The sequence below is a fragment of the Rosa chinensis genome, chromosome 6, assembly GCF_002994745.2.
Source record: "Rosa chinensis cultivar Old Blush chromosome 6, RchiOBHm-V2, whole genome shotgun sequence".
Lineage (NCBI taxonomy): Eukaryota > Viridiplantae > Streptophyta > Magnoliopsida > Rosales > Rosaceae > Rosa > Rosa chinensis.
Genome location: NC_037093.1, coordinates 3,490,840 through 3,562,928, shown reverse-complemented (window position 1 = coordinate 3,562,928; position 72,089 = coordinate 3,490,840). Strand labels below are relative to the sequence as shown.

Here is a 72,089-nt window from a genome sequence, read left to right as displayed (position 1 = left end):
CGCTAGCAAATTTCTGGGGTATATTGTCAGTGAGCGGGGCATCGAGGCCAACCCTGACAAGGTGCAAGCCATCCTCAACTTGAAGGACCCGGAATGGAAGGTGCACGTCCAATGCCTCCAGGGCAAGCTAACTGTCTTATCTCGATTCATCTCCAGACTGACCGACAGGTGCGCCCCATTTTTCAAAGTCCTTAAAACAAGCCAAAAGAAGGTCATCGATTGGTACCTAGAATGCCGAGCGGCGTTCCAAGGCCTGAAGGAATACTTGGCGGCAGTTTCACTCCTCTCCATTCCTGTCCAAGGAGAAACATTGTACATTTATCTAGCGGTGTCTCAGTCAGCGGTGAGTTGCGCTATCGTCCGGCGGGAGGGCCAGGACGAGCTCCCAGTTTTCTATGCCGGTAGGGGCATGAACGGAGCAGAAACAAGGTATCCTCAGTTGGAACAGCTTGCTCTCGCACTCATCGTTGCCGCCAGATGCCTCCGCCAGTACTTCCAAGCCCATACAATCCATGTGTTAACCAATCAACCACTGAGACAAGTAATGCAGAACCCTGAACATTCGAGGCGCCTCAGCAAGTGGGCCATTGAACTTAGCGAGTTTGACATAGATTACAAACCACGAACCGCCATGAAAGGCCAGGCGGTTGCAGACTTCATCGCTGAGCTCACTGAGCGTCAGCCTGAAGCCAAGATCGATGTACCGCCCGGAACGGAAATAGTTACAGCTGAGGAGCAGGCTCCCCAAAAATCAGACTGGAACCTACACGTAGACGGTTCAGCTTGCTCCAAGGCCAGCGGCGCTGGAATCATCTTAACAGGACCAGGGGGGCTTAGCGTCGAATATGCGTTGAAATTCAACTTCAAAGCTTCGAACAACATGGCGGAATATGAGGCACTCATTGCCGGCCTACTCCTCGCCATTGATTCAAGGGCCGACAGTGTCAACATCTTCAGCGACTCTCAGCTGGTCCTCAACCAGGTCAACGACAGCTTTCAGGCCAAGGATCAGCAGTTAGCGGCATAGTTTGGGTGAGCCAAGACGCTGCTCAAGAAATTCAAGTTCCACACCATCACACAAATCCCTAGGGAAAAGAACGCCAGGGCTGATTCATTGGCAAGGTTGGCAACCGCCCAGCCACACCAGAGTCCAGCGGACACAAGGGTAGAGACTCTGGACAGGCCAAGCATCACAAAAACCCTGGCGGAGATCTTTAACATCGAGGGCAACCCTAGTTGGATGGACGAGATTATCCAGTACAAGCGCAACGGGACATTGCCAGAGGACAAGATCAAGGCGCGACAGCTCCAGCGGAGAGCAACTCGTTACAACATGCAGAGCGGCAAACTTTACCGCCAAGGATTCACTCACCCCAACCTCCGCTGCCTAACCCCAGAGGAGGGAAAGGTCGTGCTGGCAACAATACATGGTGGGGAATGCGGAAATCATTCAGGTGCCAGATCCTTGGCTAATCGCACAATGCGACAAGGCTACTTTTGGCCTACGCTTGGTGATGACGCCCGGCGGATATCAAGATCTTGTCACAAATGCCAACAATATGCTGATCTTCCACATGCCTCGGCGGAACCTCTGTCGGTTATCATCAGTCCCTGGATTCACTCAACGTGGGGCTTGGACTTGATGGGAAAATTCCAAACCGCCAAAGGTTAGTTCAAATACATCATTGTCACCATCGACTACAATAACAAATGGATAGAGGCGGAGCCTTTGACGGCAAAAACTACAGCCAAAGTAATTTACTTCCTCTAGAAGAACATCTACTGCCGATACGGTGTCCCGCATGCAATCATCACAGTCAACGGCACACAGTTCAACAATAAGGAACTCATCTCTTTCACCGCCAACTTGGGCACCAAGATGCGTTTTGCATCTGTCGCCCACCCCCAAACCAATGGCCAGGTCGAAGCGGCAAACAAGATAATCAAGAAACTATTACAGAAGAAGCTCGCTGAGGCCAAGGGTTTATGGGCGGAGAAGCTCCCGGAGGTCTTATGGGCCATCAGGACAACCCCAACTTCCGCCACCGGTGAAACCCCCTTTTTTATGATGTTCGGAACTGAAGCTGTCCTGCCTATCGAGGTAACCCAACCAACCGCTAGGGTCGAAGGCTACTGCCCCGAGACCAACTGCGACGGCGTTAACCTCGACAGGGATCTCCTAGAGGAAAAGCGAGACGCAGCCCATTTGCGCAATCTCCAGAACAAGCAACGGGTATCGCGTTTCTACAATGCCAGGGTCAAAGCCTGTAACCTCCAACTGGGGGACTGGGTAATGAAGGAAGTCATACCACCGCCAACAAAACTCCGCCCAACTTGGAAAGGTCCATACAAAATTGTAGAGGTCGTTGGCCCAGGCACCTTCTACTTAATGAACAAGGATGGCGTCACAACGACCCACCCTTGGAATACCGAACACCTTCGGTATTACTACAAATAGTCATACCGCTACCCAAGAGCATCTTGACTTAGCTAAATTTTTGTTCAATATTTAGCTAAGGGAAGCTACCCTACGGGTACGACCCCGCTTTTGTAAACGCTGTTCAGACAGCTATCAATGAAACGAGGAATTATTCAAACCATTGTTACCAAGTCTAGCACTGAGGGCAACTGGCAACGGCAGTCAGCGGACTACTACATTGTGCACTTGGACCAATTTTAATTCCTTTAGTGTTTCATTCACGACCAAAAGCAAGTGTCAAGACCTCTAGCGGCACACATTATCACAAAAAAAAAAAAAAAAGAGTATACAGGGTATAGGAGCTTAGGTTCCAAAATTTCATTCATATTCCAAAGAGAATTACATAATATTTATGCCTCAGCGGCTACAAAAATTTTACTATTCTACTTTCCAGGGTTGGCGGGGTTGGCAACATCGGCTCCGCTACCTTCAGCATCTCTACTAGCGACCTGCGGTGGATGTAAGCAGCTCGTCTGGTCAGACCCTCGGGCTGTGGGACTGGGAGTCTCTAAGGTGCCATCCGCTCGGGTGTGGGCCGCCAAGAACCCAGTGCGAGACATCTCAGACTGTGTAGGAGTGCGCTGGGAGTCGCCCTCTGGGAATCCTCCACTCTCCCCGCTACCCGAGCGGGCTCTTTCAACTTGACCAGGGGAGGCAGTGGGGGCAGCAGAGGGAGCGGTACTGGTTGTCGGCGGAGCTTCCTTAGATGGCTGCACGACCGGCATCGAAGCTTTCGCCCAATCGATGGCGCCCTTTTGCTGCAGCATCTCCACATTGGCTAAGGCACCGGCCTTCGCTGCTTCGTTCAGCGCCTTCTTGTACTCTGCCGACTGCTTGTATGATTCAACAGCGGTAGCCGCAGCACGGCTCCCCTCAGCCTCTAAGCGAGCGACTTCACCCTCTAGCCGCTTGATCTCCGCTTGTTTGGCGACAGACTCCTGCTGAAGGATCTCAACTTTCTTCTCCTTCGCGGTCACCCGGTCCCCCAGCAGGGACATGTCCTGCTCCAGCTTGGCAAACCGCTCATTCTGCTCCAGGTGCCGCTCAATGGCAACGTTCAGCTTGCCCCTAGCATCTGCCGCATCGCAGTCGGCCTTTGTCAAACGTCGCTCGACGTCAGCCAGCTTTTCCTGGGCCTTCCCCAAGTCCCTCTGGAGGCCCGCCACTTCCTCCCTCAGCTCCCGCTCAACCAAGGGCTGCTTGGACGCCGCCTGGAACATCTCATGGAGCCCAACGGTGATGTGCCTAAAGGCTGTGCCGAACAATCCCTTCCAAGCCGCCGAACCCCAGCCACTCGCAAAGGTGATACAGGAACTCCTGTTCACCGTCGTTGAGGAACTCGGCGTAAGCGGCAAAAGAATCCAAGCCGCTCGTACCCGCCGCTGTAGCCACGTCAGTAAGAGCCTCGGGCGGAGCCTGCCTTGACTTCTTCTTCTGCTCGCGGGCCCCGGTGACCCCCACCTCTTCCTCTTCCCCGCCGGAGTCGGGTTGACGGCGTTTTCGCTGAAGGGTCCGCATTCCTCCAGCAGCGACAGCCCTCGCACCCCCCCTCGACGGTTCCAACCCCGCTATGGTTACTCCCCTCGTTGGGCGCACCGTTTTCTTTGGCACCCCGCGCGGTATCGCCGGCGCTCTTTCCTTCCGCGGCGCTGCCTCGCTCACCGCGCCGGTCCCCGCCTGAACAGCGGGCAGCCCGCCACCACCAAGATGAGAGTGGTGCGGCATTGCCAGCACCACCGGAACCTCTGATGGGCTCAGCGCTAGCGTATCGGGGTCCACCGCTGTTTTCTGCGCTACCAGCCCGGAAGCATACATGGCCTCCAGGAAGTTGTCTATTTCAGCGCGGTCCATCGCTTTCTTGAAGGCGTCACGGCTGGCCTTGTTTCCCGGAGGAGTCTCTACAAAAGTACACAATGGCAAGCCGGTCAATATGAGGCAAAGTCACAAAACATGCAGTTCAGTGGAGAGTACTTACCAACAGCACGCGTCAGTTGTTGCGCTACCAGCAGCTCCCACCCGGTGAGGAGACGGAAGTCCAGTAAGTTGCGATTCCGCCAACAACCCTTGATGCGTGCTACGCAGCACTCTTCCTCACGAGTCAGGTTGTACGTCAACCGCGCTGCACAAAAAAGGTCATTATCAGTAGAGTAAAAAAAAAAAAACCAGAAACCCCGCCAGTCGTGTTCAGTGGAAACGACAAACAACCTCGGATGGGCTGAAACTCTGACTTAATTCTAAACGACGGCTCCCCTCGTTAGACCCCTCTTGGTAGTCCCACCCCGCTGTGGCAATGCAAAACGAACCCCGCCAGTACGACATTGAGTCCCGCAGGTTCTCGATTAGCTTGGACGCTCCTTGGCGACGACTGAGGTTTACCTGCCCTCTACAACCCTGGCGCTTCACGTACACCAGTTCGTAGAAGTGTAATACCTCCGCCCCGGTCGGTCCTTCGCAACCAGATAACCTCCACAGCGAGTTCAACGCCAGAAACAACCTCCACATGTTAGGGCACACTTGCCCAAAGGCGATGCCGAACTCACACACCAGGATCTGTAGGTTGGGCACCAGTGGCAGGGTTACTCCCTCGCAGAATATAGCCTCGTACACCGCGGCGTGGCCCACTGGCAGAATCGAAGCCTTCTCCTCTACCGTCGGTGGACGCAGCTTCACCATGCCGGGCAACCGGAACACCCGCTTCAGTCGGTTAACGGCAACCGCTGTCATCCTACCTCCCGCCTCGTCAACAGGGGTGCCGTCCTCGAACACCCACGCCGACTCAGTATCCTTTCCCGCTACACCTCCTCTGCCAGCGGAACCGCTGGCGGCACTATTACTTTCTAGCCGCTCTTCAGGCAGAGTGTGAGCAGCGGTAGCCTCCCCCGCCCTAGAACTCTCCGGACGCGATGAACGATTCATATCTACGTCCCACGGAATGGTCTGTAGCGGCTCGACCTCTAGCGGTTCTGGCAGTGACGTTCCTGCACGGGCAGACAGACGCAACGAGTCAATAAAATTTCTATCCGCCGCGCTGAACGACACTTCAGATCCGGAATCCTCACTGCTCGAAATCTCTATGACGTCGGCCATCCCAAAACCCTAAAACCCAAATCAGTTAGCTCACACAAAGATCTAACCTACCCCTATATCAGTCAGTGCCCAAGAACATTAAGAACACTCAAACCCAGAAAATGCCAAAATAGGAACAAACGCACTCAAACCCAGATTCAACCATCTAGAAAAGCCCTAACAACCCCAATTCTGTCAATCACAACCACCTTTCCCCAAACACACCCTCACAGTAGTCGACAAATAACATATCACAGAAACACCCAAAACCCAGAAATTCACCGACGCAGACACCCAATGAAACAGGGAAATAGGCCAAAATACCAACCTTAACAGTGGAGCCTCTGACAGCAGTGTGTGCATTAGTCTTCGAAGCCTGAGATCGTCGGTTCTTCCACGCACGAAAACTCGCCAATATCGCCTCACCTTTCTTCTCCGATCTCAGACACAGAACACTTGAAGACGACGAAGGCACAGTTCAAAGTTTAGAGCAGTGCTAAATATGCTACCTTCCCCCCCTTTTATTTCAACGTCAAACAATCCCACGCCGTCCGTTTAAAAACGACATCAACTGTCAGTCGTACATGTGTCCCAATACTGCAGTTACTCTCCGGATTAACCGAGGCGTCACCTCGGTTACGAAATCTATCATTACTCGACATTAATGACGAGGAGACAGCTCGGCGGAGGAGGCACGCCTCCGCACGCTAACCCTTTAGGGGTTCGCCACGTGTCCACCACCATCAGGGGAAGCATCTAGTAGAAGCCACAACTTTTGGGAGGAAGGCGCCAAGTGTCGAAATCCGCTGAGCGACACCCCGCTAGCGAAACTTCTCACTTGTCACCCTCCAGAAGTATCGAAGTTCGCTGAGGGACACCCCGCTAGCGGAACTTCTCACTTGTCACCCTCCAGAAGTGTCGAAGTCCGCTGAGCGACACCCCGCTAGCGGAACTTCTCACTTGTCACCCTCCAGAAGTGTCGAAGTCCGCTGAGCGACACCCCGCTAGCGGAACTTCTCACTTGTCACCCTCCAGAAGTGTCGAAGTCCGCTGAGCGACACCCCGCTAGCGGAACTTCTCACTTGTCATCTTCCAAGTATCGAAGCCCGCTGAGTGAAACCCCGCCAGTGGAACTTCTCAACACCTATCGAAATCTACTATAAGCTGATGCCCGCTGGAAAACTTCCACTTGTCAATTTGCAAGAGGCACCCTCCGCTATGCGTGGCACTGCCAGCAGAACCAACTTCATTTTGCAAAACCTGTGCGTTGCTGATCGCAACTCCGCTCATTAACTACCGCCAAACACGTCTACACGACGCTGTTTCCCGCTACATCCAGCGGGGGGTATCCACCAACGGCGAATCCCGAGGCTACGCCTCACTCTGACAACGACCGCCACGCGGCGTTACTGTCAGATGGTCCCTACGGGACACGGGGACTTGTCAACAGTCTACGATGACACTGATCAGGTACGTTGACCCCCGTCGCTCGAGTACTAAGATTGGGCTCGCTACCCAACACCCTTTGCTCCGCGCAGCTTCCCCTCAACAAACAATTTGCCGACCATCCGGAGGTCCGTCTTGGCTAGGGAGTGGGGAACTACCTGGCGGGCCCGGCAGGGGCCCACCCGAAAGGGTATAAAGCATTAGCTCAGTAAATCCATGGTTGACAACGCACTGACGCTAATTATGCTGTTGATAGTCTAGCGGAAGTAACGCTTCACACCGCCGATCAACTCCCCAACCAAGATTGCCCTCCTTGACTGGGGACTTGGGGGACTTGTACCTACATGTGCCAGATCGAGCATAATTAGCTATAATGAGCCACGCTCACGGTACCGCCAGAGGTACCAACTCCCACCAAGGGGGTAACCTGTGAAGGCACGGCTAGGCGGGCTACCGTTCGAACCCTAGACCGCCCCCAGATCACCTCTGACGCTCCGCCACGCGCCACGTCAAAACAGCATCAGAAGCTCCAGACGATGGGAATCGAAGCACAGCAGTCCTACATCGGAAACAAGGAGAAGATCAACCTCTTCCTCACCTATAAAAGGTTCTCTCCTCCCTCCTCATTAATTACGCAATTACTACTCATTTATTGTTATGCTGCCCGTATACAGTGACTGACTTAGGCATTGGAGCAGTGAAGATCGCCCAGAGCGGTCTCCCTCTGACGCCCTGTCTATCGTGTTACAGCAAACAGGAATCATCTAATCCTAGGAGTAGCGGTCCGCCCACCGGACCCGCGTTAAGCAAGGAATCGGCTATCGCCGGATCTGAGTATTAACAGTGGCTGAAAAGCACGACAACATACTTGTGAAGAACTATAACTCTAGACCCGTGGGAGAAAAGCCAATTTCGGAGTCTTATTATAGTCGCGCCCCTAAGGGAGGGTGCTAGGAGCGAAACCTTAAGGAAAGGGATTATTCTGGACGTTCTGGTCCATATTCTCGCCCCAAAGAGGAAGGAAATCGCCAAGATAGGAGTTCACAGAACCGTAGAGGTCAATGTGTGAAGAGAGAGAGAGAGGTAGAGCCTCCGGCTATGGTGATGGTACCACCAAGGATCATAGCCGTCCCCAACGCACCCTAGGCGCACCTCGATCAAGGGAGCCTAACCATGATGATGCTTGTCTTTGGTGTGGAGCATCCGGACATTGGGCTAAAGCATGTAATGCACCCCAGAATGTTGCTAACGCATACAAGACGTATCGTGAAGCAAGGGAAGCAAATTACATGGAGCAAGAAGATCAAAATGACGATCTCGCTCTAAGGGTTGAAGACTTCAAAGGGCAAGATCCAGAGACTGGCGATTTTGATTAAGTTTTTTTTATTTTTCCAAGAGCTGTAATAGGCAATTGCCATATATTTTTGTAGTAAATGACAATGGTTTAGTATTTCTTCAAAGTAGGCTCACCCAAAGTAAGTGTGATGTCTAGGAAGGTTCTTAGATTAGTAGTACTTAAGCGAGCCTTGCTCCACCGACATCTCTCAACTCACCTAGTCACATTGTTTTGCATTAGCTAGCATTTTAGATTAGATTTTCTTTGGTCAAAGAGACAATAATGTAACTCTGTTGGCTTATGAATAAAATTTCGAGTTCTTTTCATTATGACTCAATTTTGATTCTGAGTATATTACTTTGTGACTACAATGGCTGGGCCATCGGTATTAATTCAAGGACATGGAATAGCCCAAGTTCCACTTGCCAAATGGCACCTTGATTACTGTCAGATAAACTCTCTACGCTCTTAGGGCAAATCGTACCTTATGAATAGCCAACGGATTCCATGTGAAAACGCATGTAGAGAACGGAAATAAGTTCCTTTGCAATACCTCTAATGATTGAGAACAAAGGCGCATCATAGAGAAGTTTATATGTCTCTCTTGTGGACTCTATGTCACTATTCGAGCTATTAATCCAATGAAGTTATGAGAGAAGATCTCTTGGATTTAGACACATATTGGCTTTGTCACGACAAGATAGGTCATCTTGGTCATGATATGATGATCCGTCTACTAAAGACTTCACATGGACATCTTTTTTCTCGAGCGAAATGAAGCATGAATCAAAGGTTGATTCCTCGACTAAGTGTGACAGATGCTGCTGCCTAGGGCACCGCCTCCGTCCACCACCAACCTAGGGCTGGCACAGTCCCTATACATAACACCATGGATGGCGTCCGTCATGGTGATGGCACCCCAGTTGATGCTGCAATCACCAACTTGCTTCAAATAGCATTTCAGACGCTCAGGCCTTACCAAAATTCTCATTGGTTGCTTTTAAAGTCTCTCGTTCGTTTTACAAAGCCCATTCCTTAGGGGAAATTAGGACTGAGACCGTCCTATGCAAAGGATATGAAAATACTCATTATGTTCTTACATAGAATCCGTGGGGATTTTGTGGACTAGTTCAACCAACTAGCGGACTTTAAATATCTCATGATGATTGGTTGACACGTAAACACGCTAGTCACGTGTTGTGCCATTGTCCACTTGTAATGCTGCTTATGCTACACTCCTAGCAAATATCATATGACAACGGACTCACTCCCTGGATCATCCTATTTAGTCAATTGGATGTGACTATGCTTGAGAGTTTACATCGAAGACTTTCGATGGTTATTGCAATGGGACTGATGTTGGACATCATATTTCCATGTACACACCCAAATGGTCTCGCGGAAAAGACTACGATGGTAGTTCGGACATTGGTAATGTGCACCAATCTCCTTATATCCGCTTGGGGTGATGCAATATCGCATGCAGCTATGCTAATTCGTCTACGACCACTGCCACTCAATCTTCCTCTGCGTTACAGCTAGTGACTGGGTACAAGTATCGTACCTACGCATATTTGAGTGGGCCATTTATGTGCCAATTGCGTCGCCACATCGCTCCATAATGGGTCTTTACAAACGAATGGACAACCCAGTTAGATTTGAGATTCCAACAATCGTCCGCCACTTAATGCCCTTGCTAGGCGATCTCCTTACCGCTAGATTTACGGATGTCACTTTGATGAGACAGTCTTCCCGTCGTTAGAGGGAGATAAGAACATGAATGTTCAGCAGAAACGACAGGAATTGTCATAATCTGTCCCCACTATGTCTCATCTCGATCCCCGTTAAAGTGACGAGATCACACAAATATGCTGCAAACATTCATGCAAGGATGGAAGTCTCTATAAGAGGACGTAGCGCCACCCTACACGGAGGTACGCATGGTGCCAACGCCAAAGAGAGTGGCACTCTGGCGTTATAGGCCATGGCCCTAACTAGGATGCGTGGGAGGCCCATGGGTTCAAAGGATACTTTGGCACATTTCAATCCTTTGATCATCGACACCAAAATTAGTCTCATGAGAATCTTCCGGGTTATGGTTATCGTTGGAGGATGCCCCAGTGTCAGAACCTATTCCTGAGAATATTGAGCTCTATGAAACTTACACTAGTGTACATGAGACGTGGGATAGAAACTCCATCATAATTGATGATGTAGTTGCGCATTTCATTGCACATGAGTTTGTTGAGTCAGATGATATCGAACCATGCTCCGTTAATGAATGAATGCCAACGTAGAGAAAATTGGCCTAAATGGAAAAATGCGATCCAGGTTAAGTTGGATTCTCTAACGAAGAGGAAGGTTTTTGAGCCAGTGATGCCAACACCTCCTAACTTAAAACCTATTGACTAATGGGTCTTCGTTAGAAAGCGTGGTGAGAAAAAGAGATAGTAATCTCGCCTTATGGTGCAAGGCTTCTCACAAAACGCCCTGGAATCGACTACGATGAGACATATTCTTTCGTAATGGATGTCATTGCACTCCACTACCTTGTCAGTTTGGTAGTTTCCGAATAACTGAATATGCAGTTTACAAATGTGGTCACTACGTATCTGTATGGGGATTTAGATACGGAATATACATGAAAGGTTCATGGTGAACTTCATTTACCCAAGTTAAGTGGCTCTAGACCATGGAGCGCGTTTACAATAAGGTTGAAACGCTCACTAAAGTGACTACTTGATTGAGAAGGGATATGCCCGCGCGTTTTCATAACAAGTTTCGGATTCTATCGACGTTCATGTTGGACATGATCTTCATTGGAAGCCCTTAAAGAGTTAAGGGAAACCGCTGAACACTTGAAATCCGAGTTTGAGATAAAGGATTTGGGGAGAACAAGATTATGTCTCAGTTTGGAACTTGAGCATCGTGTCGATAAATGCTTAGGCATTTTGACAAGGTTAAGCCTTCAAGCACCCCCATAGTCGTCTGTAGTCTTGATCCTGAAAAGGGATCCTCTTCGTCCAAAGGATGATGACGAAGATGTGCTAGAGGTAGAAGTGCCTTACTTAGTACAATAGGCATATTATTATACTTAGCTCGATGCACAAGACCGGACATCTCATTTGCAGTGAACTTGTTAGCTAAGGTATAGCTTTGCTCCAACGCGACGCCATTGGATTGGTGTAAAAGATATCTTTCAGTACTTGAGATGTACGATTGATATGGGCTTGTTCTATCCCTATAGAGAGATGATGGATTCAGACCCATCACACACCAGGAATGCCGCCAACACTAGCCTGCGTCCTCTATCCCCATCCCAAAACAACATGTGTTTTGGAAGGTTTTGCTGATGTTGGGTATCTCTCTGACCCACAAAAAGGTCATTCCCAAACAGGTTAAGTGTTCACCATGGGTAAAGACCGTGATATCTTGGAAGTCTGCAAAACTGACCCTAGTCGCTATATCTTCGAACAATGCAGAGATTATTGCTCTTCACGAAGTAGTTTGTGAATGTATATGGATTGGATACATAGTTATGCATGTTCAAACAATTGTGGTTTGAAGTCTACCAGAGATAAGCCTACGAGCATATAGGATAATGCTGCTTGTTTTGAAGCAAGGCTACATCAAAAGCGACCACACCAAGTATAATCAGCAACAACAAACTTTCCTCAAGATCAAAGTGAACTAGGTTCAATCTGAGGACAGTGTGGCAGGCTTGCTCACTAAGTCATTGCCTAGATTCCACTTTCGAGGAACATGTTGGTAGCATCGTTTGCAGAAGTTATCCGAACTCTCATGACCGTAGTCATCAGGGGGAGATGCAGACACCAAGGGGAGAAGTCTACATGTAAATCTTGAAACGTGAAGGGTGTGTTGTGCTCTTTTTCCCCTTCAACTGAGGTTATTTTTGTCCCATTGGGTTTTTGTTACTCAGCAAGGTTTTTAGAGAGGCAACGAGAGAAGCACCGCGCTTGGGCAAAACAAGGAGGAGTGTTTAAGTAAATCTCTACTTTGTGTTTAGCCCAAACTCTACGTTACTTGACCTAGTGGTAATAGGGTTTTAATTAGAGATAATCTCGGAGAATCTTAGAGATATTCATTGATTGTATGATTACCTTTCCTTATATAATTCAGACTCTAAACCTTATAATCCTCTATATAAAGAGGCCCCTATTATCAATGAGAACACACAGCAATTCTCTCTCAAATATCAATTCTCTACAACAAAGGAAAATTTTTCAAAAATATAACATAATTTATTCCCATGAGGTTATAACTTCATCCTTACAACTATTACAAAAAAATATTGCATTGGCCACGGCAAGGTGCCGTTGCAAATGACTTTTGGCAACGGTAAAGCTTCCATAGCGGATGGTGGTGTCGCCAACACTACTGGCAATGAAACTTGTGCCATCCCAAGAGCATTAGCCGCTGAAAATGTTTGCCGTTGCAAGACTATAGCGACTGAAAAATGTTGCTGCAAATTGAAATGACGACTGTATTGATAGCAATGGCAAGTTTCGTTGTCTCAAAATATGAACTGTTAACAAAAAAGTTTTAGGCATATATGCAAATCCTTTTATTTATTTATTTATTTTTATACTTAGCAAAAGAGGCTGTATAAATGAGAGAATTACTTCTTGATTTTTATTCATCTTCACCACACTATTCATAATGCATATTGCCAAAATTAAAATAAATGAAGTTAATGCTTTATAAGATGTGACCTTAACACTTCTTTTCCTCCGTCTTCTTGTCTAAAACCACAGGCAGATTCCCATGTTTTCTGAATCAACATCCGGCCACCACCTATAGCTTCTCACCTAATTTTGAAGGCTACTTTATATTCTTTGAGTAGACCACTCCTGCAAATTTTCAGTAAATTTTCAATTGTGTATCTATGTGTGTGTGTGTCAATGATGCACTAAAACAAGTGCAAATTCCTAAAATGCCAGGAATAAATTATGAAAAAGAAAACAAAAGAAATAGAAAAGTATCTCATATATAAGAAACTATGAGTCCACACTCAAGTCCTGCATTTATGGTAATTAAAACAGAAAAGACCCGCATGGTAATCAACTATAAAAGATTAAATGAACAATTTGAATTCGATGGATTTATTTATTTTTTGAGTAAAAGCATAATTGAGATTCATTAATATAAGGGTAAGGCCAGAATGAGTATTACATATTCTTCCACTACCATCTACAAATAGACAAGAAGTTGTAGTGAAGAAATACTACAGTGATACATAGGGTGCTAAAATCTTTAGAAAATTTGATTGTAAACCAAGATTTTGGCAATTAAAGATAACAGGAGAATCAAAACCCTTGACTGCTTTTAATACTCCATGTGGACAATACAACTGGAATGTTATGTCTTTTGGGTTAAACATAACCCCTCAAGTATTTAAAAGATGTAAACGGAGTCAAACCTATACTAGTTAATGCAAATTTGTCATAAACTCCCAAACTCATGGGATGAATTAGCTATAAAAGATTATATATATATATATATATATATATATATAATCAAATACACACACACACAGATATATATATATATATATATATAATCAAATACACACACACACACACACACACACACATATATATATATTTGAATAACTTATTCTCACTCCCCAGTTCCTTCCCACTGATCATGATCTAAGGATGTCATCCCCTAAATTTTAATCTCGACTTATTAAAACACATACCCAAGAGTTGACAATTCCTAAGCATGCATTCTAATCAATTATCACAAAACACAAGCATCCAATAGTTAACAAATTCCATATATAAATTAAATTAAGCATCCATTACATCAAATTTGGGCTAGGGCACACAACCCTAACCCCCAACAAAATTTCTACTCACTACCCATAAATATATGCATCATCAATTCCATCAATTTCATATAAATAAAAGAGGAAAAGGTATAGAAGAGGGAGAACAACAAAGACAAGTTACAAATGCTAAAAAGCAAACATAACAATTCTTGGAATTATAATTTCTCCCTTTTACCCAAGTGGTGATTAAACCCCTTATGCTTGAAGTGCTTCCCCTTTGAATCTTGTGAAATTGATGAGAAGATGGATTTTGGTGAGGTGGATCTTAGTGAGGAAGTGTGGATCTTGGTGAGGCAAAGAAAAGATGAGAAGGAGGAAAAATTTTGGTGAGAAGGATCTTGGTGAGGTGAAGAAAAGATGAGAAGGAGGAATTTTGGTGAAGTGGAGTGGCTCTTGGTAAAAAGGAAAAAAATGGAGAAGGAGGGGAAAGAGAGCAACCCAAAGGGCTGCCTTTGTTTTGGTGGTGCCGTTCTCCCTCCAGGTGATAATCATGTGGTCAATATATACATGAGTGGTCTCCATGGTTGGCTGCTCGTCCAAGACGAGAGAAGATAAGGTTTTTTGGGAATAATTCCCGTGATGTGGTGCGTTTGGGCGTCAAGACAAAGGGAGAAGAAAAATGAGCCATGATTGGTCTCTCTCACATGGTTGGCTGCTGCATTGGTTTGATTAACAAGGTGAATGCCACATGTCAACACAAGATTGGAAAGACCAATTATACCAAACGTTCATGCATATTCGAATGCTTAATTAACCAATTAAGCAATTGATTAACTAATTAATTAAGCAAGCTCCTTATTTCATATTTTATTAACCACCGACGCCCTCATATTTTGTCCTTTTGTTGGAATACTCCAATTTGTTCTCGTATAGTCACCTGCCAAAGTGGTTTTTGCTTCAAGAAGGCGCCTATAGAGATGGAAGCAAGGGTTGCAGATAACCCTCATGGTACCTGTGCCATTAAAACCGGGAGGGGGGGGGGGTCTGCCCATTAACAAAAATCCGGCCACCAGGAGAACTCGCACCAATGCAATTAGTATGATAATCCAAAATTAAAAAGTGTTCACGATCTACTCGAACCTACAAAATCAACAATCTAATTCTAAGTTCGTACAAACCACAAACATCAGAAAAAAAAAATTTCATTTGATTCATTTCGTTTTGTTCACCAGGCCTTTATATCCTACCCCCGATACTTTCAACTTTCAATAAAAGAAAATGAGAATGAAAAATCATCTAAAAAATATAACAAAACTTATTCCCTTGAGGATATAACCTCATTCTTACAAACCATGCATAAAATCTCACATAAGAAAAACTTCAAAAATTTTACAACATTAAAACTTGCATTAAAAAACTGAGTGCCAAGAAATTCTTAGGTGAGTTTAAATGATGAATACCGATTCATCATGGCCAACATCAGACCCTTTATATACATTTTGGTAGACAATTATTAATAACCGTTTTGATATCTTTTTGGAGCAAAACTCATAGACCATTATTGCATATATAGTATGTTTAGTAAGGACGCTGGTCTGGCTCTCCAGAAGGATCATAGTTGCAGGATACAAACATATCGCCATTTTTGCACTTGGCCCTTGCACAACCAAGTTGGGTTGTTATCCTCGTAACTATAATAGTGTAGTGGCGGCAACCGTCTTCCTCAGGACCGATACATTTATTTGTGTTGTAGTCGTATTCGGCTTTCTCGGTGCACCAGTACTTTGTCGCTGCTTCACCGGTCATACCCAAACCACTCGCAATGTTCTCAGAATAAGGAGCATCTGAATGCTCCATTGCGCAGTCCCCAGATCTTTTATTGGCATAATTTTGTGCATACTCAGCTAAGGTTTTATTCCATTGCAGTGGCGGGAGACCGTGCTCTTTGCGAATCTCATTGTGTGCTTTGAGGAAGCCACTGTCGTCTTCGACTGTACTTGCTAGAGGGACATAAGTAATTAGGATCAAAGCTGCGGAGCATACGGCTATTAAGTTTTGTTTGTTGAACCCCATTTTAGCAGCATATGAGAATAACAGTTGGACCAGAGGCATATATATAGTGTAGATTCATAAGACTTGGTGGGAGAGAGATCGTTAGAAATTAATGGTTTCTCGCCATATTTTGCTAGGAATGCGCCCACGCCATACAAGCTAGTTTTACTCATAATAGAGTAGGTTATAAATTTTATGAGTTTGAGCTGGACGACTACATTATTCAAATTTTTCTCCCCTTAAGTTAATATTTTTGTCATTAGTAATATACAATTATGTTCATTTGCTTAGTAATAGTTTTCTGTGGAATTTGGCCTTGGGCCTGCTTTGTTACTAAGGTTGTTGCATTCAGTTAGGCCTTGGGCCTAGAGGTAGTATTATTGGGTTAGTGAACTGAGATATCTTGTTAGGTTATTGGTTTGACCCAATAACTTGGTACTTTGGGCACATTTAATTCGTATAGATCGACCTTAGGAGTGCCCCTTCTACGTAGGAAGGTCTGGTGCTTTCAAATAAGTTAGGGCAGACCTTGGTCTATAACCCTAACATTGTCATTGTTACTCTAGTTTTGGTGCTTATTTTATGGTATTACAATTTAGGTAGCTCTAAGGTTATGTACATTGCATGGCTCGATTTTGACTTATCTCGCAAGAGTGGGTCATGTTTGAGTTATTACATACATTTTCCTTATGGTAATGGATTGACACCCCGTTTTCAAAAATATTGTGATGTTCAAGTAATGGATTGATACGTACGCTTGCGTAAATGTATATCAAGTCATCAATCTAATTCAAATTTTGTACAAACCTCATAGGGTATATAAAAAAAAAAATGCCTTTGATTAATTTCTTTTTGTTCACCGTGCCGTTATATCTGAACCCTGATACTTTCAACTTTCAATAAAAGAAAATGAAAATGAAAAATCATATCAAAAGTATAACACAATTTATTCCCATGAGGATATAACTTCATCCTTACATCCCATGCGAAAAATCTCACATAAGAAAAACTTCAAAAAAATTTAAAAACATTCAAAATTCCATTAAAAAACTGAGTATCAAAAAATGCTTGGGAGAGTTTAGATGATGAATATTCATTCATCAATGCCAACATCTCTCACCTCTTATATACATTTAGCTAGACAATTACTAACATCTCTTATAATTACTGCATATATTTTATCTTTAGTAAGGACGCTCGTCCCAATTTCCAGAAGGATCATTGTTGCAGGTTACAAACATGTCGCCATTTTTACACTTGGCCTTCGCACAACCAAGTTGGGTTGTTGTCCTCCAAACTATCTGAGTGTAGTGGCAGTAACCATCTTCCTCAGGACCAGTACAATAACTCGAGTTCTAGTCGTATTCATCTTTCTCTGTGCACCAGTATTTTGTCGCAGCTTCACCGGTCATATCCAAACCACTCGCGATGCTCTCTACATAAGGACCCATCCATTGCTCCATTGCGTAGTTCACTGATCTTTTACTGGCATAATTTTGCGTGTACTCAGCTAGGGTTGTATTTCATTGTAGTGGCAGGAGATTGAGCTCTTTGCGAGCTTCATTGTGTGCTTTGAGGAAATGTCAGTTTTTAGCGGGGAACTTTTTCGTCGCAAAAGGAGTTTTTCGTTGTAGTTCTGCTTAGGGTTAGAGCTGGATTCTTTAGAAGCTCTTGTATACATAATCATTGTACTGGTTATGTAAAGGATAAAGTTGATTTTGGCTATCTGGTTTTTGATCATTGAGATAACTTGATGAACATGTGTATGTCATTGTACTAAGTTCTACTTTGTCCAGGACTGCAAAGAATTTCATGAGACAACTAAGCATTCTTTTTAGAAGTTTAAATCTTGTGCTTTGTTCTATTCCATGCAGGACCAAAAGGGAGAAAGGGAGCGGGGGTAGAAGCTTGGGAGCTTTGGAAAGATGATGAAGTCTCTGCTCAGAAGAATAGTTAAGAGCACCAGATGGTTTGGTATTTGCATATGTGGAATAAGGGGTCTAAGTTTGTTGTCAATAGATATATCTAGGAACTATTAGAATTATTTTTTGTGTCCTAATGTATGGATGATTAGGAAATACATCCTTTGTAGACACATGTGATACTTTAATGTATGAATTGGAGTACTTCAATTGAAGAATTGGATTCAAATTTCTTTTCAATATTGATCAGTACCATTATTTAGGTAATAATGGAGCATTAATTTTGCCCAATTCTGATCACACAATGATTAGGTAACAATCATACCACATTAGTACTCTACAAGCTGTTGTGTGAGGAATAATGAAACAACAGAACAATTCTAACTCATGTTGTTTGACAAGCAATCAAACAAATGACTAGACAAGAACTTAGTTGTCCTAATCTAAATCATACAACAGAAAAATAAAAAAAAATGTTGTCTGATAAGCTTAACATACAACAGCTTCAAAACAAGTAGTGTTGTCTGAAGGCAGCGCCTCAACTGCTGCGCAGATGCGCCTGACATCTGCCGAGCCATTTGTCGAGCTATCACACATCACTTATAACACATACCCGTCGCTTGTGTGTTTCTCAGACAACTGTGTTCTACCGTTGTCTGAATTTTCAACAGACAACGGCTCGGTCTACAACAGTGGCACTCTAGATGGTACAACGGTTTTCTCTTGTTGTTTGATAAGGATTTTGGTGTAGTGTAATGGGCGGCAAGAAGAAGAAAAATAATTTTATAAGTTAAGCTTGTCAAAATGGAGCAGCACGTGGCTCCTTAACTAACCAAAAAATTCAAGCTTTCTTTTATTTAATTAACCAAAGAGATAAGCTTATCTTTTATTAATCAACTTCATATTCTCTTCGTGATGCATCACGACTCTTCTAGAGTCCCAGTATTTCTTCCCTGCCACTAGCACAAACCCAAACCTCATTCTCAGCAATTCACCCCCACCATTTTTTTAATCCAAACAAAATCCACCGAGATAAACAACAGTGCGACACGAACAGGGAGAACATCAATACGGCGGTTCGTCAGATACACAACGGTACGAAAACAAAAATAGGTTCTGAACCTAACATTGCCGCACTACTCGCCTCGATCTCAACCTTGGTGGTCCTGACCTACAAGAATAGCCCCTACACTATGGAATAGTAGAGCGGGTTGCAAACAACAAATCCGGTAAGCTTTTTAAGCTTGTATGAATAAACTCAAATAAAATGACTCAAACTTGCATGCTTGACAATTTCTCAACACAAGAATAAATTAATTCAATCCAAAATCAACTACACAATTTTGTAAGAACCCAAGTCCCTCAATGGACAATAAAAGAAAGAAACCACCCAAAACTCTCTTTTAAAAATGTATATACTCATGTGCATCAAGTAACCCCACGTGTTACCCCAATGCAATACAATGGCAGACAGACTAGAGCTCTAACTTATCGTAACAACTCACGTGGCCAAAGGTGTGGTTCCTGATATACTTGCCTATTCACTACTGTGACATTAGATCCACAGATCCGAAAACATTTAAAGGGTCTCACACGACTTAAAATGTTACACCAAAACTCGAGTACTCTTTCAACACAATATAATCAACAATTATACGAGATATTGCATTTCCAAAAAGAGTAAATGCTCAAAACAATAATCCGAATAAAATCACAATTATTATACTTCTCATAATGTCACACCATCAAGGTATATATTTCACGTAAATATATATATGTAGTCATCTACTCAGGAATGCCACTAATACCAACTATAGTTCAGAATCGCAAAACTCGAGAAAAATCATTTTTATGCTTAAAATCTCATTTTACTTACTTATGAACCATAGCCGAACAAGTTCAAATAATTTAAAACAAATTTTTATTTTCATAAAACAATTTCACAATTTAGCGATTAAACCGAACAATAAGGCAGCGTTGTTCATAGATGAACCATGTGAGATTTACTCACCTCGAAATCCCACTGCGTCTTGTCTTATAGCTTAGATAAAGTATAGATCACTCTCCGTCAAACACCTAAGTTCAATAAGGTCTCAACTTAAGATATGAATCATAAAAACACAATTATACGATGACCCAACTATCAGATTCTCATGAATCACTTCTAGGATCAATTTCTCAAAATTAAATGAAGATTCAACAGTTGGATTCTCATCCGAGACCACCCAAAGTCTTCGGAACATTTCTACGATCAATACAACAAAACCACAAGTCGATGGGGCGGCCTGATCCTCACGAATCCACAACCGAGATGATTGAAACCGGTTATGAGAATTAAAAAAACTTAATCGGGTAAGTGGGAAAGAAATCCCTAAAATTAGGGTGAATTGACAAAAATCATATTATATTATATAGAAAATTACACACAAGTGTCATTTTGAAGCATGAAAGGAATAGTAGGTTGCATGGGCAAATTGCAATGATGGCTGAATCCTTAATCACCAAGGCTGCTGCTTGGTGGGAGGTGTACGAACAGTGGGGAAATCATGGCAGTAATGTGCAGCAAGGTGATTGCATTGGGCAGTTGGGTGGGGTAAGGAGTGATGTGCAGTCAAATGTTCCTAGTGGGCAAGGAAGTAGGTGCTCTGGTAGTAGACAAGAGAGATGGGAGAAGCCTAGGATGGGCTCAGTAAAACTAAACATTGATGGTGCCTTGAACGTGAGTCAGGGGGTGTATGGTACAGGGGCAGTGGTTAGAGATGACAGAGGAGTCTGCCTTGGGGTGTTGGCAGTACCAAGTGTGGGGTTTATTAACCCACAGACATGTGTGGTTCTAGCATTAGTGAATGGCTTACATTTTTGCTATCAAGCCGGCTTCACTAATTTGGAGATCGAAGGAGACGCACAGAATGTGTTTGTGGCATTAAATTCCAACCTTGAAGACCTCAGTCCAGATGGAGCTCTAATTGATGAAGCTAAGGTACTTTTGAGTTTGTTTCAATCTTGTAGCTGGGGTTATATCCCTAGAAAGTGTAATAAAGCTGCCATAGTGTAGCAAGGGCAGCCCTTTCCATTCCTTTTCCTACATATTGGTGGCAAATGGTTCCGGAGTGGCTCTTACCAATCCTAGTTGATGAAGTCTAGTACTTGAGATTTAGTTGGAGTGTGGTACTCTTCCGAACCGGTTTGTGGTGGGTTTAATGAGGCCACTATATACTCCTTGATGTAATCTGTTTTTTTTATTAATGAATTCTTTTGATCGAAAAAAAAAAATGTGTCATTTTGAAACTCTAATTAGCCATAAGGCCACACAATTCTTTTTGTCTTCTTAAGGCCACTTTCACCTTCAAATTATTTTATCTCTGACAAATTTACCCTTCCATTTAACAAGACGTTCTTGTCAAAACCAACCAGATATCCTATTCAATCCATTCTCTTAAAAAAAAAAATAGATCCATCGTTCTCTCTTTTCTCTCTCTTACCGACGATTCAACCTTCTCTCTCTCCGATGAGCTCGATCACTTCTCTCCGTGGCTGTCATCCATGGCATCGTTGACGAAGAACATCTCCGACTTGAGAAGCTCTCCCTCGGCTGCAACCGACGATTGCTCATCGCTCGCAGAACGATCTCGACGGAGAGAAGCCTTGTTACGGATCAGAGCGAAACGAGACGGCATCGTTTCACCACCTCCCCCTCTTTCTCGAGCGTTTTCTCTGATCTCGATGCCAATTCAAAGCATATCTGACCTCGTCGTTTGATCAATATATGTCACCGGCCAAAATTCAACATTGCAGGTCAGAATTCAAAATTTTCTATCCTCAGGCGAGGAGACACCATAATAATAGCTCACCTTCGAAATTTTTTGTGTTTGTGATAGTAGCTTTTGTTGATGGTCGGAGTAGCTTCTGTTACTGGAGTAGTTCTTTAGTGTAAGAGTAGCTTGCTAGTGTTGGTGATGGTAGCTTTTGTTGTTGGCGACAGTAACTTTTGGTGTTTGTGAGAGTATCTTTTGGTGTTTGTGAGAGTAGCATTTGTTGTTGGTTAGAGTAGCTTTTGGTGTTGGTGACAATAGCTTTTATTGGTGGGGATAGTAGATTTTGGTTTTGGGGAGAAAAGTTTTTTTTGGTAACAGTAACTTTTTTTGTAACAATAGCTTTAGTTGCTGGTGATAATAGCTTTTGTTGCTGGAAGTTGCCAGTAGCTTTTGTTGCTGATGACAGTATCTTTTGCTACCTTACCGGAGGTTGCCGGAAATCACACCAGAGTAGCTTTTGTTGCTAGCGACAGTAGATTTTGTGGTCGCCGGAGGTTGGCCAGAGACTCACCGGAGGTAGGGAGTTGGCTGGAGGTCGACCGGAGAGTTGGTCAGAGACCTCGCCGGAGAAGAGAGAGAAGATGGTTGTTGACTTTTTACTCTAGTGGCATTTATGTAAATATATTAGTTTTTTATATCCAAAATTTAACACATTTTTTAATCTAGTGGCTTTATGAGGGAAAAAAATAATTGGTGGCCTTATGGCTAAAAAAACATTCAAATATGCACTTATATGTAATTAGCCCTATATTATATATGGTGGACTAGAGCATATATGTATGATTTGATATTAATTTGACGTTATTTTGGGTGATATATAGTAAATGCATTCCGGATAATATGACCCTAGTGCAATGTATTAAATTTCCAAGACGTGATTCCAAATAAATTTAGTCGTTTACATAATTAAACCAGTGGCTTGGTCAACTATTTAAACTTTCTTAAAATAAATTTAAATTTAACAGATACCATAAATTAGGGCTGGCGACGACCCTATAAAAGATGCCTATAATTACGGTCTTAGCACTCGAGCTTTAAATTCATATTTGATAATTGCAAAGGCACATCCATTTTTCATCTAGTTTTCATTTCTTCTGGGATAAGAAAATGACTAGCTGCTGGTCTCTCTTGGCTTTTGGTATTGTGATCATGGTGTTGATGATCAGTCCATATCCTGCAAATGGCCTCACATGAGATGAGACCGCAGGCATTTTGAATCCCTGTCAAGATTTTTTGCACTACTACAAAAAGTTCATCAAACAACGGTGAATTTCTGTTGTCTAATGAAGAAGTTCACCGTTGTCTAAGTCAGTGTTGTGTGATTGAAAAATCACACAACGGTAATTCCACCGTTGTCTGATAGTAGTTCGCTCAACTATAATAGCTATTTTTCCGTTGTGTGAATTTTGCGCAGCAGGTGCCTGCCGTGGCATGCGCAGGGATGTGTCGAGCCATTCAGACAAAGAAAGATAATTTCTGCTGTCGTCTGAGATTCATAACACACAACAGCTATAATTCTTTCTTTGTTGTGTGAGATTCATAAGACACAACAACTATGATTCAGTCTTTGTTGTTTGAGATCAATAACACACAACAACTATAATTCTCTCTTTGTTGTCTGAGACACATAACACACAACAACTATAACTCATTAATTGTTGTCTGAGATTCATAACACACGACATCTATAACTCTTTCTTTGTTGTCTGAGACTCAAAACACACAATAGATATAACTCATTCTTTGTTGTCTGAGATAAGTAACAGACAACCAAAGTGAAATTATCTCCCTTGTTTGTTATTGCATTTAGACAATAGAGACAATTTTATTTCTGTTGTGTGTTATCAATCTCACACGACAGAATTTTGTTTATTTTGTTGTTGGTTGTTAGTTCACACAACAGCTACATTTGGTTAGCTGTGGTGTGAATATTGTAATCAAATTAGTTAACAGCCAATGACTGTTGTAGGAGAAGCCTTAATTTTGAACTCTTTTGCAGTCGTACAACACATTGTTTTGTATTGTGTTGTATGACTGAATATTGGATAGTAGTTCCCACAAAAACAATACTCTAATCCATATAATTCAATTACCATTTTTCAAACATCCATACATTCAAGTAACTAGATAATGTACCAAACAAGAAATCATTCCTAGCTAGCTACACTTGAATCAAAAGCTGATATAAAACCATATTCCTAGATATCATTCCAACTGTTGTTCCATTGAAAATTACTTTGCCACCTGATCTGTAACTGCTTTGATGAGCTCCTCAATATCAACCTCTTCATTTTTTGCATCATTTTCTGCTATAAGATGCCAAAATAACATGGAATAAGCCACTTTGATACATGAAACAAACTTCAATTGATTCACCATATACAATTTTATAAACATTGAAACAAACTTCAAGTGATTCATTGTATTCTTGTTACAAAATCGAAATCACAAATCAAGACATAAAAAAAAGTGAGGAAACCAGCAAGCAATTTTAGGTACCTTCCATCCATGTCAATGATCATGATGGTATTCTTCCGCGCCAAAGGCAACAATATGCTGCAGACCTTCCTGCAAGTGAAATTTGGCCACTGACCATTCTGAGCTGAAATACCTTGGGAGCACACCTGCAAAAGATAAAATCCAGAAAAAGTATAAGAAACCAGAATTGTGATCTACAACTAATATTATTCACTTACATACTATGAACAAGTTTCCATGCCACCAATGCAGTAGACATCAAATAGGCATACTAATTAACTATAAGTTGAAAGGTGTATAGCAAGCTTTGGCTAAGTAAATAGACATTAAATAGACATATGAAACCAAAGTTTCTCTTACCATACTACAAGTTTGTTATTTGAGAGATGCTAAATATCTTCAAGACCAGTTGATGGACGAGCAGTAGTATAAAGTACAATGTAGATTCCATACCTCACAAATTTCTCTTTCTGACCTCCAATAAACTGCGACTTGTACATTTTGTACAATCATTCACATAGATACAAGTCCCAAATCGCATCATCCGCTGAGTGACATAACAAAGAAAGTTCAATCAAAACAAATTAATCCATCAAAATAGAAAAAATGAAAAGGCTGCAATGGTAGACATTAAATAGCAGAAAATTAAAAACTGTATTTTCAAGTCTTAGAACTTGTATTACAGGGCTGGTCGATGTTAATTTGTATTTTAGACAGGAAACTAAAAGAAAGTAGGAGAATTGATGTTGTTGCTTATGTATAACCTAATACAAGAATATGATTACTTATATATCTCCAGAAAAGCCAGTGTTTAGGATGTTTGAGTTAATTTGATAGCAATAGAAATTTGAAATGGATTCTCAAAGCATCCAGTTATATAAGTTTATGGTAACACATTCTTCATTCCAAAAGATGAAAGTTTGAATTGTGTTCTTCTTCTCTTCCGTTTTCTATATATGACCCAAGTAGTTGGCATTGCTATTAATTGTATATACTGTTAAGAATTTAATTGTATGAAACAAAATAGCACAAATACTAATCAATAACCTCTCCTAAGAACTTAATTCCTTGTTAGGAGAAATAATATAGTATCAATGACATGGTAAAGTGAAGATCACATATGTAAGTCATTCCTTTGGATAAATCCCATGAGGGTTTAGGACAGTCCTTGCTCAAGTGACCAGTCTCGTTACAGATGAATCACTTGGCAAATTTAGTTCCTCCTGCATCACCAGATGAACAAATATGAGAAGGAACATATTTTGTTTTAATATAGTGACTACATTGATATAGAAAAGACAGAGAGATAGATAAAGAGGCTAACTTGGTTTTTTGCTCTCTTCAGCAACTCTATTGGATCTCCTGCAAACCTAAATGAGAAGGAACATAAGCGAGTCCCATAGATTATCAAACTCAGCATAATAAATGCATAGCAAGAACTACAGCTAAACCCTCCCAATTTTCATTGATTTGGGACTTATGAGGCAACCAGCAACATTGAAGAAACACCATGTAACTGAAGCATTTTCCGATTGCTTTATACTTTCTGCAGATTTAGGATCATGAGGAATGAGATCAACTTCCTTCATTGCACACAAGGCCCCAGTTTCTCTACAATAAATTTAGAAGAAGTAATCAACATAAGAAAATAACAACAAAACTGCAAGCAACAAATACCAAACATAATTACAAGCAATGCAAGCAACAAATACCAAACATAATTGCAAGCAACAAAATCAAAACTGAGAATTGCCTTAATTACTAACCAAAAACTTAGAACTTGTTATGGATATTGTGCAAGTAAATTAACCCCATTACATATTAGGAAAAAAGATAAATTACCCGAATCCGAGACTGAGAGTTTAGAGAGGCAAGTACTATGGAGCTCTAAACTCATAGCTCATATGTTGAAAGCAGAGCCTCAAGGCAACCTGAAGCGAAAGCAAGGCAGAGAAGTTCATGAAAACAATGATAAAAGATATGAGACACCAAAGTAAAGAAATTTGCTGTGGACACCCAATTAATGAGAAATAATTCCCAAAAAAAAAAAACTAGGCTAAGTTGTTGAACTTAAAAATTAACTCACAATAATTAAGAACACAATGACTCGACATTCTCCAAGGAACCAAAATAATAATAATAATAATAATAACAGTAAGATAATGGTAGGAGCCAAGATAGAGTTTGAAGCAAATGCAGCATCAGTTTACCATCCAATATAATTACCACCAAAAGATAAACAGCTAGTAAACAGGTCATTGACAATGAAGAAATTTGGATGATAAAAATAAGCTTGAAAATAGTAATGTCGTCCAAAACTATATACATACAGCTATTAATTGCCATACTGGTGTATATCTGACCAAAAAGATACACACTAGATGTGATCTAACTACTAGTTTTGTGAGACATCTACCACAAGGTTAATAAAAAGTTAATCTAAATATAACATCACATTCATCAAGTCATGTGATTGTTTAACAGAATAATGGAACGATTTATGAATTTTTCCCACGACCTAAATAAATGAGCACCAGCCCCACTACTTCAGAGTAAACCATGAAAGTGAGCATCAATAACAAAAACTTCTGGCAAGTTAGGAGAAAGCATAATTCATGGAAAACAAATGTACCTCCGAAACACAAAAATATGGTCACGACCACCAGATCGCCTGAAATATGGCATTTGACTCAACACCAGATCGCATAACATAACAACCTATTGCTTTATAAGCAAAACACTGGATGCAAAGGAAGATCAACAAACACCCAAGACCTATAGTTCAAACAAAACCGCAACGACTTTACCTTCACATATATATATATATATATACATATATGTCTGGTTAATCTCTTTATCATTAAGACCACCCAACATTCAAACACATTTTGTATACGCCGGCACAAAAAATAGGTCTGCTTTTTCTCCATTGAGCTTGCCATTTGCACTTTCAGCTCTAAGGACACAACCTCCTTCTCTACTGAGCTTGCCATTTCCACTTTCACCTACCAAATTCCAATAAAATCAAACACAAAAAAACAATGAAAACTTCATAACAAAATAAAAAACAATAAGAAACTCAATAGATTCATAAGCATCAATGGGAGAGATTGGGGACCTGCTGAAGAAATCAAGCCAGGCCGTGCCCTTGTCTTTGGGTTTGGCTCCTCCACGGATACAAAGCTTCCATTAAAGCTTCTCAGAGAGCAAGGTGGACATAATCAGGGTCTTGGAGCTTTCGCAGAGGAGTTCTTCTGTAAGGGCACCGTGCAGGGAGGTCAGAGTCTTGTTCCTGGTCGAGAACTTGGAGCAGTAATTTGGGACGATGCCGAAGCGGTCGACATTGGCCTTCTGGTTGGTTGAGACCTAACCTAGTATTCATGGACGCCACAGCAATTACTGACGCGAGTATTGGCGGAGGAGGCTAGATTTTGGGCCAAGTAGCCAGAAAACCCTCAGGAGACGCGGTTCGCCATGAGAGCAAATTGAAATAGGAAGGTGAAGATTTTGGTACAGTGCGGTCTCGGAGACGAAGAAAGATGACCTAAAAAAGGGTAAAAACAGCCAGGGAATGCCAATTTGATAGCAAAAAACGTTGAACTGGAGATGGTAGAGTTGAATTGAAGGTTGAGATTCAAATTGGGGAAGCAATTGGATGAGATGAAGATTATGGGAATTGCATTTTGAGGGTTTTGGATGAGAGGATTAAGGGAAAGCTTTGAGCTTTTGGCTCAGAGGACTGAGAGAGAGGGTTCGAGAGAGAGGACTTGGTGTCGAGAGGGTCGAGAGGACTGCTGGATTTTGTTTTCTTCTTTTGGACACGATGTGGCAATTAAACCTTGTAAAAAATTCTCAAAGTTACTCCCACAACAGAAACTTAAACAAACTGTCTTATGAGTGCACTACATAAAGTCAAAATACCAAAACATGGAGGGAAATCTACCGCCTGCTACATTTTCACTCAAACTGCCGCCTATGTTCCCACTTCACACAACAGAAAAGTATAACTTTTGTTGTCCAATTTCTACAGCTTGCACTAGGTTTACCTAGTGGAAGACATTCAAGAAAGCTTCCTCAAAATTTGGCATCTAGTTTTCAATCACACAACAGAAAATATCAAGCACCGTTGTACTAAGTATCCCAAATTTCATATTTCAAGAGGCAACCAAGACTTGAGAGTGGAGAGAAATCTACTGCTAAATTTATAAGACTCATACAACGGACAATACTTAATTGTGTTATGCAATGTAGTCCTGAAAAAAAAGTTATCACTTTGTTGACACTCATACAACAGAACATTACTAATACCGTTGTACAATAGATTTTACTTAAACACACAGCAGAAGATTTCTGTTCCATTGTGTGATTAGTGTTATGTGATTAACTTTTTGTAGTAGTGTTGGTTAGAAATGGCCCTCCAACTCCTAGCTCTTCTTGATGCGGAGCTGTGAAAGAATTGGTTTCTAAAGTTACATCCAGACAAGTACGTAGAGATCTGGGTGAATGAATGAAGCAGATTATTCTTGCCTTTCATTTTGATGTCGGAAAACTTCAATACATCATTCCTCAGTATTGCAAGGTCACAATTCCTGTACCTCTTGATCCCAACGCAGATTGCAGCAAGTACGCAATTTTTTTCTCTTCAAATTAATAGTGATATACAATTATGCATCATCTTTCCAATTCACCTGATATTTGCAACTAGCTACATGCAAGCATTTCTCCTCTCTCTCTCTCTCAATTTTTCTCAATAGTTCTTATGATTGATACTTCATATCTATAACTAATATTTATTTTGATTAATTTCACTTGCAGGGCTTGTCACGCCCCTAATTTTTAACACAACTAAAAATCGATATATAATCTCATAATTACATATGCATGATCGTTCAACCATCAATACCAAGCACCTGGAACTTTTTCCCCTTTTAAACTACATAGGTAATGATGTCTTGAACCCACTATGTCAATATTGACCCGCCCACAGAGTCTTATATTACATAAGCGTACGAATTAAATTGTCAACAACAAAATAAAACGTAAATGCTCCTCAGAGCTTGCTACAACGGAAGTCCAAATAACGGTAAAGTCACAAAATTGGCTTCCTACCGTAAAGCTGCAAGCATGCTACCTCGGCTTCAGCCACGATTAACCTGACCTGCAGAAATAACCCCTACACAGTTTGAATAGTGTACCCGGTTGTCACACAACAAACCCGGTAAGCTTTTGCAAGCCCGTATGAGTAACTCAAAACCACACAACTCACACCAAAAATGAGGAAAACCTTTCAACTCGAGAATAAGGAAAACATACTATGCTTCCCATCACAACACTTCTTTCCCAAAAGAAATCAACGAAAGTCACACTGTGATGAAATCATATAAATCGTTAACCTAACAATTCAATTATGATAAATCGATCCAACATGGATAAAACAACAATTCGGTCCAACCTGGACAAAACACACCAAATTGGTCCAACCTGGACAAAACAATAAATCGGTCCAACCTGGATAAAGCAACAAATCGGTCCAACCTGAACGAAACACAAATCGGTCCAACCTGGACAAAACACAGATCGGTCCGACCTGGACAAAACAACAAATCGGTCTAACCTAGACAAAACAACAAATCGGTCCAACCTGGACAAAACATCAAATCGGTCCAACCTGGACAAAACACAAATCGGTCCAACCTGGACAAAACACCAAATCGGTCCAACCTGGACAAAGCACAAATCGGTCCAACCTGGACAAAACATCAAATCGGTCCAACCTGGACAAAACACAAATCGGTCCAACCTGGACAAAACAACAAATCGGTCCAACCTGGACAAAACATCAAATCGGTCCAACCTGGACAAAACACAAATCGGTCCAACCTGGACAAAACATCAAATCACATCAATCATATCTATAGTTAACCTAATGTACCTACATGTGCGTTTGCAAGCATAATTAGCTATAATGAGCCCCGCTCATTGTACCGCCAGAGGTACCGACTCTCACCAAAGGAGTGACCTGCGAAGGCACAGCCAGGCGGGCTACCGCCTAAGCCCCGGATCGCCCCCAGATCACCGCTGACGCTCCGCCACGCGCCGCGCCAAGATAGCATCAGAAGCTCCAGACGCTGGGAATCGAAGTACATCAGTCCCACATTGAAAACAAGAAGAAGGTCAACCTTCTCCTCACCTATAAAAGGTCCTCTCCTCTCTCCTCATTAATTACGCATTTACTACTCATTTATTGTTATGCTGCCTATATGCATTGACTGACTTAGGCATCGGAGAAGTGAAGACTGCCTAACACGGTCTCCCTCTAACGCCCTGTCTCTTGTGTGACAGCTAGCGGAGGCCATCAAATCCTCAGAGTAGCGGTCCGCCCACCGGACCCGCGTTAAACGAAAGACCGGCTACCACCGGACTTTGAGCATTAACACCTAACAAATAGAATATGATTCTTTGGTCCAACCTGGACAAAATACGTACCCAGGAGTCATAAGTAACATACTTAGATCCATGAAGTACCATAGCAGACAGACTAAAGCTCTAACTGAATCGTAACCTGCCACCCGGCCAAGGTTCAACCTTACGATATAACACTGCCTGAGGATGCAACCTGCAACCCGGGATCCTTAGGCCAACCTGACCCTCAGATCAAAACGTCAAATCAATTCAAAAGGAGAAATCACAACCTATGACTCTCAAATCCTCAGACCACCGGTCGTCAGATCAAAACGTTAAATCAACCCAAAATGAGAAATCACAACCTGTGACTCTCACATCCTCAGACCACCGGTCGTCGGATCAAAACGTTAAATCAAACCAAAAGGAGAAATCACAACCTGTGACTCTCACATCCTCAAACACTTTTCAAAACAATAGAAATACCATTTCCCACCAATTGTTTTTCGAAAAGCCACAACCCAAAACAATAAAATACATCAATCATGCAAATTGTTTCCATAAATCCACAAATCCACCAAAACACATATAATTCACATAAATATATAATTACGTAGTCATCCGCTCAGGAATGCCATACCAACTATAGTTTGCAGTTAAATCAATAACTCTCAAAACGATAAAGGAAATCCGTTCATTAATGAACCTTGGACCTTGTGAGATTACTCATCTCAGAATCCCGCTGCGTCTTCTATACAAAACCGAACTAACACTATCACCAACAACTAGTCCAATTCACCTTTAGAAGCACCTAATCACCAATGACCTCAAATCAGTAACGATACACAACATAATTAAGTCTGAAACCCCTGTTTTGAACTAAATCCCCAAAGTGACGCTAATCGAGGCGAAACCACGTCCAAGATCACCCAATGTCTCCGGAACACTTTTATGATCGATATGTCCAAACCACAAGTCAATCGGACGCTCGGACCCTCACGGATCGAAGCATCAAATGGTCCAAAACCGTAAAAATCACAATATACTCATACGATCTCAAAAAATTACGTATTATATATCAAAACGCTCGTATCGACGAGTAGATGATATACAATACCAGAAACTAACCATTCCATGGCCGGAAGGCCACCATAACGCCACCACAGTCGGCGGTGCAACCACCACAACCACCACCGGCCAAAACTCAAAACCACAATAATCAAGCCAACCAGAAATGTTCATCATGAAGAGTAGAGCAACTTTCATACCTGGAGCTAAGTCTGGTTCGGCCTAGATCGTCCTAGATCAAGCTTGCAAGATCGGCCAATCGCAGCCGTCTGATCAAGCCCCAGATTCGTTGTGCACCACAAATTTTCAAACCTAGATCTTCCACTCCACAAGCAAAATCGTCCTTCAAGGCGGGCATGAGGATGATCAGAAGGAGGGTGAGATTCCAAAACCAAGAAGGATCGGCCGAGTCGTTGCGGGAAAAATGGATTTCCGGTCGGGTCTCGATTACGTCTACTGTAGCTGCTCCGATCTCTACTTTCATGTGAACCGCCGTGCAAACTAACACCATAGGGAGGAGCGCACGGAGGAGGCGAACTGATCTGGGCTCGTCTGGTGGTCTGCGGTCGCCGGAGGTCATCGGAAAATCCGGGTCGGATCCACCAGGTCTGGGTCGGGTCAGTCGAAAATCAGGAGAGAGAACGGAGAGAAAAGAGAGTTTCCGAAAATGGAAACTTACCAAAATGAGAATAGTAACTTTCCCAAAAGGGAAACCCCTATATATAGTAACTTTCCAAAATTTTCAAACCCTCATAATTTTCTCATACGAACTCCGATTTCCGCGTTCCACATGTCCACGAACTCGTATCGACGCGTTCTACAACTTTCGTGAAGGAAGTTTTCGGAGAATCTCAACGTATCAAAAGTCAACCTTGAACCCCCCCTAAAGTCATACTTTTCAAATAATTAATTCGTCCGAAACACTTCCGCTCCGTCCACGAGCCACGAAACCGTCCAACAATCATAAATTAGATTCCAGAAATTCCTGAGAAAATAATTACGAATTTCCGCGGCATTACTGGGCTTCTGTGTTTTAAAGGTCAAAATGAAAAGAGGAGAACTTGGCTACAACGGATCGATATTTTATGATGCAGAAAGGAGTGTTTGATTCCATAGTTTGTACTCCGTCCAAATTATGTATGAACATGTAATTTTTTACTTCAAATAAAAGAATTTAATTCTATACTTTAATTTTATTCGTTTAATTTTTTCTATAAAAATTGTCCAAACTATTTGTATCGACAACCAATAATTTAAAAAGTGTCAATGAGGTACTCAAATTACAAAATCATCAATCATGAATTAATTCAAATTTCGTACAACCTCATACATCTGGAAAAAAAAATATCCATTTTTTTATTTTTTATTATCACATCAACAACTCTTAATTACAACAACGAGATTTTCGTGAGTCGAAATCACGACCTCTCACTTACGAATAGGAGACTTGTGTGACTTTATAACTTAGAGATGAAACTTTCAAGTTTTGATAAAAGAAAAGGATGTTTAAGTAAATCTCTACTTTGTGTTTAGCCTAACCTCTAGGTTACTTGACCTAGTGGTAATAGGGTTTTAATTAGAGATAATCTCGGAGAATCTTAGAGATATTCATTGATTGTATGATTACCTTTCCTTGTATAATTCAGATTCTATACTTTGTAATCCTCTATATAAAGAGGCCCCTATTATCAATGAGAACACACAACAATTCTCTCTCAAATATCAATTCTCTACAACACATTATCAGCACGAAGCCATAACCCTGAAACCTTAAATTCATAGCCCTCATATCCCAGCAACCTCTGCCGCCCACCTTGAAGCTCTCAACTCCAGGAGTCCAGAACAGGCGGCACCACCCCCAGAACAGGCCGGAAAAACACCGAATCGGCCTCCGGAAGTTACAGAAGTTTCCCTACCCGGTTCAGAGCTTTTTCCTCCACCTTAGACCGCCACACTGCACCATCAGAAGAGTTTTAATCCCAAGTTCCTGGAACTGGAAAAATTATTTCCAGAACCGGCCAAAAAATACATGGACCAGCCACTGAACCTGCTGCACCTTTGAGCCACCACCTGCATCTCCAGCCCCTGCCTCAAGCCCTGTGCAGCCCAGCCCAGAAGAATTAGAAGCAGCCTAGCCCAGAAGAATCAGAAGCAGTCCGGCCCAGAAGCAGAAGGAGACTAGCTCAGCCCAGCAGCAGAAGGAGCCAATCCCTCTGCCCAGAAGACCAAGGAGCCTAGAAGCCCATCGCCACATCAGCACTGCCACGTCAGCGCCTGCGTCATTGTCTTGTCAGCACTAGCGTCCGCGTCAGCAGCCACGTCGGCAGCTGACCCCAGTGCCACGTCAGCACCGGTCAACGTCGGTTGACCATTTCCAATCAACTTTCCAGCCACTTTTCCGGCAGTTTTCAGGTGACTTTTTCAGGCCAAATTTTCCGACAACCTATTTAGAGGTATTTTTTCTAAAAGTTCCCCTTTTTTTAATTCAATTTCTCTTCTTTTTGGGGACTTGCAAACTCCATTCTTCTACCCCCCTTTCTACATCATAGGGGAGACCAAATTAAGCCGAACTGTGGGGGTTCGTGCTCACTCCAAGCTTGGAGCTTATAGAGTCCTCCAAACTTAGAGTTTGTTGAGATAAAATGATCGACCACAAACATCATTGTTTCGATTTAATGAATCAAATTTCTTGGAAGTGACTACGCTTGGAAATTCCTAATTTCTTGGAAGCAACTGATACACCTAAAATAGGCGTAATAATTTAACCCCTCAATCACAAATATTAATCAATAGTAGTATGGGAAAGAAGGGGTCTCCCGTAGAGGATTGTGCTTAATATGCAAATCTAGACTCGAAAACAGACAAAACACTAAAACTGACCTCTAATAAAGACGAAATTAAAAACCCTATCTACACTTAACAAAAAATTATGAAAGTTTTCAGTCACGAACTAGACACACTAAGAACGACTAATACAAAATTTCAGGGGAATCGCAGTTGATTTACTATACTAAATCGATAAAACAAAATAGAGAACAGAAAGTGACGAAAATAAAGAATTGTTTTTGGTTTTTAAAATAGATGGGATAAACAATAGCTAGGAACAACCATACACCACTAGACCATATTTCACCTAAGATTTGTTAACCTATATGCTTCTTTTCAATTGAATGCCTTTACTCAAGCTAATCCAATGATGTGTTGAACTTAACCTATTCACCTTTCATACTTGATATGTTAAGAGAATGATGTCTTCAACTTAACCTAGCTTCTAACATGGAACCTAGAGTGATCTTCTCACACAGCTCTCAAGTCAAAAGTCATTAAGAACAAAAAGGTTGTGAATAAAGCTAGGCAATTTCAGTACTGATGTTGTCCTAATCTACCTAGATGCTAATTCATATGAATTGGGCTCAAGTCACTCATGTGCTACTCTAGATAACATGCTTGACATGATGATCTAAACACGAAATCATAGCAATAAAATCCTAGCATGCTTACTACGTTTGCAACAATAATAAACGAAACCAGAATTTATCAATCAGAAACCAATGAATTAACAAACATTCAATATCCAAGAAACTATAAAATTAACGCCAAAATCTTAGTTTACACATGTCTAGGGCTTAGGCAGCCCCTAACTATCAAAAACTAGTAGTAATACATAAAAGAAATAAAATAAAACATGAAAAGAGAGGGATGAGAGGATGGCGGCAATGGAATGATGTTGTGCGTCCAAAGATGTCTACAATGATGCCCTAGACTCCTTTTTATATAGTTATTGCGTCAAGACTTCTTCTCCTCCAAGAACTAAGGAATTTGATCTCTAATTAAAGAAGGACTTTTAATTCTTCTTCCCTTATAGCTCTAGGAGACAATTTTTCCTTGTTTGGACTCAGATTCGCGTGCAGTCTGACCTCCTTGTACTAAATCGGTCATAACTTCTTATAAAAAATCATATTGACGAACCATAAAAAGCTCTGGAAATTAGACATCTGAGGCTTTCCATGAATATAAAGAAAATTATCTGGATTGTCCTAAGCTGCTCTCAATACTCTATCGAAGTTGACTGATCTGCACAGACAGATTTGCTGATTTTGGCTTTCAATCCCTCTTTTGCATCTTTTCTTCTTCTTTGCTCTAAAATACCTACAAAACATATAAACAAAGTAAATAACTAGAAAATATCAAGAACGTATGAAAATATAAAGGAATTTGATATAAATAATGTATAATTACGCTCCTATCAGCAACTATGCTCAGAAATTTTTATTGTTTTTCGTGGTAGCCTTTTCCCTCCGAAACTAACCCTTATCTTTTGTTGTTTTTCAGGATGAATAACCTAAACAAGTTGAGCTTCGCTCCACTAGATACAAGTGGCGCAGGATACCACAAGTGGGTCCGTGATGTGCGCCAGCATCTTAAGGCTAATGAGGTCCTAAGTACGATCCAAGAGCCAAGTCAGAACGTGCTTACTCTTTAACAAGTTGCCGCTTTTGAAGTGAATAGAGGTAAGAGAGAGGCCAAGGAAGCTAAAGTCATAATTCTCATGACAAGGCACATGAATGACGCGCTCCAGAATGAGTACCTCAATGAGGAAGACCCCAAAAAACTATGGGTAGAACTTGAGCATCGTTTTGGCAACGTTCATGACTCCCTGCTTCCTGATTTAGAAGTGAGATGACGTAGCACTTGACTACAATTCGGAAGAACTTCGTATCAAGTCTTTGATGGAATTCTGTGGGCAGAAAACCACTGATACGATATTGATCGAGAAGACTCTCTCTACCTTCCCTGTCTCTGCATTGATGATAGCCAAGAACTATCGGATTGATATCAATGCTAGACACATCTCAAGATTTCATGAGCTTATTGGGGCCATGAACGTAGCTGAAAAGCACGACAACATACTTGTGAAGAACTATAACTCTAGACCCGTGGGAGAAAAGCCAATTCAGGAGTCTAATTATAGTCACGCTCCTAAGGGAGGGCGCTAGGAGCGAAACCCTAAGAAAAGGGATTATTCTGGACATTCTGGTCCATTTTCTCGCCCCAAAGAGGAAGGAAATCACCAAGATAGGCTTGCACGGAACCGTAGAGGTAGAGCCACCGGCTATGGTGATTGTGCCACCAAGGATCATAGCTGCCCCCAACGCACCCTAGGCGTACCTCGATTAATGGAACCTGACCATGATGATGCTTGTCTTCGGTGTGGAGCATCCGGACATTGGGCTAAAGCATGAAATGCACCCCAGAATGTTGCTAACGCGTACAAGACATATCATGAAGCAAGGGAAGCAAATTACATAGAGCAAGAAGATCAAGATGACGATCTCGCTCTAAGGGTTGAAGACTTCAAAGGCCAAGATCCAGAGACTGGCGTTTTTGATTAAGTCTTTTTATTTTTCCAAGATATGTAATAAGCAATTGCCATATATTTTTGTAGTAAATGCCAATGGTTTAATTTTTCTTCAAAGTAGGCGCACTCAAAGTAAGTGTGATGACTAGGAAGGTTCAGAGATTAGTGGTACTTAAGCGAGTCTTGCTCCACCGACATCTCTCAACTCACCTGGTCATATTGTTTTGCATTAGCTAGCATTTTGGATTAGATTTTCTTTGGTCAAAGAGACAATGATGTAACTCCATTGACTTATGAATAAAATTTCGAGTTCTTTTCATTATGACTCAATTTTGATTCTGAGCATATTACTTTGTGACTACGATGGCTGGGCCATTGGTATTAATTCAAGGACATGGAATAGCCCAAGTTCTACTTGCCAAATGGCACCTGGATTACTGTCATAGAAACTCTCTACGCTCTTAGGGCAAATCGTACCTTATGAATAGCCAACGGATTCCATGCGAAAATGCATGTAGAGAACGGAAATGAGTTCCTTTGCAATACCTCTAATGATTGAGAACAAAGGCGTATCTTAGAGAAGTTTATATGTCTCTCTAGTGGACTCTATGTCACTATTCGAGCTATTAATCTAATGAAGTTATGAGAGAATATCTCTTGGATTTAGACACATATTGGCTTTGTCACGACAAGATAGGTCATCCTGGTCATGATATGATGATCCGTCTACTAAAGACTTCACATGGACATCTTTTCTCTCGAGCAAAATGAAGCATGAATCAAAGGTTGATTCCTGGACTAATTGTAATAGACGCTGCTCCCTAGGGTACCGCCTCCGTCCACCACCAAACTAGGGCTGGCACAGTCCCTATCCATAACACCATGGATGGCGTCCGTCATGGTGATGGCGCCCCAGTTGATGCTACAATCACCAACTTGCTTCAAATAGCGTTTCAGACGCTCAGGCCTAACCAAAATTCTCATTGGTTGCTTTTAAAGTCTCTCGTTCGTTTTACAAAGCCCGTTCCTTAGGGAAATTAGGATTGAGACCGTCCTATGCAAAGGATATGAAAATACTCATTATGTTCTTACATAGAATCCGTGGGGATTTTGTGGACTAGTTCAACCAACTTGCGGACGTTTAAATATCTCATGATGATTGGTGGACAAGCAAACACTCTGGTCACGTGTTATGCCATTCTCCACTTGTAATGATGCTTATGCTACACTCCTAGCAAATATCATATGACAACGGGCTCACTCCCCAGATAATCCTATTTAGTCAATTGGACTTGACTATGCTAGAGAGTTAACATCGAAGACTTTCGATGGTTGTTGCAAGGGGACTGATGTTGGACATCATATTTCCGTGTACACACCCAAATGGTCTTGCGGAAAACACTATGATGGTAGTCCGGACATTGGTAATGAGCACCAATCTCCATATATCCGCTTGGGGTGATGCAAGATCGTATGCAGCTATGCTAATTCATCTACTACCCACTGCCACTCAATCTACCTCTGCGTTACAGCTAGGGACTAAGTATAATTATCGTACTTGCGCATATTTGAGTGTGCCATTTATGTGCCTATTGCGCTGCCACAACGCTCTATGATGGGTCCTTACAAAAGAATGGGAACTCAGTTGGATTTGAGATTCCAACAATCGTCTGCCACTTAATGCCCTTGCTAGGCGATCTCCTTACCGCTAGATTTGCGGATGTCACTTTGATGAGACAGTCTTCCCGTCGTTAAGGGGAGATAAGAACACGAATGTTCTGAAGGAACGACAGGAATTGTCGTAGTCTGTCCCCACTATGTCTCATCTCGATCCCAGTTAAAGTGACGAGATCACAAAAATATGCTGCAAACATGCCTGCAAGGATGGACGTCTCTACAAGAGGACGTAGCGCCACCCTACACGGAGGTATGCATGGTGCCAATGCCAAAGAGAGTGGCACTCTGGCCATAGGTAGGATGCGTGGGAGGCCCATGGGTTCGAAGGATACTTTGGCACATTTCAATCCTTTGATCATCGACACTGAAAATCCATCTCATGAGAATCTTCCGGGTTATGGTTATCGTTGGGGGACGCCTCAACATCAGAACCTATTCCTGAGAATATAGAGCTCTATGAAACTTACACTAGTGTACATAAGACGTGAGATAGAAACTCTAACATAATTGATGATGTAGTTGCGGATTTCATTGCGCATGAGTTTGTTGAGTCAGATGATATCGAACCACGCTCCATTGATGAATGAATGCCAACGTTGAGAAAATTGGCCTAAATGGAAAAATGCGATCCAGGTTAAGTTGGATTCTCTAACGAAGAGGAAGGTTTTTGAGCCAGTGATGCCAACACCTCCTAACTTTAAACCTATTGACTAATGAGTCTTCATTAGAAAGCGTGGTGAGAAAAAGAGATAGTAATTTCGCCTTATGACGCAAGGCTTCTCACAATATGCCCTGGAATCGACTACGATGAGACATATTCTCTCGTAATGGATGTCATTGCACTATACTACCTTGTCAGTTTCGTAGTTTCCGAATAACTGAATATGCAGTTTACAAATGTGGTCACTACGTATCTCTATGGGGATCTAGATACGGAATATACATGAAAGGTTCATGGTGAACTTCATTTACCCAAGTCAAATGGCTCTAGACCATGGAGCGCGTTTACAATAAGGATGAAACGCTCACTAAAGTGACTACTTGATTGGGAAGGGATATGCCAGCGCGTTTCCATAACAGGTTTCGGATTCTATCACGGTTCATGTTAGACATGATCTTCATTGGAAGCCCTTTAAGAGTTAAGGGAAACCGCTGAACACTTGAAATCTGAGTTTGAGATGAAGGATTTTGGGAGAACACGATTATGTCTCAGTTTGGAACTTGAGCATCGTGTTGATAGATGCTTAGGCATTTTGACAAGGTCAAGCCTTCAAGCACCCCCATAGTGGTCTGTAGTCTTGATCCTGAAAAGGGATCCTCTTCGTCCAAGGATGATGACGAAGATGTGCTAGAGGCAGAAGTGCCTTACCTAGTACAATACGCGCATTATTGTACTTAGCTCGATGCACAAGACCGGATTTCTGATTTGCAGTGAACTTGTTAGCTAAGGTATAGCTTTGCTCCAACGCAACGCCATTGGATTGGTGTAAAAGATATCTTTCGGTACTTGAGATGTACGATTGATATGGGCTTGTTCTATCCCTACAGAGAGACGATGGATTTGGACCCATCACACACCAAGAACGCCGCCAGCACTGGCCTGCATCCTCTATTCCCATCCCAAAACAACATGTGTTTTGGAAGGTTTTGCTGATGTTGGGTATCTGTTTGACCCACACAAAGGTCATTCCCAAACTGGTTAAGTGTTCACCATGGGTAAAGACCGTGATATCTTGGAGGTCCACACAACTGACCCTAGTCGCTATATCTTCTAACAATGCAGAGATTGTTGCTCTTCACGAAGTGGTTCATGAATGTATATGGAGTGGATCCATAGTTATGCATGTTCGAACAATTGTGGTTTGAAGTCAACCACAGATGAGCCTACAAGCATATAGGATAATGCTGCTTGTTTTGAAGCAAGGCTACCTCAAAAGTGACCACACCAAGTATAATCAGCAACAACAAACTTTCCTCAAGATCAAAGTGAACTAGATTCAATCTGAGGACAGTGTGGCAGGCTTGCTCACTAAGTCATTGCCTAAATTCCACTTTCGAGGAACATGTTAGTAGTGTCGTTTGCAGAAGTTATCCGATCTCTCACGACCGTAGTCATCAGGGGGAGATGCAGACACTAGGGGGAGATGTCTACATGTAAATCTCGAAACATGAAGGGTGTGTTGTGCAGTTTTTCCCCTTCGACTGAGGTCATTTTTGTCCCATTGGGTTTTTGTTACTCGGCAAGGTTTTTAGCGAGGCAATGAGAGAAGCACCGCGTTTGGGCAAAACAAGGGGGAGTGTTTAAGTAAATCTCTACTTTGTGTTTAGCCCAAACTCTACGTTACTTGACCTAGTGGTAATAGTGTTTTAATTAGAGATAATCTCGGAGAATCTTAGAGATATTCATTGCTTGTATGATTATCTTTCCTTGTACAATTCAGATTCTATACCTTGTAATACTCTATATAAAGAGGCCCCTATTATCAATGAGAACACACAACAATTCTCTCTCAAATATCAATTCTCTACAACAAAGGAAAATTTTTCAAAAATATAACATAATTTATTCCCTTTGTATAGGGAGAGAATTACAACAGAAATATCAATTACAATGATGAGATTAACTACTGATTGGTTCTTGATTCATGCTGATTGATGGTGATTGCTAATTACTTGATTCTCTCTCCGTCAATCACTTTTACGAAGGCACATAATGTGTTTTTCGTTTAACAAAATGATGACTGTATTGATAGCAAGGGCAAGTTTTGTTGTCTCAAAATATGAACTGCTAACAAAAAAGTTTTAGGCATAAATGCAAATACTTTTATTTATTTATTTATTTTTATACTCAACAAAAGAGGCTGTATAAATGAGAGAATTACCTCTTGATTTTTATTCATCTTCACCGCACTGTTCATAATGAATATTGCCAAAATTAAAATAAATGAAGTTAATGCTTTATAAGATGTGACCATAACACTTGTTTTCCTCTATCTTCTTGTCTAAAACCACAGGCACATTCCCATGTTTTCTGAATCGACATCCGGCCACCTCTTATAGCTTCTCACCTAATTTTGAAGGCTACTTTATATTCTTTGAGTAGATCACTCCTGCAAATTTTCAGTAAATTTTCAATTGTGTATCTATATGTGTGTGCGTGTGTATCAATGATGCACTAAAACAAGTGCAAATTCCTAAAAAGCCAGGAATAAATTATGAAAAAGAAAACAAAAGAAATAGAAAAGTATCTCATATATAGAAGAAACTATGAGTCCACACTCAAGTCCTGCATTTATGGTAATTAAAACAGAAAAGACCCGCATGGTAATCAACTATAAAAGATTAAATGAACAATTAGAATTCGATGGATTATTTTTTTTTAAGTAAGAAAAGCATAATTGAGATTCATTAATATAAGGGTAAGGCCAGAATGAGCATTACATATTCTTCCACTACCATCTACAAATAGACAAGAAGTTGTAGTGAAGAAACACTACGGTGATACATAGGGTGCTAAAATCTTTAGAAAATTTGATTGTAAACCAAGATTTTGGCAATTAAAGCTAACAGGAGAATCAAAACCCTTGACTGCTTTCAATACTCCATGTGGACACTACAACTGGAATGTTATGTCTTTTGGGTTAAGCATAACCCCTCAAGTATTTAAAAGATGTAAACAGAGCCAAACCTATACTAGTTAATGCAAATTTGTCATAAACTCCCAAACTCATGGGATGAATTAGCTATAAAAGATTATATATATATATATAATCAAACACACACACACACATATATATATATATATATATTTGAATAACTTATTCTCACTCCCCAGTTCCTTCCGACTGATCTTTTTTTTTTTGATCAAATAGGTTCATTCATACAGAAGTGTTACAAATGATATGAATGATACAATCAGGAGCCACTAATGACCCACTCATAACGTCAGACCAACAGGCTTGAACATAACTTCCTATTGGAGCTACTAAATCTCCAGTACATGACTTGATACACATTTACGCAAGCGTACGTATCATTGTCAAGATACGGAAGTGTTATGCCCAAAGTTATCATACCACGGGGATTAGTGGCTAACAAACAATCCTTGGATAATCGGAAATAAAGACACTTAGCAAACAAAAGAAAAATAAAATAAGTAAAAATGCTATTCTAAGACACCAAGCCTTAGCAATGCTCGGCTTTTGTTTGCACCGAAGCCTAATCAAAACTAAAACCTAGTGATGACTATTTACAATGAGATAAAAATTGTCACCGAAAATAGTAATTTGAATTTGTAATAACTAAAGTGCAGGAATTTAAATAGAAACTTTAATTAACAACTAAATTAAATAAAGGAAAGAAAACTAAAAAATAAATATAAATATGGGATTGGTAGTTAGGGATGTATCCTAACCCTAATTCAATGCTCTAGATGCTAATTTGATTTACGTGCAATTTATTAAAGATGGTAGAAGCCGTACCCAAGGCTTTTCAAGGCTCAAGGGCCGAAATTCCCTTTCATGGCATTCCTACTCTGGTTCAAGGGCCGTAGGAACTGACCTGACATTAATTAGAGCCGGTTCAAGGGTCACTAATTCACATCAAGAGGCCTAGAGTTCGAGGAATTAGGCAACCAAACCCACCATAATTGCGATCGAACTAATCATGTAGTGAACCATGCTTATACTTCCCCTGAATATTAAATCGGGGTTCTAGCTCTAAAATCTAAGGATGTCATCCCCTAAATTTTAATCTAGACTTATTAAAACACATACCCAAGAGTTGACAATTCCTAAGCATGCATTCTAATCAATTATCACAAAACACAAGCATCCAATAATTAACAAATTCCATATATAAATTAAATTAAGCATCCATTACATCAAACACTACTAGAATTATGCCATCAGACATTACCACTATTAAATCGGTCGGAATTGCACGCGATGTAAAAAATACATCCTAACATCGGTTTATGAAATATCGATTTCTATTGTGATTATAAACATCGGTCGTTAAATTAACCGATGTGTAAAGTCTCGTTCAAAAATTTTGAAAAAATGCGGAGGGACTAAGTTAAAAAGTTTGAGAGGCGCGAGGACCAAATTTTCATTCCCCCCAACACTTAAACATTTTTCGCTTTGTCTGAAACTTTCGAACCCTAATTACTATCTCTCACTTTGACTCCAGCGCGTGCCTCCTCCTTCCCGTCGACCTCATTCTCACTTTGACTTCAGCGCGCTCCTTCTTCTTCAGCAGTTCGTTGTCTGACCTGAGCTGGTTCTCCGACCTGACCTGAGTTGATTTTGCTTCCGCCAAAACCCTATTAAACTCTTCACAGTTCGCCTCCAAAGCGTTTCGCCGAGTTCGTTGAAGAACAAGGTTTACAACATCTTCTGCACGGAAAAGCGTAAGCTCGCCTGTGGAAAGTGTAAGCTTCGTGATCCTTTGCTTTTTTTCTAAGCTCTATCGTGAACTGGATTTTTCGATTTCCGATTTTGGATTTGTTTGGAATCGTTGGGTTGTAGAGAAACTATATTAGAGGGATAGGTTTAGCTAAGTTTCTTATCTATGGATCGTACTTGGAGATTTTAGTAGGTGAAATGGTATGCATTCAGATTCTTTGTTCCGATGGATCTAGATCTGGTGAATGAAGCTTGGGCTTTCAGTTGTCAGTCCTAATTTCTAAGAAAAGAATAAAATTTGCTAAAGCTTTGGTTTGGTACTGGAAAAAAGTTGGATTGTTTTTTCATTTTTAATTTTTTTCATGTATGTTGCTATTTTGATTATTTCCGAAGTAATCACATTGCTGCGTACTGAAATTGCTGTAAGTTATCACATGGGTTCTAATTAGGTTACGTTTCGGATTCAAACCAGTTTCTTAATCACGGTGCTAAATGGTTCTTAGTAGCAAAGTTGGTTAATTTCCGATTAGGTTTTTAATCATCCCTTGAAATTTCACCAATAGGTACTAGCCCGAACCAACAAATTTCAGCTTCAATCTCCGTGTTCGACTAAACCCATATCTCAATTTCGAGACTTAAGGCAATACAGCAACAACAAGACCAACATATGGGTTTTAAAGAACCACCAAGTAGCAGTAGGGCGAGTCTATTGATTCGTCACCTTCCAGAAGGCATTTCTGAAGAGACCCTGTTCCGGTTCTGTCCCACTATGGTGCTTCTTCTGTTCGCTCTTGCTCTCCTACCGGCAGGTCCATACTACTCCCTTATCTTCTTTTTCAATTGTTCTTGTTTCTTTCTTTTATCGTTTTTGCTCTTGTTGTAATGTTTGAATAGAACTACAGGATGAGAAATTGTGCCTTTGTGGATTTCCAACATGAAGGCTTGGCTTACCAAGCACAGCGTTAGTTGAATGGGTATGACAAACTATGTCACATTCTCGTTTTCGTGATTGATACAAAGTAAATGTGTTATGTATTGATAATGTAATGTAATGTTGCTAATTGGGTTGGTGGAATTTTGTTTGGGTAGGCTGAGGTTTCTTGGGAAGGTGTTAAAAGTGGAGAGGGCTACTAGCAATAGTGGTAAGCCATTGCAGGATGGCAAGAAGGATTCAGTTTCTGTGCCTCCCACTTCCACATCATCTTCCGGGTACAATCCTTACATCAAAAGGGAGACTGAAGAAACTGAAGTTTCAAGATCAGAGCCTATTGCCCCGAGGCTTGGTGTAGATTACTACTTTCCTCCTCACCTTGAGTATGTATGTATATAGCTTATGATGGTGTCCTATATATGAATCATGTTTCCCTGTCAGATCGTATTTGGTTATGGCTGCCAGGCAGGGATCTTGCTATTTCAACCTATTTGTAACTAATTAACTGAGGCAACAGAGAAACCCTACTTGTTTAAAGATTGACCTTGTTAATATCAGACAATAACCAATTGCCTAACCTTTTTCTTCCTGAACATATTATCTCACGTCATAAAAGTTAGATATATGATTTTCATTTCAGTTTATGACTGTGTCTATGACAGACAAACTGCTTTGCTTATACATAATGAATCTTCTATTACAGGTATGCTTACCCACCACCAGATAGAAATATTCTGACCAACATTGTAAATGCTCTTATTGCTGTTCGTCGCTTTAATACTCAGGTTCTCTCCAATCTCATGCATAGCTACTGTAACAGTATCCTTCAACTCCCATAATTTGAATATCTACCTTGTTAACACAAAATCATTGCATTTTAGGTTTTGCACTTGATGAACAAAATGAATATTCTAGCTCCATTTCGCATGGCTCGATCTTTTCTTCTGCTTTCAAAGATTTCAATTGTGATTACTTGGGCAGATATATTTTCACAAATATTGCTAGTGTAGTTTTCTCTCTGTTAGGTGACCAAGCAATTGCAAGTAGAGCTTCTATTCTATATTTGTTTAGTATTCTGTGACAAAGTCAACTTCTCTATTATATTGAGTAGTTATATTAAAATTTTAGACTCGCCTTGCAATTATTCAATAATAATGCATGTTGATGCTTTCTTCTAGATTTGGGCAGCTGGAGATGTCAGTAGCGTTTACAGTTATTTTTAGAGCACGTATAAGTTCTTCCAATTGTTGTCTTTGGGGTGTGTTAAACGTATTTATCGCCTTTGAATGTAGATTGCAATTATATGGCGTCGTTGAGCATAAGGTTCAAGGAGATGGTAACTGTCAGGTTAGTGTTTTGCCATAAATGGTCTTTCAAATGCTATATGTGTTTTGCCATACTTCGTCTATTTGCTAAATTCCGATTGGGCCGTTTCGTTTCATAATAACATGATGCTGTACTACCGATACTGATTTATCGTGTTCTATGTTTTAGGATATTGGAGGATGCGATATTCAGAAGCAAGAAATCCGTGAAGCAGTGGAACTTCCACTTACTCACCATGACTTATACAAACAGATTGGAATAGATCCGCCACGTGGTGTATTGCTCTATGGCCCACCTGAAACTGGTAAAACAATGCTAGCTAAGGCTGTGGCTAACCATACAGCGGCTGCTTTCGTTAGAGTTGTTGGTTCAGAATTTGTTCAGAAGCATTTGGGTGAGGTAGGATAATCCGTAAAACGTTTCTTACTTGGGCTACTCTACTTTTATATCTTTCATCTTGGAACAACGAATACTCTGAGGCCAGTGTAGGAGATTTCGATTTATGTAGTAATTCTTATTATAATTTTGATTTCTTTGTCTAGGGTCCACGAATGGTTCGTGATGTTTTTCGTCTTGCCAAGGAGAATGCACCTGCCATCATCTTTATTGATGAGGTTGATACTATAGCTACTGCAAGGTTTGATGCTCAAACTGGAGCTTCAAGTTTGTAGGTAATTAGTGGTCTAGAGGTAAATATATTCTTTGCAATCTCTTTGAAATTTAACTGCTCATATTTGTTTGTAGGTAAGCCTTGATATGGACTAAATGATGAGGCTGCTGCTTCATTACTGTGGATTACCAGTAGATGATGTTGACTTCATCAACTCTGGTGGGAAGACAATGAACAAACTATTATTTAAGTGGCCGACTACTTACAAACTTTGCAGTAGATTTTGACTAGTTTCTTGATTTTGAGTAAGGCTTGTGACTGTTTAACCTTTTTGTAGTAGATGAAGTGACTGCAGCAATTGTGCACAAAACCACAATAGTAATTGCTAGGCTAGCCTAGCTTGTAGTAGGTTAATTGGGGTTTTATTTTGCCTATTTTATGAACTATCAAGGATAATGATTTTGGACAGATATCCCAATATTCAAATTACTCCTGTCAAATGTGGATTGCATTTTATAGCAGCAGCTACATATTTTGTTGACATCATCCTCATCTAAAGAATATGATGTCTATACATAAGGTTTATATCAGTTATAACCATAAAAACTGATGTCCATTGAGAGAGATACATCAGTCTCAAAATGAAAATCGATGTCCCATTAACCATAGGAGATCGAATTATTATGTTTGAACCGATGTGCACAAGCTAGTGCACATCGTGTTTTAGATAGAGATCGATGTCCAATATAAGTATTGTCATCGATAAATATCAGAAAACCGATGTGTGAAACAGTATTAGTCATCGTTTTTAAATGAATAACGATGTTAAAATGCATAGTTGTGCTGTATGATCTTTATTTCTTTAAGCATTAAATACAATAAAATGAGGGTTTAACAATAGTAAAACATGCAAGTTTGTTATCATTTAAATCTATTTACATCGTTTTATAATGACCAATCGATGTCTAAATTAATACTAGACATCGGCTAAAAACCGATGTCTGGATTTTCCGGACCTTTCTCATCACCCACTAAGACATCGGTTGGGTTTTTGTTTCTCATCGGTTTTTGGCCGATGTCTGAGGCCATAATTCTAGTAGTGAAATTTGGGCTAGGGCACACAACCCTAACCCCCAACAAAATTTCTACTCACTACCCATAAATATATACATCATCAATTCCATCAATTTCATATAAATAAAAGAGGAAAAGGTATAGAAGAGAGAGAACAACAAAGACAAGTTACAAATGCTAAAAAGCAAACATAACAAGCCTTGGAATGATAATTTCTCCCTTTTACCCAAGTGGTGATTAAACCCCTTATGCTTGAAGTGCTTCCCCTTTGAATCTTGTGAAATTGATCAGAAGATGGATTTTGGTGACGTGGATCTTAGTGAGGAAGTGTGGATCTTGGTGAGGCGAAGAAAAGATGAGAAGGAGGAATTTTGGTGAAGTGGTGTGGCCACTATGCCAATAATAGCTTCAGACGACAGATGATATCTGTCGTCTGATATGCAAATTATCTGTAGTCTATCCAGCTGTCATCTCTTATGGCATCAGACGACAGATATCCTCTGTCGTCTGTTCTCACTCAGACTACAGAAGTTTCGTAAGGCTCTGTCGTCTGAACAACCCAACTTTGAAGGATTTGGAACTTTCTGTAGTTATTAATCACATACAACGACATATTAATGTTGTTGAAATGAGGTACAAACTTTTAATAAAATCTCTGTCGTCTGAAAACAAATAAGAACACATATATATGTTGTCTGAAGTTACCAAAATAAAGACTTGTTTGACAATCTATCGTTTGAATGCATTTTTAACGACATTTAATTGTTGTTTGTAAATCACTTATAATTGGGTAAATTATGCTCATATGTCGTCTAAATAGTTGTAAGACTTTATTTTTATGTCGTCTGTTTTGTATTCCAACCACAGTTTTAAGTTTTTATGTTGTCTGATAGAAAATAAAACTTCGCATTTCTGTTGTTTGATAATCAATTGAACTTCAGTTTTATGTTGTCTGATAGAAAATATGCTCATCTGTCGTCTAAATAGTTGTAAGACTTTATTTTTATGTCGTCTGTTTTGTATTCCAACCACAGTTTTAAGTTTTTATGTTGTCTGATAAAAAATAAAACTTCGCATTTCTGTTGTTTGATAATCAATTGAACTTCAGTTTTATGTTGTCTGATAGAAAATATGCTCATCTGTCGTCTAAATAGTTGTAAGACTTTATTTTTATGTCGTCTGTTTTGTATTCCAACCACAGTTTTAAGTTTTTATGTTGTCTGATAGAAAATAAAACTTCGCATTTCTGTTGTTTGATAATCAATTGAACTTCAGTTTTATGTTGTCTGATAGAAAATAAAACTTCGCGTTTCTGTACAGTAGTCATCAAAAAGGCAGATTAATTATAAGATCAATTCCTCATTGCATAAATTAACCCACCAAAGTACATTTCCAAAGTACATTAACTGATACCAAAGTACATTGCATAAATTAATCCACCAAAGTACATTTCCAAAGTACATTTCCATCAGTAGCATAAATTGGATATCAGTACGCACTGCAGTAAAGAATAACCCTACATCTCCAATCAATATTCAACATTGTGGGTGACAGTTGTAGGAGGGCTCCCTGTTACTTCTGACCCTGATAACCTAACCTCCAGGCCATTTTCTGGTAAGACCTGCAATTGTTACATCAAACGAAGGCGATGAACTTAGACCAATTTATTCAATACTGAAAGGCCTCTCATGCATCAAAGTGTAAGTTAAGTACCTTGACAATAGGTTTTTGCACCAAAGTGGACTGGGAAGCAATTGCAGTCATATAAAGGGTTACATGTATTTGTTGAGTCCCGAAGCTGCAAAATGCAAACTTCATTGGTTATCTGATGGACAATATATTTTCTACAACCAACCTAGTCATTACACATTATTTCTACAAGACTTGGAACACTCACTTGATGAACTGCTTCCTCAGTGAACGGGAACCAGTACCGCATTCCCACATAGACATTCACCGGCATGTCCTTTGATTCCAAAGCCATTTTCAGTGCATTTGCCTGTATATCACGTAGTAAACAAACTTTTTACCACAAAAATTCATGAACAGAACAGACTCAGCCGCATTATATCTACCTGCTCATCTGTCATCTTACACAAGGGTGAACCACCTCCTATAGAAGCATACCCTTCCCTGTTTAACATCAACCCCTGCAAACTATAATTAATTAATTTAACTACATCAATATGGTCCTCACACAAAAGCACTATTATAAAAACTAAAGACAAATAAACAAACAATAGGTTCTAATAACTTTTACAATTCCAACAATTGCATTCGAAATAGATAACAAATGTAAACTTCAATATAACAGCAAAATCAAAATGTATAAACAAAAACCAAAGGAGGAATCCAATGCATGCCAATTCTACAAGTCTATTTCAGGGGGAAAAAATGAAGGTAAGAAAATAAAGACCATGTAATCTGAAAACAGAAACTTGACTATTGTAGCAGCAATTGTTCCACAATCCACTATTTAAGGTCGTATTCAGTTCATGTTGTGCAAGACACCAGTCTAGGAGTTTGTCTTTCCAAATCCACAAACATTAACTTCAAACAGCTCAACATGAGAGTCCCAGTAAGTATCTGAAACTTGTATGTAAATTCAATAATCCCACATAATTAATACTTGTGATATCACTGACATTATAAATAAATAATGTCTGCAAAAGAAGCCACAACAAAGAAGCCAGCAACTGCAACTTTGTATGTGAGCTTCCTACAAAAAAGGTCAGGCGCCAGTAGTTATAACAAAATAGATGTAGCAAGATTGAAATTGTACAGTGATTTAGTGAATAATACAACAGGTCTTTTTGAAAAATTTGATGTTGGAAAAATTTGCGAGTAATTCTTTACCAAACTCTGGATCCGGGCAGGCTCTGAGAACTCATACTTGTCATCAGGCTGCAAGAAGAAAAATATAAGATGGCCATCCAGACATAGTGTTGAAAAAAAGAATTGAACACACATTCATTGGCCAACAAACAACACAGGCACATGCAAAATGAACAAATGTCATGAAATAAGAAATGAAGGAGGTAAGGTACCCTTAAATATAGTTTGATCTGCGTCCCACGGCTAATGATATTTTCTGGATCAGTTTCTACCCTAATCACATAAGAGCTACTGCTCAAGACAGTCATCTAGACTAGAAGCTCAACCATGAGCAGATAGTTTTTACAAGGCATAAGACTAAAAAAAGTGTGAAACCAAAACTGCACCTGCTTGTCAGCAACAAGAAAAGCAGAATAGAACCCAACACCAAATTGACCAATCAAACCGTTGTCTGCACCAAGATCCTTATTTTCCAAACAAGATATAAGCACAAAGATCAGATTCAAAAGCATCAATAAACAAAAACAAGATTCAGTAGACTGCAAAACAATGCATTATGAGAGAGACCTTCAGAGCCGTCAAGAATTTTGAAGTACCACTCTGACCAATGGTACCAAGGCAGTCAATGAGTTCCTCCTTCGTCATCCCAATACCAGTATCCCTAAAATTCAGACACCAATGGGATGCATCCCAATACCAGTATCCTTAATTACTCGTAAGAAATGACAATCAGGTTACATGTAGAAATTGAAAAGACTTGGAGTATCCTAATAAACTTAAAACAGGAAACACCTACAAATATTTTAGACTCGTAAGGTTCCCATAAGTGTCCGGAAATTTATCATTCAAGGAATTGGTTGTGGCCCAGCTGCAACAACAAAGATGATCCAATATTTTCACTTTCAATTTCTATTGTTCCAGCTCATAAACTTTTCGCACAAGGAGCTGTTTATGAGGGAAAGAAGGGGGAAGTAAAAACTTACAAGCCGCTGAGGGATTTCAAATTAAGCCTGATAACCTATTGAAGTAGAGATACCTGTAAATTAATCCCAGACAAATTAGGAGATAGCAGTAATTCAAAGAAAAGACATGATCGAGGTCATCTACTCACAGTTGCCGAAGATTCACTAGTGAACCCAAGGTTGGTGGTATAGCGCCTTCCAGCAAGTTGTACTGTAGATATCTATGGGGGGCAGATGATTCAAATGTTAACGTACATCATCAAAAATATATCGAAAAGTATAGCGCCTTCCAGCAAAAAAAAAAAAATATATATATATATATATCGAGTGTTTCTTTGAAAACAAGTAGTAGATATAAATGGGGTTTTAAAACGTGTATAGTGTTAGACTCAACATGTCGTGAACTTAGCAAGATAAATTGAGACTGTCGGGTAAACAGTAAAGGAGAAAGTGTTACTTTTATACAGTCAAACATCAGAAATCAGACATGAGTTATATGTTCTTTACCATAAAACTCAGTTTCTGAAACCTTCCGTCAATTCTAGATATTATGTAGACAATCTGGGATTTTACAATGCCATCCCTGTTCTCAATTGATAAATCACACTCAATTCCGGTTCCACAGTCTACAAGCTTGATTATAGGAAGCCTAGCACTCATAATCGTCTGTACACCAGCAACATGCCCTGCCCTTTCAACACAAAGATGTACAACTGAGAACAATACAATGACTAATGGAGCACAATGACTTGCATCTGATAGACACACACACACACACACACACACACACACACATATATATATATATATGCGTATTTGTGCGTGTGCGTGCGCGTGCGTGTGAAGCATACATATACAGATGCAAAAACACCGAGATGATCTGGTTAGGACCTAAGTTTGAAGGCTCTGAGGACAACATGTGAGGACCATCCAAATTGTGATCTCATGATTTGAAATGTCTCTTCTGTAGGCCCTATTTAAAATCAACCCTACAAAAAAACTCATCAAACTGGGATCATTTAGTCATCTAATTGTGACTGAATTAGTAAAACTAATAGTGCTTCCCAACACTTAAATGATTAAATGCATTTGGATTTGCCTGATTCTGTGCAAAGAAGAAAATTTAAAGGGAACCTATAGTACTTGACGAGCTCGTTCAAGACCGGAGATCTCTCTTCCAAGAACAAGAGCATGAGGAAGCAATTTCAACAGTACCCACAAATATAAACACTAATCCCTACCACAAACCCATAAATTTGAACACCCACCAATTGAAAATTAGGGAGAGAAGAGAGTACCTGAAAGTCGAAGCTTCTCTGGTCTTGATTTTGGAGTTAGGGTTCAGTCCTCAAGCTTCTATCTGCGTTGATATAAAGAAATTAGGTCAAGGAGAGCTGAAGTAGAGGAAACCCATTTGTTCTTTTTGTTCTGTTGTAATGAAACGAAGAGGGAATTTGATATGGGTAAAGAGGGAATCTGAAAATTACTCAGACGACATACCCAAACTTGCTTTGCCGGAATCGCAGGAGGATGGGAGTGTGTGTGAACTGGAGAGGGTGAAAGGGATTGAGGGTGGATTGAGGGATTGAGGTTCATGAGAGTGTGAGAGCATGCGAGGGAGAGATTGACTGAGAGTGAGAGGCGGCAATTGTGTTCTTAGATCTAGGGTTGGTTTTTTTTTTTTTCAGCTAAGGGGAAAGGTCCTAGCAAAATGAGTGGGAAAGCCCGAGTTTTTCTGTTTTAGCTAAGGGAGGGAACTGGGAATACTATAGATTATTCCCATTTACTTAGACGACATATGAATGTTGTCTTAATTTTCTACTTGTCTTTCGTTTACTCAGATGACAGATATCTGTTGTCCTAACTTTCCACTTTTTCATTGCGAATTTATCAGTTCTTTCAGACGACAGATATCTGTCGTCTTAATTTTCTAACTTACTAAAAAGATGAAAAAACTGAAATAGCCAAGGGAGGGATCGAATACTTTAGATTAGCAAATTAGCTTTCAGTTTCCCGTTTACTCAGACGACATATGAATGTAGTCCTAATTTTCCACTAGTTTCCCGTTTACTCAGACGACATATGAATGTAGTCCTAATTTTCCACTTTTTCATGCAAATTTATCAGTTCTTTCAGACGACAGATATCTGTCGTCTTAATTTTCTAACTTACTAAAAAGTGAAATAGTATGGATTCTCATGCTATTCAGACTACATAATTAATTTATATGTCGTCTAAAGAAGTTTAAAAGATTCAGACGACAGAAAACAAAAATTCTGTAGTCTGAAATGTGTTGTCTGAAGGCATTATTGGCATAGTGGGCTCTTGGTAAAAAGGAAAAAAATGGAGAAGGAGGGGAAAGAAAGCAGCCCAAAGGGCTGCCTCTTTTTTGGTGGTGCCGTTCTCCCTCCAGGTGATAATAGTGTGATCAATTTATACATGAGTGGTCTCTATGGTTGGCTGCTCGTCCAAGAGAAGAGAAGATAAGGTTTTTTGGGAATAATTCCTGTGATGCGGTGTGTTTGGGCGTCAAGACAAAGGGAGAAGAAAAATGAGCCATGATTGGTCTCTCTCACGTGGTTGGCTGCTGCATTGGTTTGATTAACAAGGTGAATGCCACATGTCAGCACAAGATTGGAAAGACCAATTATACCAAATGTTCATGCATATTCAAATGCTTAATTAACCAATTAAGCAATTGATTAACTAATTAATTAAGCAAGCACCTTCTCATTTCATATTTTATTAACCACCGACACCCTCATATTTTATCCTTTTGTTGGAATACTCCAATTTGCTTTATTTTCGCGTCATTTCATCTCGATTTCCGCATCTCCACTTATTTTCTACAAAATAAATAAAAGTGGATTAATAGTGGATTAATTACATAATAATTAACATGAGGATTAGCTTAATTCTAGTGTTTTAGATATGATAACATGTGTGTATAATCAATACACTAGCTATGAGATTGGAACAATGGTCTCAAAGACCAAGGAGACTCTTAACCCAACAAAGTGCTAACAATGTTCGTAAGGCAGCCTCGTCATACTATCTGGGTATCGGCTCTGAACCTGTGAAGGATTAATATAAACTCGACCTCCTGAGTAGTGAATTAATGTGACAGATGCGGGTGAAAAACGTCATCACTCGATCAGTGGTGTTTTGTAAGATGCCACTAGCACAACCACAAAACGCAAGAATTAATCTAAAATAGAACCCAAAACTACCTACAAACAAGTTAAAAGAAAAAAGTTAAAACAAAACAAAAGGAGATACAACAATCCTCCTGGATTCAAAACATCTAGGATTAATTTCAGTTTACCCCCCTGAGATTTGGAGGTGTCATCATTTCACCCCCTTTCCTCTCAATTTTGAATTTTTACCCCCTAAACTTTTCAATTTTGCTCAACCGTGTCCGATGTCTCATTTTCCGTCCAGATTGGACGTTAAGTCAGATCTTGAGGCCCACTTTAAAAATGGTCAATTCAAGATTAAAAAAAAACATATTCGACCTCTCTCCTTTCTCTCTCCCTAAAACCATTTCTCCTCCCACCGTCACTATAGCGTTCCATGCTCTGCTTACCCCTACCACGCCAGCGATGACCACGATTCAGTACGACCTGTTATCTTCTGGAAAGAAATCAACTCAAACTCAGAAATCAACTCACAGTTCTAATCAACTCTAAAACGTTGACCGCAAGCAATGCAAACCACATTACAGCAACATCAGCCTGCTTCCCCAACCAATCAAACACAAAAAATTTCATCAGTCACCATAAAAACACAAGAATCCCCTTCTCTACTTTTTTTGTTGGTCTCAGAGTAACCAAACAGAGCATTGGGGAGGAGGATATCGGCGACGAAACTCTAGATTTCGCATCACTGGTGGACTTGTTGACTTCTCTTATTCGAACTTAATCGAATCAGTGGCTATAATCTTTTGCTTCGTCTGACCCGGCGAGTACCCTCTGTAGACCCTGAAGCCGACTCCGGCCCTCAAATTCAACCCCTCGACGAAGTTGCTGAAGCCGTAGTTGTTCCTCCTCGTCTCAGTTCTTAACGTATTCGCCACCACCGCGTTGCAGCAGCTGTTGCGGTTGGAAGGATGGAACGGCTCGTTCGGACTCGACCGGAGAATTCAGATCGGGCGGTCAAACCCTAGATTTACAGGAGGGCTCCGGCGGGTTGAGAACGGATTCAGGGAGGAAGATTCGAATAGATAGAGAAGTAAAAGGATAGAGGTGGATGTCCTTGGTGGCGACGCAATCGTCGAACAAGGGATTGGCGGCTGCGATGGTTTCTTTGAGTCGGGAGGTGACACCATCGGAGGTGGAGAAAGGAGAGGCGGAGTAGTCAACATCCTCGTCAATGACGTCATCTTGGTCGGGGGCCATGGTAGAGAGAGAGAGAGAGAGAGAGAGAGAGAGAGAGAGAGAGAGAGAGAGAGAGAGAGAGAGAGAGAGAGAGAGAGCTAGAATCTTTTTTTTATTTTTTTTTATCTTGAATTAACCATTTTAGCCCTTAAAGTGGGCCTCAAGATCTGATTTAACGTCCAATTTGGACGGAAAATGAGACATTGGATACGGTTGAGCAAAATTGAAAAGTTCAGGGGCTAAAAATTCAAAATTGAGAGGAGAGGGGGTGAAATGATGACACCCCCAAACCTCAGGGGAGTAAACTGAAATTAATCAAAAGATCTAATTAAGCGGCAATAAAGGAAAAAATGCGCCTATTTATGAAAATGAAAAATCAAATTAAAAGAGAGACCTACCAAAAAAAGTGAGCAGCAGCTTGTGGAATGTTATCACGCACATAATCCTTATAATCCTATTTGTTAGGACTTAGGTGCCTTTTTTTTATGTCTATTGCGATTTCAAGTAGGATCACATACATTTATTTTATAATATTTGCAAAGTTTTCCGCACAGGTGGTATAATTTGTATTTGACTTCATTGTTATGATGGCATGACATTGCCTTATAATGATCGAGCATGTACATTTTACATTGTGGCCCAGAAGAATATGGTTCTTGTGACTCGGGCTATAGTGGTGGATTGATGACTAATTCCTTTGAATACGCACTCAAGGCTGGTGGTTTGGAGCAAGAGATCGACGACCTTATACTGAGATTGGTCGCAGCACCTGCATATTTGACAAATGTTGTCGCTACTGTATCCAAATTCAGCATTGTTTCCCTTGATGAAGATCAAATTGCTGCTAATTTTGTCCACAAGGAAGTAAAAGGCTTGTGTCGTTAAGCTTTCTTGAATAAGAGTTAAAGCTGCTAGTATGTGCTTTTGCCTTTGAAATGAAGGTTTAGATCATTTCCTTCAAGTTTGAGAATAATGAACTACCAAGAGAGTTTTATACTGTAAACCATATGTGAAGTTACCATATGCATCCATGTTTGCTGCAATATAAGGTTCTTCGGTTCCAAAATTCTTGCTATGTTCTTTTATTTCCTTTATTATTTTGCTGATCATTTGACTAGTTTAAAAATAAGAATCCTCTTTGTAGAATGAAATAATATGCACCGCCGACAGGTAATATAGTAATATGCAGATTACTGTAACAAATTGACTATTTCCTCACTATAAACTTCATTTCCTAAACCGTTGGAAAAAACATTCCACATTGTTGAGTATTTTTAGGGAGAAAACTTTTTCTTGCTAAAATGATATGTATTACGATGAAACAAAATTTCACTGAAAACGTTTTAGAGTGAGGAAAAACTTCCTCATCCAAAGCTATTTATAATGAAGAAAATATTTTCGTCGCAAAAACAGTAGTTAAAATTTTTTAATTATTAATTATCATTAGTGAGGAATACATAATTTAGCAACGAAATCAAGTTTGTCAAAAAATATATTTAATGACTATTTTGTAATCCCAGACATTTTTAGTGAGAAAAAAAAAATAGAGTTTGGGTGAGGAAAAATATTGTTGCTTAAGAATAACGATGAGAAAAATTAATTTCATTGTGAAAATGGTTTGGCAAGGAAATATTTGTTTCGTTGTTCAAACTTTTCTAGTCGAGCTTTCTCCAACAAATTGAGGGCGAAAAGAATTTTCTAGTGGAAATACTATAAAGACGAAATGTCAGTTTTCAGCAAGGAACTTATTCGTCACAAATGGAGTTTTTTTTTTTTTGTAGTTCCCCGTAGGGTTAGAGCTGGACTCTTTAGAAGCTCTTGTTATTTGTTTTAAAAGATTCTTCCTAGCCTTCAACTTTTTCTTCTTCTCAGAACTTTCATTATGTTAAGAAATTTTTCTCTTCCAGGCTATACCCTATGGCCGCTTATTTTGACTATCTATCGACTTACCTGTCTTATCATTCTTAACGGTCCCCGCAGGAGCCACAGTGATCAACCTTATGTTTCAGTGTCAAGATTCTTCATGCCCATTGCAAGGCTCACTCGAAGATTCTTTGGAGAGGCTGACATCTCAATCAACCTCTTCCTTCTTTTACCAACAACAGACTCTACGGAAGCTGTCACAATCTCCTTCAGTTCTCGTATAATCACCTACCAACGTGGTTTTTGCTGCAAGAAGGTGCCTACAGAGATGGAAGCAGATAACCCTCATGGTACCTGTGCCCGCGGGGGGGGGGGGGGGGGGGTTGTCTGCCCATTAACAAAAATCCGGGCACCAGAAGAACTCGCACCAATGCAATTAGTATGATAATCCAAAATTAATAAAAAGTGTTCACGATCTACTCGAGCCTGCAAAATCAACAATCTAATTCTAATTTCGTACTAACCCCATACATCAGAAAAAAAAAAATTCATTTGGTTCATTTCGTGTTGTTCACCAGGCCTTTATATCCTTCCCCCGATACTTTCAACTTTCAATAAAAGAAAACGAGAATGAAAAATCATCTCAAAAATATAACACAATTTATTCCCTTAAGGGTATAACCTCATTCTTACAAACCATGCATAAAATCTCACATAAGAATAAAAACTTCAAAAATTTTACAACATTAAAACTTGCATTAAAAAACTGAGTGCCAAGAAATCCTTAGGTGAGTTTAAATGATGAAATACCGATTCATCATGGCCAACATCAGACCCTTTATATACATTTAGGTAGACAATTATTAATAATCGTTTTGATCCCTTTTTGGAGCAAAACTCATAGACCATTATTGCATATATAGTATGTTTAATAAGGACGCTCGTCTGGCTCTCCAGAAGGATCATAGTTGCAGGATACAAACATATCGCCATTTTTGCACTTGGCCCTTGCACAACCAAGTTGGGTTGTTATCCTCGTAACTATAATAGTGTAGTGGCGGCAACCGTCTTCCTCAGGACCGGTACATTTATTTGTGTTGTAGTCGTATTCGGCTTTCTCGGTGCACCAGTACTTTGTCGCTGCTTCACCGGTCATACCCAAACCGCTCGCAATGTTCTCAGAATAAGGAGCATCCGAATGCTCCATTGCGCAGTCCCCAGATCTTTTATTGGCATAATTTTGTGCATACTCAGCTAAGGTTTTATTCCATTGCAGTGGCGGGAGACCGTGCTCTTTGCGAATCTCATTGTGTGCTTTGAGGAAGCCACTGTCGTCTTCTACTGTACTTGCTAGAGGGACATAAGTAATTAGGATCAAAGCTGCGGAGCATACGGTTATTAAGTTTTGTTTGTTGAACCCCATTTTAGCAGCATATGAGAATAATAGTTGGACCAGAGGCATATATATAGTGTAGATTCCTAAGACTCGGTGGGAGAGAGATCGTTAGAAATTAATGGTTTCTCGCCATATTTTGCTAGGAATGCGCCCACGCCATACAAGCTAGTTTGACTCATAATAGAGTAGGTTATAAATTTTATGAGTTTGAGCTAGACGACTACATTATTCAAATTTTTCTCCCCTTAAGTTAATATTTTTCTATCATTAGTAATATACAATTATGTTCATTTGCTTGGTAATAGTTTTTTGTGGAATTTGACCTTAGGCCTGCTTTGCTAGTAAGGTTGTTGCATTCTATTAGGCCTTGGGCCTAGAGGTAGTATTATTGGGTTAGTGAACTGAGATATCTTGTTAGGTTATTGGTTTGACCCAATAACTTGGTACTTTGGGCTCATTTAATTAGTATAGATCGATCTTTGGAGTGCCCCTTCTACATAGGAAGGTCAAGTGCTTTCAAATAAGTTAGGGCGGACCTTGGTCTATAACTCTAACATTGTCATTGTTACTCTAGTTTTGGTGCTTATTTTATGGTATTACAATTTAGGTAGCTCTAAGGTTACGTACATTGCATGGCTCGATTTTGACTTAGCTCGCAAGAGTGGGTCATGTTTGCGTTGTTAAATACATTTTCGTTATGGTAATGGATTGACACCCCGTTTTCAAAAATATTGTGATGTTCAAGTAATGGATTGATACGTATGCTTGCGTAAATGTGTATCAAGTCATCAATCTAATTCAAATTTTGTACAAACCTCATAGGGTATATCAGAAAAAAAATGCCTTTGATTAATTTCTTTTTGTTCACCGTGCTATTATATCTTAACCCTGATACTTTCAACTTTCAACTTTCAATAAAAGAAAATGAAAATGAAAAATCATATCAAAAGTATAACACAATTTATTCCCATGAGGATATAACTTCATCCTTACATCCCATGCGAAAAATCTCACATAAGAAAAACTTCAAAAAAATTAAAAAAATCCAAAATTCCATTAAAAACTGAGTGACGTCAAAAAATTCTTGGGAGAGTTTAGATGATGAATATTCATTCATCAATGCCAACATCTCTCACCTCTTATATACATTTAGCTAGACATCTCTTATTATTACTGCATATATTTTATCTTTAGTAACGACGCTCGTCCCAATTTCCAGAAGGATCATAGTTACAAGTTACAAACATGTTGCCATTTTAACACTTGGCCTTCGCACAACCAAGTTGGGTTGTTGTCTTCCAAACTATTTGAGCGTAGTGGCGGTAACCGTCTTCCTCAAGACCAATACAATTACTCGAGTTCTAGTTGTATTCGGCTTTCTCTGTGCTCCAGTATTTTGTCGCTGCTTCACCGGTCATATCCAAACCACTCGCGATGCTCTCCACATAAGGACCCGTCGAATGCTTCATTGCGTGGTTCACTGATCTTTTACTGGCATAATTTTGCGTGTACTCAGCTAGTGTTGTATTTCATTGTAGTGGCGGGAGACTGAGCTCTTTGTGAGCTTCATTGTGTGCTTTGAGGAGATGTCAGTTTTTAGCGGGGAACTTATTTGTTGCAAGTGGAGTTTTTCATTGTAGTTCCGCTTAGGGTTAGAGCTGGACTCTTTAGAAGCTCTTGTATACATAATCATTGTACTGGTTATGTAAAGGATAAAGTTGATTTTGGCTATCTGGTTTTTGATCATTGAGATAACTTGATGAACATGTGTGTGTCATTGTACTAAGTTCTACTTTGTCCAGGACTGCAAAGAATTTCATGAGACAACTAAGCATTCTTTTTAGATGTTTAAATCTTGTGCTTTTTTTTCTATTCTGTGTAGGACCAAAAGGGAGAAAGGGAGCAGGGGTAAAAGCTTGGGAGCTTTGGAAAGATGATGAAGTCTCTGCTCAGAAGAACAGTTAAGAGCACCAGAAGGTTTGGTGTTTGCATATGTGGAATAAGAGGGCTAAGTTTGTTGTCAATAGATATATCTAGGAGCTATTAGAATTATTTTTTGTGTCTTAATGTATGGATGATTGGGAAATACATCATTTGTAGACACATGTGATTCTTTAATGTATGAATTGGAGTACTTCAATTGATGAATTGGATTCAAATTTCTTTTCTATATTGATCAGTACCATTATTTAGTAATAATGGAGCATTAATTTTGCCCAATTCTGATCACACAATGATTAGGTAACAATCATACCACATCATTACTCTAAAAGCTGTTGTGTGAGGAGTAATGAAACAACAGAACAATTCTAACTCATGTTGTCTGACAAGCAATCAAACAATAGACTAGACAAGAACTTAGTTGTTCTAATCTAAATCATACAAAAAAAAAAAAAAAAAAAAAAAAAAAAAAAAAAAAAACTGTTGTCTGATAAGCTTAACATACAACAGCTTCAAAACAAGCAGTGTTGTCTGAAGGTAACGCCTCAACTGCTGCGCCTGACATTTGCCGAGCCCTTTGCCGAGCTATCACACAACACTTATAACACATATCTGTCGCCTGTGTGTTTCTCAGACAACCGTGTTTCACCGTTGTCTGAATTTTCAACAGACAATGGCTTGGTCTACAACGGTGGCACTCCAGATGGCACAACGGTTTTCTCTCGTTGTCTGATAAGGATTTTGGTGTAGTGTAACGGGTGGCAAGAAGAAGAAAAATAATTGTATATGTTAAGCTTGTCAAAATGGAGTAGCACGTGGCTCCTTAACTAACCAAAAATTTCAAGCTTTTTTTTATTTAATTAACCAAAGAGATAAGCTTATCTTTTATTAACCAACTTCATATTCTATTCGTGTTGCATCACGACTTTTCTAGAGTCCCATTATTTCTTCCCAGCCACTAGCACAAACCCAAACCTCATTCTCAGCAATTCACTCCCACCATTCTTTTAATCTAAACCAAGTCCACCGAGATAAACAACAATGTGACACGAAGAGAGAGAACATCAATGCGGCGGTTCGTCAGATAAACAACAGTATGATAACAAAAAAAGGTTTTGAACCTAATACTGCTGCACTACTCACCTCGATCTCAACCCTGGTGGTCCTGACCTGTAAGAATATCCCCTACACTATGGAATAGTAGACCGGGTTGCAAACAACAAATCAGGTAAGCTTTTTAAGCTCGTATGAATAAACTCAAATAAAATGACTCAAACCTGCATGCTTGACAATTTCTCAACTCAAGAATAAATTAAAGCAATCCGAAATCAACTACACAATTTAGTAAGAACGCAAGTCCCCCAATAGACAATAAAAGAAAGAAACCACCCGAAACTCTCTTTTAAAAATGTATATACTCATGTGCCTCAAGTAACTCCACGTGTTACCCCAATGCAATACAATGGCAGACAGACTAGAGCTCTAACATATCGTAACCACTCACCTGGCCAAAAGTGTAGTGCCTGATATACTTGCCTAGTCACTACTGTGACATCAGATCCACAGATCCAAAAACATTTAAAGGGTCTCATGCGACTTAAAATGTTACAGCAAAACTCGAGTACTCTTTCAACACAATATAATCAACAAAATTATACGATATATTGCATTCCCAAAAACAGTAAATGCTCAAAACAATAATCAAAATAAAATCACAATTATTATACTTCTCATAATGTCACACCATCAAGATGTATATTTCACGTAAATGTATATACGTAGTCATCTACTCAGGAATGCCACTAATACCAACTATAGTTCAGAATCGCAAAACTTGAGAAAAATCATTTTTATACTTAAAATCTCATTTTACTTACCTATGAACCATAGCCGAACAAGTTCAAATAATTTAAAACAAATTTTTATTTTCATAAAACAATTTCCCAATTTAGCGATTAAACCGAACAATAAGGTAGCGATGTTCATAGATGAACCATGTGAGATTTACTCACCTCTAAATCTCACTGCGTCTTCTCTTATAGCTTAGATAAAGTATAGATCACTCTCCATCAAAAACCTAAGTTCAATAAGGTCTGAACTTAAGATACGAATCATAAAAACACAATTATACGATGATCCAACGGTCAGATTCTCATGAATCGCTTCTAGAATCAGTTTCTCAAAATTAAATGACGATCCGACAGTTGAATCCTCATCTGAGACCACCCAAAGTCTCTGGAACATTTCTACGATCAATACAACAAAACTACAAGTCGATGGGGCAGCCTGATCCTCTCGAATCCAAAACCGAGATGATTGAAACCGGTTATGGGGATTAAAAATCTTAATCGAATATGTGGGAAAGAAATCCCTAAAATTAGGGTGAATTGACAAAAATCCTATTATATTATATAGAAAATTACACACAAGTGTCATTTTGAAACTCGAATTAGCCATAAGGCCACACAACTCTTTTTGTCTTCTTAAGGCCACTTTCACCTTCAAATTATTTTATCTCTGACAAATTTACCCTTCCATTTAACAAGATGTTCTTGTCAAAACCAACCTAATATCCTATTCAATCCATTCTCTTAAAAAAAAAACAGATCCATTGTTCTCTCTTATCTCTCTCTTGCCGACGATTCAACCTTCTCTCTCTCCGATGAGCTCGTTCACTTCTCTCCGTGGCTATCATCCATGGCGTTGTAGACGAAGAACATCTCTGACGTGAGAAGCTCTCCCTCGGCGGGAACCGATGATTGCTCATCACTGGCTGAACGATCTCGACAGAGAGAAGCCTTATTACGGATCGAAGCCAAACAAAACGACATCGTTTCACCACCTCCCCCTCTTTCTCGAGTGTTTTCTCTGATCTCGATTCTGAATCAAAGCATATCTGACTCGTTGTTCGATCAATATATGTCACCGACCAAAATTCACCACTGCAGGTCAGAATTCGAAATTTTCTATCCTTCGGCGAGGAGACACCATAACAATCGCTCACCTTCAAAATTTTTTGTGTTTGTGATAGTAGCTTTTGTTAATGGTCGGAGTAACTTCTATTACTGGAGTAGTTCTTTAGTGTAAGAGTAGCTCACTAGTGTTAGTGATAGTAGCTTTTGTTGTTGGTGACAGTAACTTTTGGTGTTTGTGAGAGTATCTTTTGGTGTTAGTGAGAGTAGCATTTGCTGTTGGTTAGAGTAGCTTTTGGTGTTAGTGACAATAGCTTTTTTTTGTGGGGATAGTAGATTTTGGTTTTGGGGAGAAATTTTTTTTTTGGTAATAGTAACTTTTTTTGTAACAATAGCTTTAGTTGCTGGTGATAGTAGCTTTTGTTACCTCGCTGGAAGTTGCCAGTAGCTTTTGTTGCTGATGACAGTATCTTTTGCTACCTTACCAGAGATTGCCGGAAATCTCACCAGAGTAGCTTTTGTTGCTAGCGACAGTAGCTTTTGATGTTAGTGACAGTAGCTTTTGTGGTCGCCGGAGGTTGGCCAGAGACTCACCGGAGGTAGGCCGAAGACCTGCCAGAGTTGGTCGGAAGTCGACCAGAGAGTTGGTCAGAGACATCGCCGGAGAAGAGAGAGAAGATGATTGTTGACTTTTTACTCTAGTGGCATTTATGTAAATATATTGGTTTTTTATATCCAAAATTTAACACATTTTTTAATCTAGTGGCCTTATGAGGGAAAAAAATAGTTGGTGGCTTCATGGTTAAAAAAATATTCAAATATGCACATATATGTACTAAGCCCTATATTATATATGGTGGACTAGAGCATATATGTATGATTTGATATTAATTTGACGTTATTTTGGGTGATATATAGTAAACGCATACAATTACGGTCTTAGCACTCGAGCTTTAAATTCATATTTGATAACTGCAAAGGCACATCCATTTTTCATCTAGTTTTCATTTCTTCTAGGATAAGAAAATGACTAGCTGCTGGTCTCTCTTGGCTTTTGGTATTGTGATCATGGTGTTGATGATTGGTCCATATCCTGCAAATGGCCTCACATGCGATGAGACCGCAGGCATTTTGAATCCCTGTCAAGATTTTTTGGTTGGAAATGGCCCTCCAACTCCTAGTGCTTCTTGCTGTGGAGCTGTGAAAGAATTGGTTTCTAAAGTTATATCCAGACAAGTACGTAGAGCTAGATCTGTGTGAATGTATGAAGCAGATTATTCTTGCCTTTCATATTGACGTCGGAAAACTTCAATAAATCATTCCTCAGTATTGCAAGGTCACAATTCCTGTACCTCTTGATCCCAACGCAGACTGCAGCAAGTACGCAATTTTTTTCTCTTCAAATTAATAGTGATATACAATTATGCATCATCTTTCTAATTCACGTGATAGTTGCAACTAGCTACATGCAAGCATTTCTCCTCTCTCTCTCTCTCTCTCTCTCTCTCTCTCTCAATTTTTCGCAATATTTCTTATGATTGATACTTCATATCTATAACTTATATTTATTTTGATTAATTTCACTTGCAGGGCTTCTCTATTTTAAAGGTCAAAATGAAAAGAGGAGAACTTGGCTACAACAGATCACATTTTATGATGCATAAAGGAGTGTTTGGTTCCATAGTTTGTACTCCGTCCAAATTATGTATGAACATGTAATTTTTTACATCAAATAAAAGAAATTAATTTTATACTTTAATTTTATTCATTTAATTTTTTCTATAAAAATTGTCCAAACTATTTGCACCGACAACCAATAATTTAAAAAGTGTCAATGAGGTATTCAAATTACATCATCAATCATGAATTAATTCAAATTTCGTACAACCTCATACATGTGGAAAAAAAAATCCTTTTTTTTATTTTTTATTATCACATCAACAACTCTTAATTACAACAACTAGATTTTCGTAAGTCGAAATCACGACCTCTCACTATGAATAGGAGACCTGTGTGACTTTATAACTTAGAGATGATACTTTCAAGTTTTGATAAAGGGTTAGTTCCTATTTACCCAGAAATCACATGTATTGTGCCCACTTGCACCAACAAGTTTGTATTGTGCCCATTTACACAAATCTTAGGGGAAAAGACCTATAGGGGTAGTATTTTCTAAACTTAGTGCCTAATATGTCCTATACTAACTTTTGGGTTTAACCTTTGCTTTTTCTTCGAAAAATATGTTCATACTTTCGAGAAAAACAAAACTAGCGTTCAACATGCCCAAGTTTTTCACCTAACGGTTACTTTAACATGCGGAATCACTGCTGCTTGTTTCTATCTTAAGCTGAGTCAATGTTTCCTAAAAAAAAGAAAGTCTAAGCCTAAAAATAGTACAGGAATAAGGCATAAACAGATGATTAATTACTAAAACATTGTTCTTTAAAATAATGACAAGGTGGATGAGCAATCTGAAAATATTTATTCAAACATAATTACTGACTAAAACTAGCCTCATTCTTAGGTAAACAGCTAAGAAGCTGTTTAACTATCCATAAGAATGATTACAGATACTTACTTGTAATGAAAGCACACTTCTTCACACTAGACAGAAAGGAAAGAGCACACTGCTACTATGGCTTTCTTACTTTTCAGAGAATATGATTCTTCCTCAATTTCTGAATGCCTTACAACAGAAGCTAAAGCTCCTTATACAGGGAGCGGAACTCAAACCAAAATTCAAAACATCAAAATGTACAGAACAACTCCGTGATTATCTGCTTTCGTGAGTGCTCCTGATGATGGAGGTCGGATGGCAAAAGCAAATTCCTTTAGGTGAAATGCTTTTCACCTGCTTTCTTTTTGAAAAGCAAAAGCAGCTTTTGGGAAAAGTCCAAAGTTGCTTTCAATGCTTTCTACAGCTGCTGCTTCACATGTTCTCGTCCGTTTCTGAGTTGTGACCGAGGACAAATGAGTTGCTATCTATCCTGACCATTCTGGCAGTAGTTGCATTTTCTTCGACATCTGTATCTACATACATCTTATAGTGGTTGTCATTTTCAAGCTTTTCGACCCACTGTAAGCATGCCAGTGTCGAGTCTATCTCTTTTCTTGTGAGAGATATGAAGAGGTCACTGCTGATTGCTTCAGGATGATCATAAGCAGTGATTATTGTTTTTTCTCTTGCTGTCAGAAAAGTATTTTTTGTATCTTCTTGGATGATCTTCTTGTTGTATTCAAGAGACATGGCTTTCATCCATGGAATACTTGAATTTGGCTGGCTATTGTATCCAACACAGGCGGGCTGAAGATATCTTTTTTGAATAATTCTCACATAATGATAAGGAGAAATGTATTCAACTTCACCGTTTGTTCTATGAATCCATTCTGGTGGAGTAGATCTGAACTTCAGTCTGAGAGTACAGTCATTTTTTCTGATATTTTTGACTGTGTTGACGATGATAGGGGGTAGGCCTTTGAGATCATCATTTGTTTTGGTCCACAGATTATGGACAAAACCGTTTTCAACAAGCCAAAGCTTATGTTCTTGAGGATGATCACTCTGAACATTAACTCCGTACCTTCCAACATAGGGTCCTGCAACAATGAAGAGGGTTGGAGGAATACAGTTGGTCGTGCGGCTACTATTGGTTTTCTCAGAGAGAGGTGGGATAGATCGTATATATAGGGCTGCAATTGTGTGAATAGATGAGGAGGGTATAGGGTGCACGTGCTAGTTAAGAATGAGAGAACAGAATAACCCACCGAGCATTCTTCTTCTTTCTTCTTCTTTTTATTATTATTATTTTTTTCTTCTGTTCCACCTGCCTTACACGCACACGTGATGGGCAATGCTGCACAATCAATTGTTTCATTAATCAAAGTGCAATTGCTTAATTAACCATTCGATTAGATAAGCAATTAATCATTTGATTAATTAAATTTTCTTTTCTTCCTTCTTCTTCTTCTTCCTTCTTTCTTCTTTCTTCACTCTTCTCAATGCACTTCCGCAAATAACACCAGAGGTAATTGGATTCCGCTCCCTTGATGGCGTTGACCACGGTTGACCCGCATTGACAATTTCGTCATTTTATCGGAAACTCTATTTTGCTCAATTTTCGCGTCATTTTCTTTCGATTTCCGCAACTCCGCTTATTTTCTACAGGTAAATAAAAATGGATTAATTACATTAGAATTGACTTGAGGACTAACTAATTTATCATATTTTAGATACAATTACATGCATAGAAATGCGTGTAATCAACAGTCTTCAGAATTATGGCTTCCAATTAGATTATGGAATTCAAACCAATCTGATTCTTTCAGTGCTATGATGGGAACTCTATCACTTTCTGGATCTTCAAGATAGTGAATTTTTTCACTTCTAACAGCACTCTGCTGTATATGAACTTCTTCATGCTGTGGTCTAGCATTTTCATGGAGTTCTTCAGCCAATGCGAACAGGGCTGGGAACATAATCATAATACCATTGTTTCTTTCTTGAAAGGAAAATAAGAGATTATCCAAGATTTCCTTCTGGTGGTAAGCTAGCCTCCTGCCAGTTCTGAACACAGGATCAGCAAAGGTTCTTAATTCATAATTAAAAACATTTATAACTCCAGTTGGAGTTGGTTTGCTTTTTGGCAAAGCAACAGCCATAAACAGTCTTCATGAGCCTTTACCGTCTGCCGTTTGAGACGGGCTAGCCAATCCTTTACCCTGGGATATTGATCAGTTGTGGCTAGTCCTTTTGGACTTCGCATAAATCTTTTGAGGATTTTTTCTTTAGGATCCTCAGTAGTTTCTTGTTCTTTCCCAGTTCTTCTGCTTCTGGGTTTCGGCTAAACATTGCCATTTCTCTGGTTAGGGCGCCTGGAAGATGATTCTTGTTTCCTGCAATTAATTCAACATTATAATCATATTGGTTAAGAAATAATTGCCAGTTTGCTAATCTTCCTCTGTCAACATTTTTATCAAGTTTAAAATTTTTGAAATTCTTTACTCTAGCACAATCAGTGCGGACAGTAAAGGGTTTTCCAAAAAAAACTGGAGAATTTAAAATTGTTTTCTTGATAGCCAAATTTCTTTTTCCCTTGTGGGATAATTTAGTTCTGCAAGGCTGAACTTGCCACTACAAAATTTACAGATCTTTTCAATGTTAGTTCTAGGTGTTTTTGCCAGAACAACACCGGACCAGTAATTATCACTTGCATCGGTTAGAGAATGATCTCATCATTTTCCTCTGGTTGTTGGAGCGGAGGGAGATTCTTGCAGAGATTTTTTATCTGCTTCACAATTTTCTCATCATCTTCAGTGAAATTCCATTTTCTTTTGGAACTTGTTGTAGGAGATAACATTGCTGCTAGTCCTGAGATTTTGGGAATGAAATCTCTCCCATAGTTTATGACTCCTAAGAATCTCTCTAGATTCTTAGCATAAGGAATTCTATCTGGGAACTTCCAGATTTTCTCAAGGATGTGAGGTTGGAGTTTTATTACTCCATTCTTGATATTTATTCCTAGTAAATCAACTTCATCGAGGATAAAGAAGATTTTCTTTTCTCCTAGGATAATTCCATGCTGAACTATTAGCTTTACAACCTCATAGAGGTATTTCATGTGTTCTTCTCTGTTTTTGGGGAAGACAAGGATGTCATCAATATAGACGACGCAGAATTCAGCCACATGCTTGAAGATGTTGTCCATCTTTCTTTGGAAGATTGAGGGGGCTTGTTTTAGACCAAAAGGCATTACTAACCATTCATAATGTCCTTGTGGTGTTCCGAATGCAGTGAGAGGAACACTCTCAGGATGCATCTTGACTTGCCAAAAACCCGACTTTGCATCGAATTTTGAAAAGACCTTAGCTCCTCTGAGCTGGTTGATCAGTACTCTTACTTGAGCAATTTGATATCCGTCTTTAACGGTCTTCTTATTGACATCTCTGTAGTCAATTACCATTCTAGCTTTTCCTCTGAGGTTTTTTGCATGATTTCTCACGTAGAATGTTGGAGCATGATGAGGGCTAGTGGATGGTTGAATTAATCTCTTGTTCAGGAGATCTTCAATATCTTTTCTGAATTCTTTTTGGTCTTCCTCTTTGTACTGAGGAACAGCTTTGACATGATAGATGGCATTCATATCATGTAATCTTAATTCACAGACCACTGGGTCTTTTTCCCAAAACTTCTTAGGGTCTACATCGATATTCTGTTTGAGTAGTTTCTTGATTTTATCAAGAGTGGGAATTTTATGAGACTCAAGCTTATTTTGAAAGTGCTTGAGGTTTTGCTCATGGATGAAACTAGCTTCTTCATCTTTACTAGTTCTGCTTCTTCTTCTTCTTCAGAAGATTCTTCAACAAGTAATTCTTCTTCTTGTTTGATTTGGAGTATTGGTTCGAATTTGGGCTTGTAGGGGGTAAAATCACCACTATTTTGTTGTGATCTCTGATATTGGGTAGTAAAGTTTGGACCTACCACACTTTTTGCTTGTGTAAGCCTGTCTGCCCAGAACACTCTGTCTCCTTTTCTGAAGCCTATCACTTCTTCATCTTGAATGAATTTTTGTTGGAGAATAAAATCATTTCCCAACAAGAAATTAGATCCTTAGCCTTCCGATTGCCAAAGAGTGTTGATAATAAATGTTCCTCCACCAATGGTGATGTGAACATTTCTAGCTACTTTGCTCATGGTTAGGTGGCTTCCATCAAACTGGACACCAGTAGCTATTCTTTTCTTATCTTCTTTCCAAAGTTCTTCTGGAATTGCAAATCTCTTTGCAACTGTAAATCCTGATCCATTATCTACAAATGCATGTAGATGATATTTTTTGTGATCAGGGAATTTGATTTCAATCTCTATGTAGTTGCTGTATCTACTAGTAGAGATAACTTTCGATTGTTGAAGCTCATTTTCTTGAGCTTGTTCCTGCGGTATGAATGGTTTACATTTTTTTGGAACATTTTCTGGTATTTCGACCAGTTCTATAGTTGTATCGAGTTTTTCTTCCTTGGTTTTTGTTTCAACCAGTTCAATAATCGTATCAAGTTTTTCTTCCTTGATTTTTTCTTCCTTTTTTGAAGAAGAGGGTTCCATCGTTTTTTGGAACATAGTTTCTAATTCTTTCTTCTTCTTTTTTCAGAGAAATATTCTTCATATTCTTGTTCTACTAGTTGGCTAACAAGGCCATTCTTGGTCTTTTTTCTTGCTTCAGCTATGAAGCATTCTTTGTGATAAGTCTTTTTTGACTTTTCACAGAACATAGGAAGTCCATTCTTTTCGTGACATAAATAGTAGTCACAAACGAATGTACCAGGGTTCACCTGATAACAAGACGTTATTGCTTCCGTCTTACTTTCTTCCTAGTTTTTGACATGTAGAACATTCATCTGTCTAGATTCCAAGTATTCTACTTCAGAATCTGTTTCTGAGTCAGATGCTTCTTCTTCTTCTGACCAGGCAAAGTATACTGACCTGTCACCTTCTTCATCATCATAATAGGCTATTTCGTAGCCCTTCATATTTGTTGTTTCTACTATAGGCTCATATTCTTCAAATAGAGCT

At 39.9% G+C, this 72,089-nt stretch overlaps 4 protein-coding genes and 2 long non-coding RNA genes across 15 annotated transcripts; 1 reads left to right on the top strand and 5 right to left on the bottom strand.

The window, feature by feature from the left end:
- Window positions 1-15,699: 15,699 nt before the first annotated feature.
- LOC112170593 (pathogenesis-related protein 1) lies at window positions 15,700-16,194 on the bottom strand. The gene has a single exon (XM_024307940.1). The coding sequence runs from the start codon at window positions 16,192-16,194 to the stop codon at window positions 15,700-15,702; it is 495 nt and encodes a 164-aa protein (XP_024163708.1).
- Window positions 16,195-25,869: 9,675 nt separating this feature from the next.
- Window positions 25,870-27,202, bottom strand: LOC121049808. The gene is made up of 3 exons (XR_005801389.1): window positions 27,021-27,202; window positions 26,231-26,319; window positions 25,870-25,999 (listed from the first exon to the last, which is right to left on the bottom strand). It is a non-coding gene; the product is annotated as an uncharacterized LOC121049808 (long non-coding RNA).
- An 18,148-nt stretch (window positions 27,203-45,350) lies between these two features.
- LOC112170592 (26S proteasome regulatory subunit 4) lies at window positions 45,351-47,311 on the top strand. The gene is made up of 7 exons (XM_040508374.1): window positions 45,351-45,613; window positions 45,934-46,015; window positions 46,419-46,426; window positions 46,523-46,577; window positions 46,725-46,955; window positions 47,099-47,219; window positions 47,301-47,311. Exons 1-7 carry the CDS (start codon window positions 45,351-45,353, stop codon window positions 47,309-47,311), a joined length of 771 nt encoding a protein of 256 aa, XP_040364308.1.
- A 2,370-nt stretch (window positions 47,312-49,681) lies between these two features.
- On the bottom strand, window positions 49,682-51,736 carry LOC112170591 (ferrochelatase-1, chloroplastic/mitochondrial). 8 transcript variants are annotated; one of them, XM_040509775.1, is made up of 8 exons: window positions 51,643-51,705; window positions 51,462-51,539; window positions 51,288-51,348; window positions 51,097-51,144; window positions 50,316-50,397; window positions 50,138-50,239; window positions 49,954-50,052; window positions 49,683-49,861 (listed from the first exon to the last, which is right to left on the bottom strand). In XM_040509775.1, the coding sequence occupies exons 4-8, from the start codon at window positions 51,138-51,140 to the stop codon at window positions 49,769-49,771; spliced, it is 420 nt and encodes a 139-aa protein (XP_040365709.1). In that variant the 5' UTR covers window positions 51,141-51,144; window positions 51,288-51,348; window positions 51,462-51,539; window positions 51,643-51,705; the 3' UTR covers window positions 49,683-49,768. The 8 variants fall into 8 exon arrangements, with proteins under 8 accessions (XP_040365706.1, XP_040365709.1, XP_040365712.1 ...); XM_040509778.1 differs by having other exon boundaries at window positions 51,288-51,366; window positions 51,643-51,667; XM_040509772.1 differs by lacking the exon at window positions 51,288-51,348 and having other exon boundaries at window positions 49,682-49,861; window positions 50,316-50,390; window positions 51,643-51,736.
- A 49-nt stretch (window positions 51,737-51,785) lies between these two features.
- LOC112169133 lies at window positions 51,786-53,743 on the bottom strand. 3 transcript variants are annotated; one of them, XR_005802489.1, is made up of 7 exons: window positions 53,538-53,743; window positions 53,336-53,397; window positions 52,929-53,026; window positions 52,545-52,723; window positions 52,187-52,232; window positions 52,059-52,111; window positions 51,786-51,943 (listed from the first exon to the last, which is right to left on the bottom strand). It is a non-coding gene; the product is annotated as an uncharacterized LOC112169133 (long non-coding RNA). The 3 variants fall into 3 exon arrangements; XR_005802488.1 differs by lacking the exon at window positions 52,187-52,232; XR_002924572.2 differs by lacking the exons at window positions 51,786-51,943; window positions 52,059-52,111; window positions 52,187-52,232 and having other exon boundaries at window positions 52,342-52,723.
- Window positions 53,744-58,991: 5,248 nt separating this feature from the next.
- LOC112170590 (pathogenesis-related protein 1) lies at window positions 58,992-59,717 on the bottom strand. The gene has a single exon (XM_024307936.2). It carries the CDS (start codon window positions 59,697-59,699, stop codon window positions 59,205-59,207), a length of 495 nt encoding a protein of 164 aa, XP_024163704.1. The 5' UTR covers window positions 59,700-59,717; the 3' UTR covers window positions 58,992-59,204.
- Window positions 59,718-72,089: the final 12,372 nt, after the last annotated feature.

Excerpts from the sequence above, each read along its gene's own strand:
- LOC112170593 (XM_024307940.1), bottom strand. The coding sequence starts at position 16,194 with ATGGGGTTCAACAAACAAAACTTAATAGCCGTATGCTCCGCAGCTTTG.
- LOC112170590 (XM_024307936.2), bottom strand. The coding sequence starts at position 59,699 with ATGGGGTTCAACAAACAAAACTTAATAACCGTATGCTCCGCAGCTTTG.
- LOC112170591 (XM_040509772.1), bottom strand. The coding sequence starts at position 51,720 with ATGACGAAGGAGGAACTCATTGACTGCCTTGGTACCATTGGTCAGAGT. Across the intron at positions 51,540-51,642 it reads AATTCTTGACGGCTCTGAAG|GATCTTGGTGCAGACAACGG; the intron begins GTCTCTCTCATA and ends TTGGAAAATAAG. Across the intron at positions 50,391-51,096 it reads CTGCCCGGATCCAGAGTTTG|GGGTTGATGTTAAACAGGGA; the intron begins GTAAAGAATTAC and ends TATAGTTTGCAG.
- LOC112170592 (XM_040508374.1), top strand. The coding sequence starts at position 45,351 with ATGTTGCTAATTGGGTTGGTGGAATTTTGTTTGGGTAGGCTGAGGTTT. Across the intron at positions 45,614-45,933 it reads TACTTTCCTCCTCACCTTGA|GTATGCTTACCCACCACCAG; the intron begins GTATGTATGTAT and ends CTTCTATTACAG. Across the intron at positions 46,956-47,098 it reads TTCAGAAGCATTTGGGTGAG|GGTCCACGAATGGTTCGTGA; the intron begins GTAGGATAATCC and ends TTCTTTGTCTAG.